This window comes from Larimichthys crocea, chromosome XX (assembly GCF_000972845.2).
Source record: "Larimichthys crocea isolate SSNF chromosome XX, L_crocea_2.0, whole genome shotgun sequence".
Classification (NCBI taxonomy): domain Eukaryota; kingdom Metazoa; phylum Chordata; class Actinopteri; family Sciaenidae; genus Larimichthys; species Larimichthys crocea.
The window spans coordinates 10,084,589-10,149,947 of NC_040030.1; the positions used below are offsets into that span (position 1 = coordinate 10,084,589).

Genomic DNA, 65,359 nt, shown 5'->3' on the forward strand with positions numbered 1-65,359 from the left:
GAAAAAGTCAAGTTTGAGAATCGGTAGGAAAGATTTGCAGATTTGGCGAGAGTGTATACACAAAATTCAATGTTCGAAGAAATACTCAGTACACAGTATAACACAGTGTAAATACTATTTGATCAGAAATCCAAATATTTTTTATGTACCAAAAGTAAACGTACCTTTACAGCCCAAAGCACAGCCAAGGTTCTTTGTCCTATATATTATTTAGACACTCATTTTTTAATTGCAAATCTTTTCTACAAATTCAAGGTTTGATATACAACCACACACAGACAAATCAAGAGCTCATTGACCATTAAGAGTTCATATATTGTCAAGCAGTTTGCGTCAGTTTCATCCCAGAGAACCCGAGAGCAATCGCCTTTTATGATTAATCAGCTACAAATTAGTGGACACAGTAACAACCCAACATTTGTGGGGTTGTAGTTGCATTGTTTTTGAGTGTTTTAGCCTGTAGAGAAAAGATGGCGTTCGAAATTTACTGCCAACTTTCAAATCCTTTCTTATGAAACTGACGGTCTCGCACCTGACGACAGCAAACCGTGAAAAATAAATGCAACTACTGTTTGATTCAAGTTGTAACACTTCACGGGCATCGGTTGCATACATATAAAAAAGTACATCCATCTAACTATTAATGTTTTTCACACTAGCTTTGGTTCACATGAGACATCTTTAGTTTGTTAAAATGTTTAAATCAGACAAAATAATGCAGTATTTGGGTGTGATACTGCTTTTAGAAGTGTGTGTTTGTCCCTGCTTGATGAACACAGATCATTGGCCAAGTATTTGACATGTTTGTCTAAGCGGCACCTCTGTTTATACACTGAAAGCTCAAGTGCTGAGGGTTTCTTACAAAACAATAAGTACAGACATATTTGACCCATGAAAATGAGTAAAGACAGAAAACATAAAAGGGAGTAACTTTCACACAGTTAACTTTCACCTGTCTGAATAACACATGTTTTGTCGCCACCTGGTGGTCAGACTGCATATGTAGTCATTGTTGGATTAACTCTGCAGGCTCAGAGGCCGACTTGTCATCACTGCATTCACATTTCAAGAGCTCTTGGTGAAAGTGTTCAACTGAAACAAAGAGGAGATTAATGGCTCGGTACCCAAAATGAACCTTAAGTAAACTATTTCACCAAGAATATCCAATAGTTGATGATCATTTGTTTTCTTTTATATAATTTACTTTATTTACCATTTTATTTCTGGTTAAACTTGATACAAAACTTCAAACTTACATGAAAGAAAAGGACCCAATGTTCACTTATACTGACATCAGTTACCATAACTAGGTATCACCTGTATTTTTATTTATATGGCGCATAGTTCAGTAGCTACCTTGAGTTCTGTTTGAACATTTAAACTTATTGACGTCTGGTTTCATAACACCAGAGTAAGGCAATCAGATATGGCTATGATTATAGCACAGGTGTGGTGTCGGTGTTTGTGCATGCTCGTGCATGGATTACGTTTACAACTTTGCATCCTGATATTTTCTGCAGTTCATGATCTACGACATAAAAATGAAGTTTATCTGCACTGTTGGATGAAGCCTCCTCAGTCAACAATCTGCTGGCTTGTTGTTGTTTTATTATTCTGAGAAAATGGAGCTTTTGTAGACAATTTCAGTGAAATCCTCACTCGCCCAGAAAATAGTTTGCAAATGGATGTTGACATCAGTTGGAGTCCTAGACTATGGAAGAGTAGGCAGTGCAGGAAAGATGCAAAACAGACGGTCCTCACTCATCTTCCATGTAATGTTTTCGCCAACATCCTCTCAACTTATGGTGTTCCGAGAGCTCAGTTTGTTTAATTGCATTTCAACAGTTTGGGGTGTCAGTTTGTGGGTGTTTCAGTCATAGGAGCAGTCCTGGTAACATCAGGCCCTCCCTGCTGTTCAAATAATGTCTCCTGGACAAAGTTTGGGGTCAAACGTAGATGCCTTCGGGGTTGAGGCTGGACGATACGGTGCTTTGAAGAGTGCGAAGGTCGCTGGGTAAGAGACGAGAAGAGCCGAGTCTTTTCAAAGAACCGGACTCCACTTCTGTAGCAAGCAACAAAACAAAACAAGGATAAGGGACAGAAGTTGATTTGACAATGATGATGAACGGAGAAAGAAGTCTGTGACCAAAAACCTTATTATGAGAATAAAAACAGGGATTTTCCTTCTGACTTACTGTGAAAGTCTTTCAGCATTTTCAGGGCTGCTAGTGATTTGGTCCATGTAATGGGGTTACAGACTTAAAGCTGTTACACCACAACAGTCTTGCCTCAGCTGCTCAAGTCTAAAGTCTAACATGTCATTCCCATGGTGACCACAAGGTGACACTGTGTACGTACAAGTGTGAAGACAATCCTCTGTGTAAAGCAGCTCAGTCAAAATCTAGTTAGCTATGAACCTGAACTTTTTAAGAAGGTGAAGGTAAGCCAGAGTATCTGTTAGTGTTGGTTTATGTACACGTGTGTGTGTTTGTGTGTGTGTACGTGCCGTTGTTGTTTTCTCCTGCAGGTTGAGCGGGCAGCACGGTGACCTTGGTACCAGTCTGTTGAATGAACTGCTGCAGGTTAACCTGTCGTAGCTCTTTTGTCAGCTGCTCCAGCTCCAGCTCTTTCTCCTGTGACGGAAAATAACACAACAACCGAATGATGTCTGCGTCGCAGTGAAAGAAAAACACAACGTGCATTGTGAAAAAAAAAGTATTACCTTTAAAATACTGAGAAATTACTACAGAAACGGGGTCTAGACACAGATTCAGCTCATTTGGATTTTCTTCTACCTTCTCCCAACCTCATATTTGCACTGTAACTAAGGTGGACGTGAAAAACAATAAGGGATCATACTCTGTTCAAGGTCTCTCCACAAGTCAAACCACAGATGAGACAGCTAAAGAGAAGAGTTAGCTCCCAGATGGTTACGCAACCGCAGGCGAGGGGATTGTGTACTTACTCAGGCCTCTTTCTAATCAGGCGAAGAATGCTGTAATACCCTTCCCTCCCTTCCCCTTCTCATTACCTCATGCTTCCCACACCCTACTGGACCTCGCCTGTACATAGAGCACTTCATACCAAGATGCACGCAGTCAAGGATCCACTGCACATCCCTGCAAGCTAGAGATTAAACTTTGCTTCACTGCCCACAACTTAATGAGCTTAGATTTTTACGGTTCCACCTGTGTGCAGAGGATTTTTACACGCACCGCCACGCCAAAGTTATCAAACTTTCTAAAGAGCATTTTTCCTTCAGCATCCTCCAGACGTACAGGGAACTTGCCAAGGTTGCTTTAGATTTCTGATGATTTCGAGGCTATAGTATATAAAATAAAGAACATTAAAACAGTAGGATTTAAGCTGACCTGTAATCTCTTGCTCGATTGGCCAAGTGAGCGTTCCAACGCCCTGCAGCTGCTCTCCAGCCGCGCTGTGTGTTGGCTCTGCATTTCCAGCTCAGCTCTCACTTTCTCCAGCTGTGTTTGCACCTGAAATCCAGAGTGGAAGTGAGGAGAGCAAGCCAACGCTCATCACAACTTGTCAGGAGAGGTGGGCTAAAGAAACTAATTCTCATAGTAAAGATGTAGAAGGATTCACATGCTTTAATGTGCTTATGGCTTATAAATGCGAGTTCCTTTGCTGGAACATTTTAACTTTTGTTTAAGACCATTTTGTAGATATAGATTTGGATATTACATCCATTTTAAAGAAGATATTTGTTATTAAACAATAAGCTAAGAATCTAGAGATATGCAAGCAGCTCTGTGAGGCTTTCCTTGGGCTGGTGCTTTGACCTAAACACTAACATTCTGAATACTCTGGTTGGATTTTAGACTTTCAGACCAACAAATGAAGTAAAATGTGCTTGTTAAATATGAGTTTTTGTATGACCAACACAACCTGAATGAGACCTCAGCAGTTCAATAAGCTCTGTTCCTCTTTGTTTGTTGTCGTACCTCCTCTTCATTGACCTTCTGGTTGAGCTCGGCCTCCTGCTGCAGGCGCTCCTGCTCCAGGCCTGCCTCCATACTCTGCGTGATAGGAGAGAAAATAAATAATATGGAAAAGCTGGCACAAACAATCTTCACAGAAAACCAATACTAACTCTATTTCTCATAGAAGGAAATCCTTTTCTGTAAAGAGCAATAAAACAGCATCCAAGTGGAATCAGGTAGCTTCTCTGTGATGGCAAGCTCACCTGAATGCGTGCTAGGTACTCTGAAAGCTTGGCCTCGCAGTCGCGTACACCGCCCTGCAGCTCGGCTAGCTGTTGCCGGAGCTGCCGCTCGCTCTCCAGCTCGATCTGCAGCTCGTTCTGCCAGAATTCCTCCTCTTCCATCTCTGCATCGTTCCTCCTCACCTTCTGCTCTAAAAGCAGAAGTTCCTCCTCCAGGTTTCCTTCCTGAATAAAGGACAATATAACTTGCTTATTAAATGCTTGGTAAAGAAATGAAAGGTGATACAGGGATGTTCAAACACATGCCTACTACTTTGTGGGAAAGCAGTGTAAACGAGATTTGAAGACATGACGGTTTAGAGTGCAGGTGTTATGGATCTGTAAGTAACAGCATTGGCAGCTGTGGCTTTGCTCACTTCATTGGCCTCGCCAACGCCCTCATCCCAGTCTCGCAGTTCAGCCTCGCAGCCCAGCAGACGGCTCTCCAGGGCCTGTAGTTTGTCTCTCTGCAGCTGCACCAGTCGGCTCAGCTCTCTGGCTGGACTCCCAGGTACAGATGATATTCCAAGACCACCAACCCTGCGCAGGTTCAAGCTCACACCGCGGTGCTGGGGCTGTTTGGCTGCATGAACGCCGGTGGGAGATAAAAGGATGGTGATTGGATTGTTGACAGGTAAAAGCAGAGAGGGACAGAAGGAGAGAATGAGGACAGTAACTCAGAACTACCACAACAGTAAGCTTGTATATACTACCTTCAGCATCTCTGCTTCTCCCAAATATGTCCCGCAGACCTTTGGCCCCTCCAGTGAAGGTCAAAGACTTGCGTTTGGGTTCCCTTCGTTTGAGCGAGCGGTCTGTCCCTGACGGGCGGAGCTTGGCCAGAGGTGGCAGGCTCTGCCGGTAGAAGCCACGCTCTGGAACGCGAGCCTGCCCGTCAGAGGTGGGCCGCTCGCTAACGGACGGGCCGGTTCGTTGGAGGATGAGCTGGACGTCACTGGCATACTGACCCCACTTGTTGAGGGATACAACAGGATTCTCATGTGGAGCCAGGTGACGTTCTGTCTCACGCCATTTCTCGATTAAAGTGTACCTACCAGTGCGTCCTGGGACAAAACAAAGAATTTGATACATGTTAGTGCTTAATTAGACATATCTTTAGGCCCTGAATATTCTTCCTCAATCAACTTCTTACTATGCATCTGCCAAAACTAGAACAGGTTTGTTATTTCACTTCATATTCTGTGCCTCTTTGTTGTCAGTGCTCGTTCCTGTTTCGAAACAGGTGATGTCCCTTCACCAATCAGGATACAGTAATATTTGAATGTGATGACAGTTGTGGGTTTGTTTTTTTATTTTTCCTGGTCACAGGCCCTCATCCTGAGCAAACCACACCTAGAGAGTCCTTGATGAAGCACATACATTGAGGTTTTTTTAGTTAGTAGTGTAAGCAGATGAGGTCTGGGGTTTTACATCACAGTGAGATGAAAAAAAAAGAAAAGAAAGATAAGCAAAAACAGGAAGCACAGGTGCAGGTCGTGGACCACAAGTCGTCTAGATAGGAAGATAAAAACATGGTTATAAAAATCCAATTTTCTCCCAGTATTTAATCACACTTCTCTTGAAGGGTGAAAGTCATTTTCTCCATTATGTGAATAGAGTTGATTATGCTAATAAGAAGGGTGATGATGGGAGGATCCCTCTGGAGCCTTTTTTAATTGCTATTTTACTTACAACCATAAAGATCTTCAAAAAGTTATGAGCCGCTCCTACTGAGGAATATTTCCAAAAGGTACAAAGGAGAAATCAGATTACAAGTCTAGGATCTGTGAGACCAAATGGCCCACCCCTTCCCAGAAAGGCTTAACATGAGGGCATGACCAGAACTACTATATTTGGATTTCTGGATGGGTAATAAAAAATATTTTCCATTCCATTTTTTGAGCCGAAATCTCTACAAAACCGACATGGCAGTTAAAGCAAGGATATTTTGTTTCACAAAACTATTGATTGCTGCTTATTTAGACATGAATGATTACAGTACATCATCTTTTCCTGACAACTTATTTTAAAGCTGTTTCTAAGTGCACTTTAGAGGCCACTATTAAATACTTTAAACCACCACTCTGTCCTTTGTGGCATCCCTATCTTAAGTCCTGAAGGGGGCTTTATATACTACATTTCTCATTATCCTCATGCCCTTCACAGGCAGCATCTTATCCTCTTCAAGAGACACAGGCATGACACTCTGGATTAGGAATAGTGGTTTGGATGTAGATCTAACTGTAGTAAAATCCAAAGTTTTACAGAAAGTGGTCTACTCTAAATTGGTCACTTTTACAAATAAAGATGATGAGTCCGGTGACACAACAACAACAACAACAACAACAACAACAACAACACTGACCCAGTCTTTGTTGTGTTTAGGTATACTGAGGTGGATATTTGGTGTGTTTTTTGTAGTTTTTATGTATATTTAGCTTTTTATCAACACCTTAAAAGACCATATTGGAAATAAGTGTTCTAAATTTAACATGCTATCCCTATACATGTTCAATAAAACTTTGTGTTGTAGATGGTATAGCTCTCTACTTTGGTGGTCCCTCTGACCTCTGGTCAGGATCTAATCTTGGGCCACTTGGACACATGAGTCACAAACAATACAATTCACTTTCATTGTAATGCCGATGACACCCAGATTTATGACTTCTAAAGTAATCTCCATCAGTTAATGGTACTGTCTGATTTAATTCTACATGTATTAGTGTATGTTGGTGCTGTCGTGAATTTCCAAGAAGTTACTGTAAGCATGCTTTCCAAAATGTTAAAAATTGAGTTTAAGAGAGGAGAGACTTGTTGACTTGTCTTTCACAACTCTCCCACGCTTGTGCAGCATTGGTAGTTTCAAAGAACCAGCATGCTCAGTGAAAGGACTTTACAGTGGGAAAATCCAACTCAACAAACAGTGATTGTGTTGGGAAACGTCCAATGGTTCACGGCTCCATCTGTGTGTCCGCCTGCATTCTTGTCTGTACACATATAGATAAGAGTAAAACAGTGCCCATCCTACCCTCACCCTCCTCTTACACAGTAAGGGTCCTTGTAAAAGAGGCACATTCATCACGACAGCCATTCACATCAAAGTGCCCTGGCCCGGACAAAAGGCACAGAGAACACAAAGGACAGTGAACGTCATAACTCTTGCTACACTGTCACCGTGAAAGACGTGTTTTAACTCTGAGAAAAATCTATCTACGGAGGTTTACAAGAAATCCCTGTCAAAATCTGACCATCTCAATAACACTACACACTTTAAAGAAGCTTTAATATATAATCCATGCAATGACTAACAGAGTGTCAGCTTATTTTTCTGCAATTGTAGCAGCATGTCAATAAAGCGTAGTCTGCAGCATGACTCATCTTGTTTTGTGGAGCCCATTTATGGTGAGAATCTCTTCATGCCCTCTAGTCACTGTTCATTTTACTGCAATTTATCATCTTCACTATGTCTAACAAGTTGCCTGGCCAATATTGGATCCAACCCATATCACAGCAAATCCCCACAGGGATTTATGTTGGACAAAATATTAATATAAATATGTTTTTTTAGCACAGGAGCCAGACAGAGAGGATTTCATCAGTGTTGAATCTACTCTTCTAGGTGGTGGTCTTTCCATGTTATTGGTTGGCCATTTAGATTTTCCAAGACTTTTTTTGTGTACCGATTATATAACCAATAATCATTACTTTGTATTGTATATTCTTTTGATATTACACCTTTTTCGAGCATCTACCACCTGTGAACACAAAAGATGAGCACACCGTTACTGTCTTCAAATTGTATTAAGTAGTTTTGAGCTTACCAATGGCTTGCGCCAAAGCAATGACCACTTCCTGGCATGTGGTGAACTCTGTGACCCCACACACGATGCGCTGCACTCCATCCACCCACACTTTCAGCTCCATGGCCTTCATCCAAAGGCCCTCATTCCTCCACACCACAATAGGGTGCTAATAATGTTTTCTGTCCATCCTTCAAAGGAAAAGAGAAAACAAGATTCAGTGCAAAACTCTTACTTTTTTTACAATACTTTTCTTAAAATGTGAAAGGGGTTGCGCATAGTGACAAACCCCTACTGCACGATATCTGCCACTAAACAAGACAGGCAAAATTAAATAACATATAGACTCCATAGCCTGAATGGCCTCTCTGGTACTTTAAATTGGTTCAAATCTTATCTGCAAGCATGGATGAATGTTCATCTAAAAGCTATAAAATGAACCATGGTGTTCCCCAAGGTTCAATTTTAGGCCCTTTTTCTTTTCTTTTTTTTTTTTTTACTTTTAAGGCATACATTTTCATAGCTATGCAGATGACACACGCTTTACATTGCAGCATCTCCTGATGACTCGGGGCCAATAGATACCCTTTAACTGCATTTTAGATATCAAGTTAAGGATGGCAGAGTACAGAGACAAAAAAAAACAACAAAAAAAACCAACAGCAAGCATGTGCATTTTATCTTTGATTCAGATCTTTGTTTTGAGCCCCATATTAGGAACATAACCTGCAGATTGATGACTATAATGCTCTACTTTCTGGTCTCGCTAAAAACAGCTCAGTTACAATTACTTAAAAACTCAGTAATTGTCTGTTGATGAGAACCAGAAAGAGAGCACACATTACACCAATTTTAAAGCCCCTGCACTGTCTACATGTTTGCTTCAGAATCGATTTCAATATCGTTTTATTGGTTTATAAATCTTTTAATTGTCATGACCCCACCTATTTATCAGATTTCTTTTTAAACCTACAAACCCTCTAAAGCCCTCAGGTCTTCAAGTATCTGCCTTAAAATTATCCCTAAAGTCAAAGCAAAAACCTACAGTGAGGCATCCTTTTATTGCGATGATCCACAGTCCTGAAGACCCCGGGGCAGCAGAGATTGTTGTTATTTATAAAAGCGAACTCAAGACCTCTTTGTTTAGTCTGCCTTTAATTTATTTATTCATTATACTATTCATGCATTTTAATCAGTTTTATTATCTATACGGTTATACATTTTAATCTGTTTTCATACTTGTTACATCCTTTTTTTGCTGAGCTTTTATCTTTTTCTAATCCTACCTCCGGTGTTTCCTGACTATAAATTGATGAGATAGCATTTTGTGTTGTTATTGAGTGTTTTGTCTAAAAAGGGGTGTGGAGAACTTGCATTACTTTGCATGAAAAGTGCTATACAACTAAAGTGACTGATTGAGTGATTATTTTAATTACCATTTACTTGAAATCTGATCATTTTGGCACAATATGATTCCACTAAAACTCAATATTACCAGCTGCAATCTCATGTTTCAATAGTTATTTCTTACACTTGCATGACATTGCAACTTCAATACACTTATTGCAATATGGAAAGATCTAAAATCTTGGTACAAATAAACAGCATAAAGTGACACCAGTTTCCTGTAAACCGACCACCCACAACAACTTGCAACACTTGTTCTTTTGAAGTAGTTTCCTGTATCACTGCTGACAAATTGCTGCAGGAACACACTTGTGGTGCAGTGATTGTGACCGTCTAACAGGCCTCATCCAACATATTTTTCATTTGCTGGTGTCAGTGCAGGAAAGCTTACAGCGGTCGCATGCACGCAGAACGAGAGCCATTTCAAACTGCTGACACAAGCACCTCAGCAGCGAGGCAGTCATTACGAACCTGGCAAGGCCACGACAGCGAGCCAGCGCAACAGAGCAGTAAAGGAGCTGGTGCCTAATGCTCAGACTTTTGCAACCCTACTGGGCAGCAGCCCTTCTTTTTCCTGACTGGGCCATCAGCTCAGCTCTGATCCTTGACTTCCATATCACTTTAGGCCTGCCTTAACATTTTCGCTGCCTTCCATCTTCATCACAGCTGGAATGGGACTCCCAATCCTCCTGCAATTTAACTACCAGTCCCCCCTCGAGGCCTTTTCCTACTGAGACTGCATTACATTGCACACTCGTCTGCACTGAAGGCATCTGGTAAGGGCAAGGCCTGCCTTTGGTGGAAATCAGGATGATTGGAACAGATACTGCAGGATTCTTCTGAATCCAGACGTCTAGTAAATGAGACTTTAGCCGTGAATAACAGGGGAATGGAAAAGAAAGGAGAGACAGTAAAATGAAAGAAAAAAGGTGAAATGAAGGTGAAACAGCAGAGGGCCAGATGGATAAACAAAGCAAAGAAAGTTAATGAATAAAAGAGTGAGAGAGGGCAAGTTTTTCCTGATCAAATTCCAACACACTCGAATATAATCTGAAATTTGAAACAGTAGAAGTGAAACATGCACATAGCAGCTCATTTATTAATATCAGAGCAGGGAATGTGTCTAACCTGAAGACACTGGAAAAGTTTGACTTGAAGAGTATTCCTATTCCTCTCTAAACTTTGTCAGCTTAACAAAAGGTCTGTGACTGGTTTAATAACAAAACACTATCCTGACAAATTATGTGATGACGCCTGTACATTTTCACAGCTGCAGTTAAAAATGTTGTAATACAATGTTTATTCAATGACGAGCGAGGCTGAAATCACACAGGACGAAGAGCCAGTTGACACAAGCTTGTAAACCTGAACTTTCCCTCCGTCTCTCTCACACATTTATATACACACACACTTGCTATGGACACATCTATGTGAGAAGTCATACCGAAGACATTCACTCCTCTGTAAGACAATTATCATCCACCTATCATCAAAACATCTTCACCCAAATAATCACAAAGAGGCAGAGAGTATATCTCTGAAACGGACTAACAGAATTTTTGTTACTTAAACAAGCGATTTTTACCTTTGTATTCTTTGGCTGCTGGTTTACTGAGTTTTCATAATGTGTCACTGACACACTGACACTCAGCTTTCATGTGACAAATCGTTTGTCTGTGTAACATGAAGTGTTGGAGCACTAGTAATGGAAATGTGGTGAGTGGGGTTGACTTTATGATGCTATAGAGATTTTGATGTTTGATAATTAGGAGTTGGAGTTGTGTGTGCTGTGTGTAAATATGATTATACTGTATGTGCTTGAAGCAGAGACACTGCAATGTAAAGTGGTGTGTCATCAGCATAGGAATGAAAGTTTGTGCCTTTAAAGTTAAAAAGGGTAGGGTCCTGAGATGGAACCCTGGGGAACACCATGATTCATTTTATAGTATTTAGATGAACATTTATCCATGCTTGTGTTTGGTGTGTGTAAGTATGACTTATGTGCTTGTAGCAGAGTTTCTCCTGTTTAATTTAATGTGCAATATGACTGTACTGTTACGTGATTAGAGCAGTGTCTCATGCTTTTTGTTGCGGAGCAACCCCGGCTCATGAATTTAACAGTTAGTCATTGAATACATTTGGTCTCATAAAAATGGTAAAAATGACAAATGTTTATAAGACACATGAGTCTGACAGGGCAATGCGCCATATAAAGAATGCTTGGAGTGTCTTTCAGGACTACAAGTCACATTTTCCATCAACAGTTATATTTAATTAAGATCCTTGGAGACACTTTTTGGCCGTGGCCCACTAAAATGTCAAACATCACCATTACTGATGTCACTAACATGTCTCCTGAAGTTGTTCCTTTGTTAAATGTACAATTAATTTCATTCCTCATGCTCCCACTGGCCCTCTGACACAAACATTACAACATATGCTCATGGGTGTTTGACAAGCAGCTGTGCAGAAGCAGATGTTCAGATGTGCTTTAGTCGAACTGAGCGTTAGGTACAAGTTTTTATACTTTGATGATGAAAAAGCCTTTTCATAACCAACCGAGATGAAGCTGAAGTACACAGGAGACAGAAGCTGTGATGTGGGAACATAACGCCACACTGGTTTTAAGCTCATCAATGCTCAACTAATCGAATCAAGTCTGTTTCCTCGTGGAAACGAGCTTCGATTTTCTATACCCCACTAACAACTTCCAACACTTGAATCACAATGAGGATTTCCATGCCTCACCCACCTCTGTGGCTCTGTCTCGACAGACATTACTGTTATTGTTCTGAATTTTCATCATACTTCTTCGACTTTCTCTCTGGTTACTTCTTTGATCTAAATTACAGTCACTTTGAAGCTCCCGCTACCGTGTGTGCGGATGAATAAATCATACAAGCAACATGGAATTTACACAAATTAGTATGCAACAACATGCAAGTTTCTATTTTGGTTCATTGTAAATGTATACGTCTATATCTAGTATCAGAATGAGCTATACATCTCCACAGTGTGTAACCTCAGGAGCTGTGAAAGGTGCTGGAGCTGTTGGAATCTCCTTTTCCATTAGTCACAGTTTAATAAACAGACCGACTCAATTCTCCACATTCCAGCTGTATACTGAATCCTTCACCCAGTAATCTATTCATAGAGGATCCGGGATGAGTTTAACCTTTAATGCAGGAGAGCACCGGCAAAGAGTCAAAGCCACTATACAGGTACACATAGATGCAGCTTCTGTTACTGTGTGAGGCTGTCGTGATATCACATTTTCAATACACAATTGTTGTAGCCAAAGGAATTCACATTAACGATATATACTCATAGATAGTATAGATATATAACATCTATAAAATAGCTATAGAGGCTCAGGAAGCAGAGCGGCCGTCCACTAATCAGAAGATTGGTGGTTCGATCCCCGGCTTCTCCAGTCTGCACGGCGAAGTGTCCTTGGGTAAGTTGCTCCCAAAGGCTGAATGTGAATAGCTGCTGAACTGATAAGCAACCAATGCCATCGGTGTATGAATGGGTGAATGTGACATGTAATGTTAAAGCACCTTGAGTGGTCGGAAGATTAGAAAGCAGCTATATATGGTACAGTCCATTTATCATTTATATCTATAGACAATTTGAATACCCACAGTGTGTTATGGGGGCATTCATAGTGATTTCATTATAATGTTTTCTGATCCACTATATCGACAATCATGAAACATAAGGGACTTATGATGAATTATAACTAGATGTTGACTGATTTAATGCATGAAAGGATTTATGCTGCGTCATAAGTGATAATTATGTGGCTTCACTCAAAATACAAGACCGAGTTCACTGAGTCTGAACCACAAACAATAACAGAAAGACAGGGAAATGAAAAATACATTATTATTAACATGATATAAATATTTCATTTCTTATATAAACTGTTGTTCTTTAGGTACATTTGAGAATCTGAAAACTACACTATGTTATATATAGATGACTACATTATGTAACATTTCTTACTGTTTAAATCCCCCCAAACATGTTAAAAATGAAAAGGCTGCTATATTTACAATACCAAATTTAGCATAATCGCTTTTTTTTTTTTACTGGATTTGCATTTACTGTTCCTGTGAGGGAGTGGAAGTGAAATAAGTACAAATAACAAAATAAGGCCAACAACAGCAATGAGAAGAATAAAGTGCTACAAAGACAGAATGGATTTTTTTTTAAGATATAAAAGTCAGAAGAGGGGACTGAGTAGAGTGGAGAGGAAAGGTTGCTGCTATCAGTATAAATCCTTGCCGTCTGGCAACTTTTGCTGCAGCCATTTAGTTTCAGACATGAAGAATACTGTGTCGTCTGGGCTATGAACCATCGAGCTAAACTTAGTTGTGACTTCAGCCTGCCTCCCCTGAAGTTTCATTCTCAGGATGCCACAAGAAGGCAGAGTTAGGGAGGGGTCACAGTGTGGCAAGTCAGTGCTTCTTACATATACAGTATCTCCTCAAACAGGGACGGAAATATTTAAGACAGAAATACCATTGAAAGCTCCTTTAACATCACTGAGCTGAGCAATGTAAAAAAAAAACTAGGTAAAAAGATAATCAGTGCCACACTAACTACAAGTCTGTCTCTCTCAGTCCATCACTTGCTCGCATACCCACATATGCAGGGTGCGCCGGCTAGGTCACAACGGCCCAGGGTTGGATTACGACCCGTGGCCCTTTGCTGTATGTCATCACCCCTCGCTCTCTCTCTGCCTGCCTTCCTGTCACTATTAAAAATAAAGGTTCAAAAAACAATTATTTCATGCTATTTTACGAGATGATTAGGTTGTAATTGGATGTGTTTAAGTGCAACTTTTATACTGATGCAGTAGTTTTAGTACTTTGTATATACCTAAAATATCTTTTATTTGACCTTTAGGATAAGTACTAATAAATGTACTCTCTAATATAACTAATTATATACAAAAAAGTATTTAAATAGACTTAATTGAAAATTAATGACATCTCAAAATAGTACACCCAAGTACACTGATTACATTTAGTTCAATATATTTTTAAATGCACTAATTCATCAGGTACAATGTTTGTGTCAGTTGCACAGTTTTTTTTTTTACACACTTGAAGCACCTGACGATGTGATTTGAGTGACATGGTATTGAGATGACGTGACGTTTGAGAGCAGCAGCAGCAGCGAGCAGCTCAACAACAGACGATGACGCAACCAGGACAGTTTTTACAGCAACAAGGAGGAGGTTGAGAGGCAGCAGGGGGGGTCCACTGAAACAAGTGGTGCACAGACAAAAGGGCATGCTGCAGTGTGTGTGTGTGTGAGTCCACATGGCTAGAGGCATGATTGGATGCAAACAATCCCTCACCATGGCGACACAGCGCTGGCTTTGTCCAAACCTTACACAGATGACTGGATTGATTGGAGGGCACGGTCTGGGAAAGTAAACTAAACAATCACTAACAATTAAGAATCAAGCCGTGCTTTTCCTGTCACTTCCTCTTTGTTTCCAGCCCAATGTGGGCTGGGAGAAAACATGGAGGTGTGCACTGCAGCGAGGGTTTCTCAAACTAAGGATTAAGTGGGGTGTTGCTGGAACATCTCAGTTGGTCTGCTGATGGAGATTAACCACACCGCCGTTTAGTCGACCTCCCAAAGGCAAAATTCATCTACGCACAATCATAATATAAAAAATACCTCTATACATCATAAAGTCACCTTTATAAAATATTCATTACTGCTCGCCAAACTCAAGGACAAAAGTTAATTACCTAAGTACTTTAAGCATGTAAACATGGTCTATACTACAGAAGTCTACAGCAATGCTAGAAGTACATTTAGGTCCAGTGGTGCTCTGAGCTAAATGCTCACCATCTCACACTAGCATGTGAACATCTGCTAATTAATGCGAAACATACGCTAAACACAAAGCAGAGCTGAGGCTGTTCAGTTCATCCTCGGGAGACCATGAATGTCTGTAGAAAGTTTTATAGCAAACAAACAATAAATTAAGAAAATGATCTTAATTTATTGTTTGTTTGCTCCATAAAATGTCAGAAAATGGTAAAAAAAAATAAAAATAAAATATTGATCACTGTGTCCTGAAACCCAAGGTGATGTCCTCAGATATCTTGATTTGTCCACAACCCAAAGATATTCAGTTTATGGTCACAGAAGACTGAACCAGAAAATATTCACATTTTAGAAGTTAAAATCAGATAAATTGCTCATTTTTTCTGAAAATATGACTCAAAATGATTAATTAATTATCAAAATAGTTGCTGACTAATTTAATACTCGACAACTTATTGATAAATTGACTAATTTGTGGCACCATTAGAGCTCAGTGGCCCTTGCACTAACTAGCTGATTTTGAAATGACACAAAGCCTCATGTTATACAACAACATCTGTTTCTGCAAACCGTATATACATGACTGCATGAGTAAATGTTGCTGTTCCCACTATATACTATTGTCGGTCCACCGTGAAATCTGATAAAGATGTTAGAACAATAAGACAACCTCCCATTTTTCTTTTCAATTTTCAACCTGTCTCCACCTCTTCACCTCTGCCGCCTTTTAGAGATTACTTGCACATCAACTTTGTCAGCTGAGGAGCGTGAGGTGGCGGCAGGTTTAACAAAAGCTGGAATGAGCTGAGTGAAAAGCTTCAGGGAGTAATCAGACAAAACAGCTTTCCACTCAGGTACTGTCAATCATCTATTCTGTAAAAAACGATATAAGAAAGAAACAAGCAGTGGTGTTTTATATGGACAGATGGATGGATATGGCACTTGGTGGGCATTTTTAATCCAGTGGGCAGATATTTGTCACCATTTCCACATTAGCACATGTGGAAACAAGTTTTGTTATCCCTTCATCTGCTTCGTATTTGTTATATTTCTGCTGAGAACGATCACCATATTCAAGTTGCCATCTTGCAGTCTCAAAAGTTAACTAATCAGCTTATTGGAGACAATAAGCTTTTAACCCTGTAAGACTCGGAGCTTAGTGGACACCACGAGGTGGTGGGACAGAGCATGGAGGATGGGAGGGAAGTGGCGGTCTGCTGAAAGATAAACTGAACTGGATTTTAACTGAAAAGTCTGTTATTGAATTAGAGTTTTGCACTTTAGGAATTGATGTTAGGGTAAATATTGACTACTGGGAATGACATGTTTACTGGTTTTAAAAAAATGGATATCCAGCTTTTGGTTTAAAGACCAAAATAGACAAGATGTTTAGAGAAGTTCCAGCTTGTCGTTTGTGAGATTTGCTGCCTTTATTCGTCCTGTGACAGAAAACTAAACATCTTTGGGCTTAGTCACTGTTAATAAGCCAAAACAAGCAACTTGAACAGCAATTTTTCTGCATGGTTTCACATTTTATACACAAAATAATGAATCGGTTGATCAAGGAACATAACTGTTGTAGCTGCAGTTAGTTGTTATGCTGTCAAAGGACATGAAATGGGATCTAAACATCTATTAGAGACAAAACAGACAGATTAAGACATGAAACCCATTCCTAATCTATAAAAACAGGATGGGATGTTGCCATTTATGTGAGCCTTGCTTTCCATCACACGTGCGCTTCAAGGACTTTTCTACTCTGTTGTCACTGTATGACTCAGTTGAAGGAACTCTGATTAAAACCACTGCTGAGTGAGCACTTATAGCCCAATTCTATTAGGAGATTCATCATTGCAGGGCTCAGCAGACACACACACACACACACACACACACACACACACACACACACACACACAGACCACTCACTCACTCAATACACTCACTTCCTGCTGGCTCATGGATCAGGTATGTTACCATGTGGAAAATCAGCCAGTATCACTCCATTTAAGGATGTATTCTTGTGAGGAATATGAACATATTAGTTTTTTTTTAAAAAGGAGAATCTGCTAAACAAAAGTTATGCAACCTGCCTGTATTATCTCTCCTGTGTGTTTCCCACATATATAACAAAAAAGGGAACTGCTCATTTTAAACAGCCTACAGTCTTGTTTTGATGAAACTGACGCATTCAGTCCACAGTGGAGACACTGACTGCATTCAGCCCTGTGCGCACACAAAAAAAACAAAAACAACAACATACCTCTTTTTCAGCAGCAGATCACAGTGTCAGAGCATTTAAAACTCTCCTTTTGAGCTTCAGTTATTTCTCTCTGGGTTTAAATCCGGTACTTTCCAGCTGCATGTTATGCGGGCCACTTGCGGGGAGATCCTGTGTTATTCCTGCGCCTGCAGCGGAGTTAACGGTGTGCGCACATCCACGCCTCTGACCGTGTGGATGTAAACACGCGTCCCCGTCTGGTTACTGGACATCCGACATGGGTCCTTTTAAACATCTGCTGCTCTGCTTGTTAGCCTGCTGCTCTGATCGTCACTGAGAGGAGACCACAGGGGGGGTTGTTGTACATTACATCGGAACTGAACTGGGACACCGCAAGGCATGATGGACCGGTTAAAGCTGCAATGCACTGGCGACGCTAATGGACCCCGAGATCCACTCAGCTGCTGTGATGCTGAACACAGTCACGATTTCTTTTGTTTTGTTTTTGATCCGAGGAAATGCATCCATGTGTCTGAGATGATCATATTCCTACAAGTGTGTCACAGTCTGTGCATCTGTAGTGACTCTGCACCATCCAGTATGATCTAATGTGGTAGGCAGTGTGGGGAAATATTTTTTTACTCATTTAGTTACTGTGCCTATTTAGATTAATGACAAATATAGGACAATCAACAAATAAACTGATGTATTATCATAGGTTGAGATGAGCTACCCTGCAATATATAAACGTATTAACATTATCTCCACCTTAACCAGCTGCAGCATTAAAGTTATGTACATCTGTTTATTGAGTATTTTTAATTTTGGTAAACAGTGTGTTATTGATACTTTTAGGTGTTTAATCCGATAAAAATATTAATATTTGTTGTTTTTGTTAACTTGAATGACTTTTTATTTTTATTTTTTGATCTACAATCAACAACTAACCTGCTAGATACTACTAAATCATACACACTGGTTCTTTAAGTAGTAAAAGTTATCAGTACATTCTTCCACCACTGGTTACTAGTTGATATTTCTTTTTGTTTTTATTTCTTTAGGCTTAGTTGTTTCTTGTCGTCTCTGGTTTAACTGCTTATTTTAAACAGCCTACTCTTGTTTTGAAGTGTACTAGACTAGAAGTGCACTTATGGAAGAGACACAGCATTTTAACACTCAAAACTCAAATCACTGTGGCACTGTGGTTTAGTTTATTATGTTTGAAGACATGAAAAATACTGCACTGAAAAGTTTCTACAAAGTTTTGCAAAATCAAACACAACCTTGATCAAAATTCTTAATTACATCCACTGCACTCCTCGTTCACTACAAAGTACAGAATTTAATGTGCGTGTGCAAAATTTCAACTACTGGACACAAGATGTCTGAAAAGTCCACTGTATGTACGCTAGGCTTTGAGTTCATCACTGGAATATTTAAAAAGTTACAATATTGGACCATGATTGGCTCAGAAAAATAGTTTTGCTCTGGCACATCCACACCTTAAACTCAGATTTAAGGTTCACAACAGGGGAATTCTCCATCTGCATCAGATGAATGTAAAAACAGCCTTCTGGTGTCAAACACTGCATAAACTCTGCAAACTTACATTATTCTGCATGGTGAAGCTCAAACATCAAGGTTACAATAAGCAACACATTTCGAATGAAAGGGGACTTTAATATGACTCTCTGTACACCTCTCTTCCCCATATGGTAATATGTCATAACACAGTCATAACATTACAGTGTATTACTGGATTGAAACTTAAAAATATGAATCAGTCAGTAAATCAATAAACAAATATCCACAAGACAAATTCTTTGGCCTTGATTATCTCCTTAAGTTTCTTAAAAATATATGAAATATTTAACCATTCAGGCACAATTTTCATCACATGGAAATATTCTGGATGCCTTGTGCACAGTTTCACACACGCCCCCCAAAATACAGCCTGACATAATTGGCATCTTTGGAAACTAGAATTTAAATATTTGTGGGTTTGAGCATGGACACAGTGCATATTTCATAGCAAAACTTTTATTTTGTACAGCATTGTCAATTATATGGCAGAACAGTGTTTCTTTTGATGAAATAAACATTTATACAGTAAAATATGAAAAACCTTAAACATGAAATGAACAGTACTAACATCCTTTTGTCATAATATTACAAAAAGTTCTAACAAATTTATTCCGATAAAATTCTGGCAACCACAGCTGGCAGTTTTTACTATGAAAACAGTTTTTTTTTTTTTTTTTTACAGTGTGAAGGTTTGTGCACAAAGTTTAACGGTTAAAGATTCATTCATTTCTTATACACAAGAAGCTTACTTTTATTTGAAGATTATATTTACTTGGGAAAACTGTGTGTGTTCTTATTTAAATTCCAGTCGACACTCATGTCTTCATGTCTCACAGCATTAATCATGACAGCTTCCTGTTGTGCTGATCTGGCAGAATCACAGATGACCTTCAGTTTTTCAGTTTACTGTAATTTCAGTGCTGATATTTTGACGCTGAATAAGTAGCATTTCTGTTGTGCTCGTCTTTGACTGCATTTGCATTCAGGCGCTGCGTTGAGTATTTAATCTGTTGCTCAATTACGTAAGCCGTTTCTCACAAACTCATTTTCTAAGCAAACGTCCTTACATGGAGTCATAAATTCAATAAATGGTTCCCCTTCGAGCCAGCTTTAATTTTAATAGCACTCGTTCACTCCAGTGTTGTCGGTCTATATATCAATTTGGAACTTAACTAATTAATCCTCAGCATATGGTTGCACCATTGTGACAATCAAGCCACGTGTGATTGATGTTTTCTTGCAGGCGGTGGTGATGAGGTTTGACAGATGCTTTCAGGATTTAAAGCCCATCTTCAAACTTAATGCACGCCACAGTGAGGCCTCTGTTTATCATGTCACAGTCGTGACTTAAAAGCAAACCAAGGATCACAGAAAGTTGGGGTGGCGATTGGGACTTGGCTATTTTCTTATGTAGATACAGCATTTGAGCAATTTTGGGTCGAAAGGTTCAAGGCAAAAACACCATATTTTAGTCTGGGAGCCAAATCATTAGAGGTCCCCTGACAGCCGTTTTCACTTTGCCTCATTAGACCTTTTCTCAGGACTGTGGGAGCATCCGGACTGTGCTTGATGACACCTTTTTCACTTTCTTGTTAGTTTTGTCGCACTTGTCAGGACGTGACAACTTTCACCTTTATCATCCTGTTGCTTGATGAAACTTGGTGTCCTTGCACAGTACCACCAAAGCATCAGCCTGAGCTGAGGTCTAATCGGCCAGCCTGTGTGGGTGTGCAGGAGTAAATTATACGAGCCACTTTAAGTTCAAACTTAGTGTAGATATACAAAAGAAGTTCTTAAAGCAACATTATGTGATTTTCTACCTTAACATAACAGCTGTTACGTTTCCTTTCATAAACAGAAACAATAACGCTACAAAAAAAATAGGGCCTAGCTCAACCCTCTCTGGGAGCAACAAAAAGAACAAACAAAAGGCCTGACTGTCTGGTCTACCAAAATATCTGAAAAGAATAAAAATACACCGGAGGCAACAACCCATAACCTAGTGAGATAACAACAATTACTTTCTGTGTGCACGAATGTACAAGGTACCCCAGCCTTACCTCAGTTCTACCCCCCCCAACACAAACCTTCACAGAGCATCAGTCAACCAGCAAAGAAAGACAGACAGACAGACAGAAAACAGAGAGGCATTTAAAAGGTGTCCTCCATCTCTGATTGGATGACGAGTGACTGGAGGGTGAACCAATCCCCAGGCCTTCTGGAGCCCACAGGTGGCAGCCAATCCTCCTCTTCTCACCTGAAGGACAAAGGGAGGAAAGAGAGAGAGAAACAAAAACTTGTACACGTAACACAGCTTTGTTGTCATTTTGATGCTACAATGACTTGTGCAGTGTCTCAGTTCCTGTTACACTTGCCATTTTGAGTACCTAAGTGCGTTCATACTGTTAATTATGACACTATGGTACACTCATAACAGTCAAAAAGTTGAGTGTGGAGCGCTGGACACTTCTCGCCTTCACTGGTTGCCATTTTGGCTGCTTGGTGGAAGGAGAGGGACCATCGGCACAAAGCTGCTTGAGCTGAAACGGTTGCAGTGAATACCACAATATACAAATATACGCTGTAGACATGTTTTATATTTATATTTTGGCAGTCAACTGCAGGCGTTAATACCTGGTTGCAATTTGCAAGGAAAAGTGGTAAAATGTTGCGATTGTCATTTCCTGTAAGTGCACAATGGCAGTACCTGCTGAAAGTAGTACACTACGCCAGGAAATACATAGCATACACAGTGTATTACGTATCTGAACTGAGACACAGAACTGTAAAAATGTTGAATGGTGCCTCTGTCATTTCTACTCTGCGCCCCATACGATTGTTCTCACAGTGTGTAGGCTCACTTTGGGCTCCAGGTCAGGAAAAGTATGTAACACTAATTCACACACCACCAACTATTTCACTGATTCTGGAGAAACTGGATCATTTCCTTCCTTCCTCTCTCCTGGCTGCTCTTCCTCAACTATCAGTGATTTATGGAGTTTCGTAATGAACTGCCAAGCTGGTTAGCTCAGTCCGTGCTGCCAGGACTAGAAACAAAGAACTGTGGCGGTGTTTGCTGGCAAAGGAGCTTATTTGGCAATAGTTTGGCTGTTTTTACCCAAGTTGTCCATAGTACCAACACTGTTGTATAAGCCTAAGGGTATGCACAAATTACCAAATGGTACATAAAGTTGCTTTTAGTGGAGATTTGTGCATTACGTTATAAAAGGGATTGCACCAAACAAGTGTTCGTTTGCCAAAATCTGACAAGTACAGGCCACATAAGGAATGTGGTGAACACATCTGACCAGATACTTGTTTAATGATCCAAGTTGGGATGATTTTAAAACTACATGTCACAAAAATAACACCACATACCCTTAAAAAAGCAAAGTAAATGCTAATAGCATGTGCTAAATAAAGTAATTTTAGTTGTTATTTCCAACAGCTAAATTTAAATCTAATTTATTTCTCCATCTATACATAAATAGTTTAGTATATCCCTACAGTTGTATATGCTACAGTTGTTCCCTGTTTACTTGGTTGCTGTTTATAGAAACATTTTCTATCAAGAGATTTAACCTTGACTTTTACAAATGAGGTTGCAGTCAAGTTATGCAGTCCAAAAAAAATAATAATTCCAGTTAAAAGAAAGATTTCCTCACACTTCCTCGACTGCATGCTCTTTAATACACCCAGAGTGGAAATCCTTTTCCTTGAACTGAACAAACATAACTCGCTGCTGAAAGGAGGTTATGTGGTCTGACCACTTGCTTTAGCTTAAATCCTTTCAGTTAAGAGTAAATTAGACTCCTTGCCTCTCTTCACCGCTGTGTTAAATTGCACAGCCTCATCACTGTCACTCTTTCAGACCACTGCTGTTGACCTTCTGCCTTGTCCATGTTCATGCGGCTGTGTGTAGTTTGCCATCAAGTCAAGAAGCCTGCTCCTGACCCATCCGTTGTCAAGACCTACATACTAGGAATGACTTCTTTTAATCCTTTTCTCAAACTCTGTACCCGTCACAACACAACCTCAATGACCCCAATCAGTCACGAGTCAAGCGAGCGCTCTTACTCTCTGAATTTCAAAAAGGTCTCCACAGTCCTCCCTTTTCACAGTCCTCATCCTCCTTGACATGTCTGCGGCTTTTGGCACAGTCAGCCACCAGTTACTCCTTGGCACCACTGCAGACCATGAGATCTGAGAATTTAACTGTATATTGTGTCTTTCTACCTGGCTGACTGCATCTATCAGGTTTCATTGCTGGAATCCCTCAAGTGCTCAGTCCTTGGCTCCCCTCATCCTTACTTTCCAAGTCATGAATTCATCTTTTCTCCTCAGGTAAGATTTCAGATGCACTCTGTTTTTTTTTTTTAAGTCTCAGGCTGAAAACTTTCAGGTTGGTTTATTTTACTCCTAGATTGCTTCTGGAGACATCTGAACACACGAGACAAGCCTGGAACATCAGATTAAATTGCGGTCTACCCAAAGACTTAAGGGAAATACTTTCACTCTTATTTAACAGCAGTAATGTCACCATTTTGTCCTTGTTTATTTGTCTTTGTAGTACGATAAGGACTTGGACACTTGTCAAATAAGTACCAGGATTTTGTAGTTGCAAACTATCCACTGAATGTCTGCCCTTTGTATCCTTTGTATGCTCGAACACAAACGCCCTTCATCTGGTGAACTCAACCAGAAAATGTCAGACATGGCTTTTTGCTGCCATATCTGCATGAAAATTAGACCACTATTAAAAGGGACACAGAGTAGTTTTTGTACATTTTCTTCAGATTTATGTGTAAAAGCTCTGATTAGATACTGTACACGTCCCCATTTGGGGTTAACGTCCACTTTAAAAAGGCCCGGTGTGTAATACTGAGGAGGATCTAATGGCAGAAATGGAATATAATATTCATCATTGAATTACTGGAAGGGGAGGATGAGTCAAGAGGGTTGCAATCTGTACTATATACCCCTAAATCCTACACTGGGCATTTAAATGGAGCAATGCCTCCTTTCAAATCCTCATCACTGATTGCATATGCTGTATATCTGCTGGCTGTAACCACCTCTTGTGGTAGAATACTGTGTATTCTGTCCGGGTCATGGATCGAGGTTTAAAGAGTATCATATGAAGTTCTTGTCACACCCAAATTAAACTGTTGGCTGAGATTTCACGAGATCACAGTGCTTTCATTTATATTAGCTTGATTTTCTGTTCTTTTAATATCCAGCTGCAGCTCAGATGGTTGTCTTTGCAAAAGCTTGTGACTGCACAGCCCTGAGATAATCTGCTTTGTCTGTGGAGGGTCTCTGTAACTGATAAAAACCTTTGTCCCACTTTCATAAGATCGCTCGCTGCTCTGCCTCCTCCTCCTACTCTCAAGGAGAAACTTTTTCTACAGACACTGCCTCCTTAAACTCAATGATTTCTTTGTTTCTGCCAGTTGATGACTGAATGTCAGAAAACCTGTGATCTGGCAAACTCTTTCCTTTTTTTATAAACTGTGTTTAATTAGCTGTGCTTTGGCCAAATCCTTTACTGCTCCCCAAGACAGGGATTAACTCAAATACTGACAAAAACAAAACAAAGGCAAGAAAATAACTGGACTCGAGGGGGTGACATGGGAAAGCCAAGGTGTTTTGCCAAGAAAAAAAAAAGGGAAAGAGGCACTTTGATTTGGGTTGACTCCAAAGCTGCCAAAAAACATATTCAAAACAAATTTTCCAGCCAGAAATCAAACAAAAAGAGGCGGCCGCACCCTCTCAGCCACAGTACAAGTCACCATGCGCAGGAACAGACCGAGGCTTTTTAAAAACTAAGCTCAGCTGAAGGAAATGACTCCCAACGAGCCTCCAGCTGAGCTTGTTAACAACGTCTACGTCTAAAAACGGAAATTTATTAATTTTTAACACCCCAAAAAGTCTGTTTTTTAACCCTCATGCATCACTGTGTCACTGGCCATTTCCTCTTTATCTGGCCATTATTTTGGCTGTATTAGTGCATATGGCACATTTGTTTTGTAACAAAGTCTCTCTTGACAAATGTTGGAATTCAAGTTTTAATTTTCTAATAGATCAAAGAAAGAAATCTACTTCCCTCTTAAGTCATTAAGGACAGAAATGTCCACTTCCAAAAATCTGCTATAAAAACTTTACAAATTCATACTTTTTCTGCAGAAATCTCTCAAACAACTTTAGTCTTAACCCTTTAAATGCCAGTTTACTTGATGTTATTTATGGAAAAAAGGGGGAAATATCTCACGGTGATACTGGCATTTAAATCTTAATGACTTTATAGGGTAAGAATAAATGAAACTGACTTTTGAGGGTTAAACTAGTATTATAGCTGGAACATGGTGCTTCATCGATGATGATATAGAGTGTTGCTTGCTAGAAGATTTTAACTTATAATTCATGAAATGTCATACTCCTTTTCTCACATTTCATTGCATGGCTGTGTCTGTAACATCAGGTCCTCGTAAAGTACGATGAGCACTGTATTTATAACTGTCTAGTCCTGACTTAAAACACCGAGCATACTGTGTCTGAGTTTTTGACGTTATGGGGTGGTACTTCATTCCAGACATTCTCAAAAGATCAGAGGGGTAAAAAAACAACAACAAAAAAAACATGTAGTCCATATAAACCTTGAAAATGCTCTGTGGAGTTCTTCAAACTTCATTTTTGATCCCAAATGTTCTTGAGCGTTTATGTCAGTGGAAAGCAATTTGCCCTTGAGTGCTGACACCATGGACAATGGCGACAGTGTGAGGAAAGTGCCTTCACTTTAGCTTGTTTTCCACTGCTGCTGGTCCCGTGAAAGAACCATCTCTTTCTCTCTATGAACTCTGTGTATTATTATGTGACAACCCCAGTATGGTCCAACTTCTCTCCCCCCTTTCTCATGTGTCTTGACACCTGTTACCACTGGCTATTTTGGTGTTTTTGACATATACGTTTAAGTCTATAAATATCATTCTTCAGGCTTCAGAGTTAATCTCTAAAGCACTGTTTCATGTATGTGTTCAATTATTTTTATCGATGAACCCCATGATGTTTTGTTTTTAAATCTGGTCACCTAATTAATTTCCTTACAAGAGAATGAGGCTCTCCTTGTGAAATAAGAAATCTCACCAACTCTCAGAGCAACATAAGCTGTGGAGAGACAAGTAGGCTATTGTTAAAAGGATTAAGCTTCTTCAGGGCTTTTTTTTTTTTTCTCATTTCCTTGCACCAAAAACAAGGCTTGAAAATCATGGACTTTGTCACCAAAATAGTTCACAAAATGGGTGAATTAGAGATTAGTAGGGGGAAAAGAGGAAAGTGCACAGTTTAGTTCCTCAAATAGAAAGGCTTAGGGTTTAATCTGAGGGCTAAAACACTTTAAAACATGTGGGATCGGGAGTTTATGAATATGAAAAATAAATGTTATTTGGGGACAAAGTACCACTTGGGGACAATTTTAATAAATCAAACTGAATGTTTTCTTGGCTCTTTATTGAGGCGGCTGATATGTTGCTCTAATGCTACAACACTGCCCTCTGCAGGATATGTCAGCAACAGATCTGCATTTTCTTTTATTGACCTGGAAAATTCTGCATAATTACATCTGAAAATGTAATTATTCCATGTCCCTGTTGTGCTGAATCATATGAAACGCACATCAAATTCGGTCTTTTCTGTTTTAAGATCTATTAAAAGCACAAAACAAGGCCAGAAAAACAAGAGAAATAAAATCATATCAGTGCTCAAAAGCAATTTTCGGTCATGTCATGCTGCATTATGTCCTGTGCACTTGCAGATGGGGGCTCAGTGCTTTCATGTCCTCGCTCTGTGCAGGCGAGGAGAAGCACCGATACAAAGCAGTAATTGCTTTGTGGGGGTAAATGTTAATTTGATTTAGAAAATTCAAACACCCTCTGAAATCAAGTGAGGCCCTTGTAGATTTCCCAGTTGGGATCAGCTTCATTAGACGAAGTGGATCTCTTGGGGAATTTAGCTTTTTAAATAAAAAGTGTGCGAGCCAGACCACCAGGCTTTGAGGATGAGATTAGTTTCTACGAACTGTGACTTCTACACCTGTATCTCAATTACTTAAAAACAGCAAAGAATCCGCACCTATAGCCCATTCTTCACCTCTTCCCATGACCTTTAAAGCCTCATCTGGGAGGGGATGATGTGGACTGTCACCCAGCCTGCAGACTCCTCCTCTTGTTCAGCTGTACCGCAGTGCAGCTCGTCCTGCCAGGCACCCCACAAGGTTAACACCACTTCAGGGCCTCAAAGTCACAGAGAGGCCTGAGGGATAATACCAAACATCTGTGATTTCTTTTTCTTTTTTTGCCTCCTGGCACTGGCACAGATGTCTTGATCTCATTTAATGTGGTGTTAATCTTAGTCATGCGCTGTACTGTAAAGTAAAAGGTCAGAAATGATCTTCGCGCTTATATATATTGATCTTCATCACTTCTGAGCTGCTTTTTGATGAATGAGTCGACCTTTTCTCAGGTAACAGAGAGATTAATACACAGAAATCTCATTCACTGTACATGTAATATGAGGGGTTATTTACAGTCTTTTAAACCTTGACAGCGACTGACCTTTTATGTCGTAGCTAGTCCTTCTAAAAGGTACAGTAAGAGTGATTTATAAGGGGAAATGAATTTACGACTATGATTTCTGAAGTCATTTATTAAGAAAGTTCCCAGGACACAGTGCATAATTTGTTTGATTTAAAACAGTTTATTCATTTGAGGAAACAAAAGAGCAAAGCAAACGATCAGCTTGTTGTTATGTTACAGCAGGAATTCATCCTATTTAAAAAAAAAACAAAAAAACATTTTATATACACTCATATAACAGTTCGCTGTTTTGTCAAAAAATAATGCTGCTCATTTGATTTTCATCCTTCACAATTTTCTTGTTGTTAATATCTAAACACTGTGGTTCCTTGTTCAGTTACTGTCTCATGTGAAGTGCTAAATGATCAAAATAAACACACAAAGCAGGACAACTCTAAAGCTGCCATGATAGTAAAAAAACAAAAACAATGACATCTACACAAACATTAAGAAAAAAAGTTTCTACATTCTTCTGTCAGTTTTTCAGGACTATGAGGCAGCAGGACAGTGACTAGAAGTGTCTGATGATAAAAACTAGAAAGCGTTTTAAAAGGTCCCGTGAAATGAAATCTGCTGTCCGTTCTGGGCTACAGTAGAAACATAGTGGTTTAACATCGCAGACTCAACCGACAATGTCCGTGGCTGTGAAGTGAAGCCAATGTGGAAGTGCCAAAATCTGCAGTTCCTTGAACGGCCACTTGAGGCTGGCTACAGAACATGTCAGTCTCCATAAGCCCCCATGTTAACATGCACAGCAGAAATAAACATGTTTACAGCCTGGTACAAAAAACTGTTTTGGTCTCTATAGCTAGTTTCCTCCCTTCTGAATTTTTATATAACCCACCTGTTCAAATAATATTAAGGCTTAAAGTTATGCGGAATTAACAGCATGATGCCTTGACAACAGGTACGTGCCATTACAGATGGTTTGTTGGAGAACCCAGGAGTCATCAGCCTGCCTTAGGTCAGCTGATGATCCACGTCTTTGCCCATTTTAAGATTAGAGGCAGGACTATGAACATGGTGGCGGCTAGAGCCAGATATTCTGAGCTTCAAAACAACTCTTCAGAAACCTGCCACACGTACGCTGTCCATTCTTTATACTAGTCAGTGGGGCAGACCCCATGATAAAGGGCATGGTTCTGAATATTATATTCTTTTTATATTTTTCTGCCATATTCTATAAATACAGTCTGCTAAAGCCTACACACTAGCAGCAATAACATGGTATACACAGATTTCAAGGCATTTTATAGGACTTTTAAGAGAAATGTAGACAAAGTTTTGTCTGCAGCAATAAGAGGAAAGAATTAAAGGTTTGCCGACTGTTACAGTACTAAGGAGGAACAGTGCATGAGTTATTGCTATTTTTAGATCTTCAGCTCAGTCTTATCCAGAGTTCACAGCCTTTGTTGTCCTTGAATTGATGAAATCAGCTTTCCTATACCCACACTGTAGAGAAAAACACAAGTGATGATTTCAGAAACTATTTTTATGTTGTGTTTTCTTTCACTTTGGTGGCCCACAGTGGTAATATCAAAAACACAAGGCATTCAGCAATAACTGCAGCTTCAAGGTGGTTAAACTACTGAATTAAATACCTGACAAACTAATACTAGATATTTAATATTGCAATGAAGCAGTTTTTCCTCATGGATTATTATCTGTCTATAATGGCAGGGTTAGCTACATCAGGCAGTTACATTTATATCCCCCTCTTACAATATTTAGCAGTACTATCTGTGCTATTAAATTTCTTAAAGCTTTTGCAGAGCAAAAACATGAACACTGAAGGGGCTGAAGAATACATGCAGACAGGATGGCGACGTGTTTGCTCAGGAAAAGTAAATTACACACATCGGTGCTGGAATGTAACATTTACAAAGTACTGTACTTAAGTACAAATATCATGCATTCATACGTCACTCCACAACATCTCAGGGACAAATACTGCACTATATTTGTCTGACAGCTTTAGTTACTTTTCAAATTGCATTTATTTTTTCACACATTTCCTGTCTATTGAAAACCAAGAAAACTGTGTGTATCTGGATTAGAAATTTCTGATAAATCGAAGGATTAAACGTTCCTTTAAGGGTTGAAGGAATTCTCTGACGTCTTTGGATAAATAAACTATTAGAAAAACATATTGGCAGGAAAATGCATTATCACAAAGCTGAAAAAGTTGACTTGACAGTACAGCAACACTACAAACACAAGATGACCCTATAGACCATGATGCAGTGCTGTACATTAAACTACCCAACAGTGTATAAAGTGGTTAAAATGATCTCAACGTTAAACAGCAGTAAAGTGAATCCAAAAGTAAAACACTGAGTGTACTTTTACTTTTGTTACATTGCTGATACATTTAAGGGTTTGAATGTAGGACCTTTTATTTGTAGTGGAGTATTTTTACAGTGTGGTATTTATACTCTTACTTAGGTAAAGAACTACTTTTGAATACATCTTCCACCACTGGGACAGTGGACAGCAGTTAATCTTTAGAAACCTTCAGGAACTCACCTTCTTGTAGGCCCCATGAAGATCAGTGTGTTTCCACATGGTGTGCAGCAGGACACACGCTGCCTGGCCTGCTCTGGTTGGTCCAAAACTATGAAATTGAAATTAGGAAATATTCTTTCTTATCTAAATACTGTGTATATGTATAATGAAGGTATAAAAACACTACAAATCAGTGGTTAGAGGTTCTCTGCTTCTACGTGAATCCTTGAGGTGTGTGTAAGTTGGACTAACCCGTTGTCCTTGTTGCTGATGTTGATGATCTTTGGGAGAGCTCCCTGATTGACGATGGCTTTGACGTGCTGCCTGTCACTCTGACACAGGTTAATCAGGATATGACACAGAGACACCGTCACCTCCGTGGGCTGGTCAGTGCCGGTGTCGTCGTTGGGGAGCATCTCCACCACCTCTGGCAACACACGCTTCACTTCAGGGCAACAAATAAAAGATATATTGGTTTGTGGTCCACATGGAGACGAAATGATCTCAGGTTTGAAGGGAAACAGTTACCAATTTCTGGGTGCAGTTCCTGGTAGCGCGAGAGGTTTTTTATTAAAGATATGGCTGTCTTCTTCACATCAGTCTCACCCTCCTCCAACATCTTCTTGACATGCTGGAGGCCATTTTCCCGTTGAACAACAGTGAAGGCGATGGCTTCAATCAGCTGCCAGGCAACAGAAAATACATCAAATACAGTATGTGTAATGTGGTGCTGATGATTACACTGGATTTGGTTTACAAGTCTTAATACATAACTATGTGTGACATGGATTTCCCTTTAATCTAGTGTTGTCAAGTTATCAACTAATCAACCCGCAAATTATTTATTCATTAAGAATATTTTTTTTTAAATGTTTTTCTCTGTTTTATATGATGACTTTGAATTGAATTTGAAGTTCATATCAATAATTTTCCAAATGTTCCTGTGTGTTATGTAATATCACTTCAACTTTGCTTCATTCATCAGGCAGAGTGATATTTATAAAAAATAAATATACAGTATATTGCTTACTTAATTGGTACTCCACTAACTCGTTAACACTTCTCAATAGTAGAGTACAGAATCTCAGAATCTCAGAGATCAAGGAAGCATACTACATACTGAAATACAAGCTTGATAAATTACTATAGTCAGTATGTTTCTTATTTTGAAATTTGCCTTGACCGACCGGAAGCAAATAAAGTGGATTGAATGTTAGATTCTGCACGAACACCATCATCATCTAAAGTGGATTGAATGTTAGATTCTGCACGAACACCATCATCATCTCTGTCTTTTTAGATTCTGTCATGTCAATTTGGGCTGCTGTGCCCATTTCTTACCGCTAGATATCAGTATTCTGCACAATCTTACATATTGTACCTTTTTAATCTGTAAAAAATAAATGCATCCCTGCCACTATTCCAGATAACTGAACTACAGAATCACATAGTATTGGAAATACACTACATTATATACCTCATCTGTCCCACGACTAAAACATTAAAAACAAATATAGATCTATAAAAGTCTAAATAAAGCTGTGTGGTCAGAAAATAGATCTATGTTGTTGAGACAGAGCTGAACTGATGTTTCTGTCCTCTCTTACTGGTCCATTCCCAGCCGTGATGTTCTGCAGGGCTCCGATGGCAGCCTCCTGGGTGTAGTGACGCACACTGCGGGCCATCAGTGACAGGTACATCCGAATAGTGATGGCGCTCCACAACCACTCTATGCCACGGGGGTTAGCATTCTCCTCCAGAAGGGGGCTCTCTCGCTCCAGATGCTGTTGGAGGGACAGAGTCTGTGAGCTGCAGTTGTTTTTAGATCAGCAGGTTCACTGAGTTCATTTTGACGATGGGAAGCTATGACTTCTTTTTTGTTTTTTTTTATCTCATTGTGCCTATGTGGGCATTTAAAGTTCACTTAACCAGTGAAGACTGAGCATCCATGCCAGTCTGCTACATCACTGTAAATTCATGTAATTATAAACAACTCACAGTGTCCAGTGCAGTCACTGAGCAACTGCAATGCAGATGACTGTTTAAGGAGCCTAATGAAATGAAAAATACAATTCATAACCTGTAGTCCTGTGTGTTTTCTTCTTTTGTAACTGTTAAAATGCTAAAAATACCAAAATACATCCCCTCATGTAAAACAAATATAATTAAATATTTCAGATGACTAGCCCTGAATTATATAAAACCACATTTGACCATTAGCTTGAGGGTCAAATCCAGCAGAGCAATATCATAGCAGTGGACATGTTTTTGGATCACACACTTGCGTGCATTATGTCTGAGACTGTTCTTTATGATTTGGGCTAGGCCCCTTAAATGATCCCTATTAAATGATCCCAATCAAATATTAACCCCCCCCCTCGTCGTAAGATTACCTCTGTGATCTTGGCACCACGATATGAAAAGCAGCCGACAGCCTTTGGTTTGGGAGCCAAGCTTTGTCGTGATTCTCTCAGATCCCTTGAGTACTTCATAGGAAGCTCTGCCTCTAACTGATAAGACAGGTTATGCAAGATGCAGACGCAGTTCTCTGTGGACTTCAGAGCAGATACATGGAGGATTTATATGAATGACATGACATGCTCTATTGGAGAGAGAAAAAGTGGTTTAAAGTCGAGTAAAATATACGCTGCAGATGTAGAAACTCCCACATGTGGGCCCGTAATACATTGCACTATAGATCAAACCACTGGGCAGTTATGAAATGGTCTGTGAAGATAAATGCTTTCTCTGGAAGGCTTTTCATTTTCATGTCACCTTGTCATCTGTCTTGTAGTCAGCTATGGCTCCTCGGATGTAGTAGACCAGAGAGTCAATAAGATTCTCACACTCCCTGATTGCTTTCCTGCCATCTGGACCAGCAGAGCTCAGATTTCTGGAGGCAAAAAACAGTCAAAACAATCAAGGTAATGGGGCATCTGTGTGTATTTCAAATAAGATATGCCATTTTTAGTCCTACTGAACCATATTAGCACTGTTAAGTACGAGAAATTCCCATGTTACAGTACACCAAATAAAAACATTTCTCATCCCCTTCTGTCAAATACATAATTGAAAAGAAAAATGGATGCACTATTTTGGATCTCAGGCCTTTCCAAAGTCAGACTAACAAAACATTTTTATGTAATCCAACTTCCCCGGGAAAATAAATATAACCATTAACATTCTAACTCCACACAGCGAGGTCTTTGTGCCGACGCGAAATATAAATCGGAGAGGAACTCATCATTTATCTCATCCGGGGGGAGTTCAAAAGGTTTGAGAACATGATTAGGAGAACCGGAGAACATTTGGCCAGCAAGGACTGAGTGATTTCAGTTCAGCAGAGCGGAGAGAAGAGAGGACTCGATGAATAATTCAGTCTTTCACTCATTTGATCTGGCTATAGTTGCCAGGGCAGCAGTGCGCCTGATATCTCCTGCTTTGTAAACAGAGAGATGATGTCTTAACAGCTGAGGCAACAATATGATACATAAATTACCACAAGCACAAGGATGAATACGAAGGTCTGTTTTCGCCATGCTAACTAGATGCTAAGTAACCGACTGCTACTCCCACCATGTAAGAATGCCATACTTACATTTATATTGATAATTCTGCTCATACGGTTCATACTATTTATATCTCCAGACTTTTCTATTCCCGGATGTCTTTTAGCTTGTATATATTTTTTTTTCATATTTTCATTTTTATTTTTATTTTATTTTTATTTCATATTTTATTTTATATATATCTTTACATCTTCACACTGTTTGGACAGAGAGAAACGTAATTTCAATTCTCTGTATGTCTTGTACATATTGCAGTATTGACAATAAAGCCGACTTGAAGTTGAACTTGAAGAAGGAGCTCTACCACAGGTCCTTCATTCCAACAGCTGTCAGACTCTTCAACACCAGCATGACTTTTTCTATACATTTCTTATTTATGAGTAATTTATTATCCACCTTGTGTATACGAGCTGCTGTGACAGGTGAAGAACTACTGAAAGTTTCAACCATGTTACTATAGCACTAATAAGCATATGCTTAACATGTCAAACGCAGATGGTGATAATACATTTTACACCTGTTGACATCATTTAGCTCATAACATGACTGTAGACTATTAGTTTTGACAAGATGTGATCACTTAACTAGAAGATCGAGAAACCACAAGTCAAAAGAGGGTGACTAGTTCTTTCCACAGAAACACTGTCAGTATTTACTGGCTGTTATAACAGCCGGATTCAGATGAAGAATGATAACAGCAGTTTACAGGATGTTCAGGGATTGTTTACTCATAACTAAGCCTGGCAGAGACAGATATCATAAAGTTCTGCTAAATTAACTTCCTGCTATTTGTAATGTCATTATTGTCTTATGCAGCGCAGTTTACTTTCACTTTCACACATTTCTCCATTCTGATCCATGATCAGAAAGTATGATTTTGTGGTCCCTGGAGGGTAAAATAGTGAAGCATAAGTGATTTTTTTGATGTCTTGCAATGTGCATGACTGTTTTGTCTCGAATTCTGTATTTAGTTTGATATAAGCTGATTATCTGACACCAGGAGTGGTGTCTGTTTACTCCTATCTGCAAAAGCTCTCTGACTATCTAGTTTCAAACCCCAACAAAGGAGCTTACCTGAGGCAGCCGGTGGCATTGTGAAACACAGCGGCATCGGCTAGGAGCTCGTCTTTTGGGTTCTCGCCTTCAGAAATGCCAGAACTTGGTACCAGGACTGACTTGGTGAGGACAGATAATGCCTCTCTGGAGATGCGTTCCTTCAAAAGATCATGAGAGGAGAGGTTCCACAAAAGACCTGAGGTGGAAATGTACATATATATTTATTATTTGCAAAGGAGGCCAGTTTGGGTGGCAGTGTTTCTAATTTTGGAGCAATCATGAAGAAGAAAACCGACCAGTAAGCTCTCGTCTGGTCTCCACATCACGGCTGCTCTTCAACGCAGGCAAAATGATGGCCAGACCATCGTTTTCCTTCACCTCCATCTTGTTTTCGCCACTCTGGTAGACAACGTTACGTAGAGCCCCAGCAGCGACACGCTGCACCTCCTCGTTGTCGATGCGGAGAAGATTCAGGAGCTTTCCAATCCCATGGAGATAGTACACCTAGGAGTGCATTATTAATAAACAGATTTATGGGCACAATCTCTATCAGTCATGACATTCAGAGAGTGTTCTCAGCAAGGACTGATATCACCTCTGTTACATATTAATCATCATAAATGTTTTGAATCACTCTATAGATGGCATCTGGTTAAACATACAATCTTTTTAGCGTCTGTGTTCCTGAAACATTGATTCTGTATGTGGCTGGCTGCACAGATAAGTGTTTCTTCATTATCCTGGTTCAACAGATTCACGGCCCTCTCCATCGTCATCTCTGGAGGCTTGTTCTCTGACTTCCTGTGTGAGAAGACAACCACAAATTAAAAAGTATGCCACCTCTTAAATGTCTCAAAATACAGCTCATGGCCTGAATCACACAATACAAGAATATATGAAATTATTAAATGTACAAATTGAACACACAGTCTTACAATGTGGTGACATTTTCCGCCTGTATCTGCTGAATAGGGAGATCTACTTCCATCGGCCTCCCTGTGTCCACCTCCATGCTGATGACTGAAGGTGGGTATGACTTCCGCATACTCTGCTGCTGAGCAGCCCTCCTCATCTGAGCCAACCAGGACATGGCTTCGTCAGTCTGGGTAGCACCAAGCATCATGGTACCACCCTGTCCCTGAAAGGTGTGTTTGTCCTGTTTGGCCACACTTTGGTTGTGACCCCAGCGAGAGTCATATTCACCATTTTGCTGAAACGCTGCATTTGCAAACTGTGGTGCTGCTGCCGTCTGTCTGAATGATGTCCTGCGGAAGCTCCCGTGTCCAGCCGTGGACGTTTGTGGCCACATGGGACGTGGCATCTCAGAGAAGGCATACCGATGAAATGAATCAGAGCCAAACGAGCGGTCCAGCAGAGTGCCAGAGAACCTGTGTGACTGACTGTGTCCTGGGTGGCTGTACGTCCCATAACGGAGGGTACTGCAATTGAAGCGACTGCGAGGAAACTCTGGGCTCGGTGGTGGAGACACTTCCACCCTCCTGGAGGGTCTTCGCAAATGGTTGTTTGAAAAAGAGCAGTTGGTGGAGCTCATAAATCCATTTACCTACAAAAAAAAAGCCACACTTATAATGTTGTGACCTGTTTGCTTGGCTGGTACTTCTCTGGAAGGACTATAAATTTACCTGCTGAATGCTGACCTTGTACAGACTTATAATGTATAATGCATGAAAGTCTGAATCTATACCTCAACATCTGTATACAAAACAAACTTCACTACCAGGGGATGTTAGTGTGATTTAAATTACATGATTGAAATGTTTGGAATGTGCTGTATCACAAAATAACACACCTATTTTAGACTTTAGAGTCACCAATTAACCTGTGAAGTGCATGTCTTAGGATTGTGGGTGGAAGCCAGAGTACTCATCGTGAACCCACGCAGACACGGAGAGAACATGCAAACTCCACACGGAAAGGCCCCAGCCGAGGTTCGAACCAGGAACCTTCTTGCTGTGAGGCAACAGGGCTAGCCGTGGCAACTTATTATAATAGATATTATATATTATATATTAGGGCAGCATGGTGGTGCAGTGGTTTGCACTGTTGTTCTCCCTATGTCTGTGTGGGTTCTCTCCAGGTACTCTGCCACAATCCAAAAACATGCATTTAACAGGTTAATTGGTGACTCTAAATTGCTCGTAGGTGTAAAGTCAGCTGGGATAGGCTCCAGCCTCACCATGACTCTGATGAGGATAAGCGGTTACAGATAATGGATGGAGCCCTAAAACTGACAAAACATAGTAAAATGTGAATCTGCATACATTATTATTAATGATTAAAATTGAGTATAATGGAGAGTAATCTTTAAACTCTTCATTTAGACCACTGTTGATAAAATATTTAAAATTTTAATGTGCTCAATGTTTGTGCGTGCATTCACTTTTAATGTATTGTATCAACTGATTAGTAATAAAGGAAAAATACCCTTTTATTTTTCCATTTTTCACCTGGTAAAATAAATGAATCTTTATTTATTTTTATTTTGTTACTTTTAAGACTCCATTCACCTTGAGCACACACTGTAAAAAAAAAGTCGCACATTACCTCAAACATCAAACTAAATGTGAGAACACAATCATTCATTTTACGGACCTGAAGGCTCTGATCATAAACTAACAGCAGCAGACGATTTGACTATGTTCAAATATGTCAGGATATGTCAGGTCAAATATGTCAGGAGCAAAATATAGGACAAGTAAAACACGCAAAGAAGGTATTTGATTTTATCTGTCATGGAGAAAGGCCAATCAGACCAGTTTTCGGAGGGGAAAAGGACAATCAGATAAAACTTCTAATGACACATAAACTGTTTGTGTGTGTGTGCGTGCATGACTAAATAAAGAGATCGAGGTGAAACAGTCCCGTACCTTCATGTTTGATAAAAGTCCATCTGCACCATCAAAGCTCTTTGCTGTGTTTTTCTGTAAATGGACACTACCTGAAACAAGTTGAAGAGGTTTTGTTAGAGTATCCTGTTACACACTGTAATTACCTAAACGCATCACAACACTGACACTTCCTCAGGGGCATGATTCCCACCCTGGCTGTCTGAACTAAAAAAGTAACAGCACACGCTCACAGTGCTGCGTCACTGTGGTTCAAACCAAATGTGTTCATTTGCATTGACAGGGATTGACAGAAGGAAGGCGTAGGCAGCAGATAGGACAGAGACTTTAAATCTCTAGTCTAATATTTGTAATGTGAGGATCTGCAACCACTGTTCTTTGTCAAATATGATAGTTTACTGAATATGTTTGACTTTTGGCTGGATAAAATGACACATTTCAAGACATCACAATCTATTTTCTGACTTTTTAAAACCAAACAATCTATTAAATAAGAAAATAAGCGATAACAGATTCATCAGTGATGAAAATAATCATTAGTTGCAGCCTTATTAATATGTATTTTAATCATTATTAATCATTTCTTACTGACAATTCATTACACTAAACTTAAACGACCTTTCATGTCCCAGTCTTAGTTGGTCTAAAATTTCCTCACAAATAGTTTCTTTACTTCCTCTTCCAAAAGCCAAAAAAAAAAGACTTTCATTTGAATTCATACATCATAGGCCGGCGTTGTAAATATACAATAAAAATCAACTCATCAAGAAGTAATAACAAACTGAACTCTTAAGGAACAAAATCAACACTGAAAATTCTTATTGTTGGTTGATGATTGACTGAAGTTCATAGCTGACCCACCCACATTTTGATTCACGGTACTAGTAATAAAATTAATAAATCAAGGTATAACCAGGCCAGCGGATGATGTATTAATTTCAAGCTCTGTCAGCTGGATGTCCAATCTCTTTTGAGGTGGTTGAATGAAACTGCAGAAACCTGCCGGACAAGCAAACTAGTATGAGGCATGCATTCCAGCAACAAAAATGCCTGTGTTTAGACAAAAATGATTGTATGCTACACACAGAGGCCACTGAGAGGGGTTTGGTAGATGACAGAAGTGCTCCAGGGGGGTCAAAAGATAATTAACGCGACAGGAAATAAGAAAAAATATTGTTGAGATTCAAAGTGAAGTCATTCGTTCTGAGTTTGATCTTTTAAAAAATAGAATACTGGGTGGTTTTAGTTATTCAGTATCACACAGTTAAAGTTAAACAACCTGAGGGGTTTATGATCGAGTTCATAACAACTCATAAACATAATCAGCTGGTTACAATGGGTCACAAGCAGACACTGGTTCATGTAACCATACCATAGTTTAATAGTTTAAGAATGTGCATATTAAATGAACACAAATGAGTTGTAATTTAAGAGAATTATTTAGTGAACCACCCTCTGAAAAATGATCCTTCCAGGTCTAAGCTGTGCATCCTGCTGTGTATAGCTGTGTCATATTATCTGACAGTCTTCCCCTGTATGTACATTAAGCATGATCATAGAAGAAATCTGAACATTACCATTGGACATATTCTTTCTCGCCTTCCGTGCCAGTGTGAGCTGAACCTGCTGATGAACGCGCAGGCTCCGGTCGTTTGAATTCACTTTCATGGAGGACATTGGTTTCGGCTCGGCCGGCAGAGCCAGGCTGGAGTCCTCCAGCACGAGCGAGTCCAGCGTAGGTAACGCGGTTTTAAAAAACACCTCATCCATTGTGAACTAATCCGTTACGAGTCTATTTAACTTACACAGGTACACCGTTCCTGGATCAATGTTTGGCCCTGCTTTGTCCCACTCAGGTGAACCGACCGACGTCCTGACACTGAGGAGGGCGGGGCTAGAGGCGACGCACCTCAGGTGTCAGGTGTCGTTGCTGGGCGGTTGGATATCACCTGGCATTACTTTCATTACAGTCACTGTGTAATGTAACTAAGCTAAGTACATTCATTCAAGTAACTGTTGTACTTATTTTTATTCAACCACATTATACTGAAGAATTTACATTTATTGTACTTTAAAAGTTTAGTTTAAATAGTTTAAAGGTCCAGTGTGTTAGATTTAATGGCATCTTGCGGTGTAGTTGCTGATTGTAACCCCCTCATCTCACCCCCTCCTTCCTAACATAAAGGAGAGACTGTAATAATGTTAAAGTAAATATTATGCAATAATAATATAATAACTCTTAAGGAGATTTTACTATAAGTGCTTTTACTTTTTAAAATACATTTTAATGATATGACTTTCACTTATTTCATGTAATGTATAATAAATTGTGGTGTCACTACAAGCCTAAGGTCTGAATATTTCTTCCAGCTTTATAATAAACCTAATATGTTTGACACACATCATTGACTTTTACCCACTTTTCAGTGTTGAATATACATTTTTGCCAAACAATGACTGCTGACCATGCAGAGACAAGGTGGTTGAACTCTTCAAATGTTATACAACAGGTGCAGGTTACAGCTCACCTGGTGATGACTAATACTAACTCTAAGAGTTGTTACACACATGATCAGTTTCACACACTCCCACACCACCCTCTTTAACTAACTAACCGAGGACACAACCCACCAGGTGTGTCTTACCAGTGAAAGCTCTTACACATAACTTATATAATCATGACAGTCTGTTTTTTATATAGGCCGCAACATTTGGCTCTTTGTGCCTTTGACGATATACTGCTGGCAGCTGCTTAACCTGTTTGTTTTTTATTTCCTAGATGAGAACAAAGACCAACTTCTATTATATTATACTCTATTGTTAAGATATTATAATATGTTCAATTATGTTACTACAAAACAAAGCTGGATCTCTAGGTAAAGCTCATGGGAACATCCACCGTTTATGAATGATCAGTGAAATTATAGGAGTCTTCTGAGGACCTATGCAAATCTGTTCCCGGAGTCAAAATGTAGTTTTACAGCCCATGTCATCTGATACTGTGTGAACTGTCTAACCCAAAAACGTCATCCATTAAACGTGTAACATTACAAATGCTGAGAATGGCCAACATTTCCCCCCCGGGCCGCATAGCAGGTTAATCTAGTCATGACTCCAAAGCTATTAATACACTAAACCTGTTTTTATTTTTACTTAGATAAAATGCTAATCAGCTACTGACTGTTTGTAGAAACAAAGTCACTGAATCATTTGCCAAATATTCTTTGTACAAAAAACATTTTGTCTCAAATGAAAATTCAACAACAGTTACAATAAGATTTCTCCCCTTTAATGCAATCTTTTTCTCAAAAACAATCTTTCCAGTCCAGGTCTTTTAAAATCACGCTCACATTGAACTTTTCTGTGCATAATATTCATGATAAAACGGTGACAGATGTGTTGTTTTCTGTTTTGATTGTTTGGATACATCCATGTGACATGACAAGGCAACAGTCAAGCTTGTCCAAATCCGCTCATTTCAGTGGATGCTTGTGTGTCTTACATTTTTGTACACATACAGTACATTATCCTTACAGTCATGCTTTACCCATAAAAGCAGCAGCATTCACAGATCAACACAGACCCAAGCATCAAACAAAAGCTCCAACAAGTGGAGGAAGAAGGTGTTTCACAGGGACACTCAGCTGTAAAAAAAAAATTAAAAAGATTATTGTGTTTAAGTTAAATGTATGTTATTTATTGAGGTCTGAGATGATCAGTTACATGACAGGTGGATTTTTAAAAAATGGGGGTAAAAAGAATAAGTGCCTGTGGTTCATTAGTTATGGTTTCAACAGTGATGGATGCAGTTAAACACACACCTTTTCACATTTTAGATAATATTAACATTAATCAAGTTTATAAAACAATGTTTAAGATCATTATTATTATTTTTTTAATCTTTTGGCGTATTATTATTATTATTGGTGTATTATAATGTGACATCAAACAATTTCCCACCTGAACACAAACACATTTTTTTAATTTGGCACGTTGTTTTCCACATTCATCAATCGACAACACACACACACAAATGCACGCACGCACACACACACACACACAGAGGTTTAAGGTGGTTGAAGTCCTCGCTTATGCCCGACAAGGCTGTAAGTTTATGATGGCTGAAGTGCTGTATCAGAGTTTTGTGTCATAACATTGCAGATAATCAAGCAGACGTCTGGGTCACATGTGTAAAGTTAAAAGAGGAGACGTGTTTTTTTTTTTTGGCATGAACAATAACATAAACATTCGTCTGTGAAAGTGTGTGACAAATTCAACATTCTTCTGAATATTACTGTCCTGCCCTTTAAACTTTAAAACTGCATTTTTCACCCCAAAAATCCAATTTCATATTTTCAGTTAATACTGAAATTGTGTGTCTGACGCACTCAAATCAATCAGCAAGATGCTATATGTATATTTTTTTTAAAAAGAAAGAAAACATCAAAGTTTCTGTAATGTCCTTATTTTGGGCTGTCTTCATTAATAATGGACAAACACACTTTGATTTCACCAAATCATGATTTAAAAAAGCGTTAATTCAAACCATCTCTACGTCGTTCGAAGACACAAACCAACCAACCTTCATATCCCAAACCTGTGGCACATTGTCATCAATACAAATATACTGTACATACTGTTCTCAGTGGGTTTTCTACATGTTTTGTTTGTTTGTTTGTTTGTTTCAGCCATTTATACATTGTTTAAAAAATATATAAAATATTAAGAGAAATTTTACAGGTCCATTCAGGTTAAAAACACAATGTTCAATGTTTCTCTTCAAAGCTTATTTACAAATCTCTGTATGGTTACTAGTCGTCATTCAGCTGTCAACACAGGAAGTGAGTGGGTGTCTCTTTTCTGAATTATCTGTTGTTGTTTCTTTGGATGTCTAACTTCATATGAAAAATGTAGCAGTTGTAGTTTTAATTGACAATAAACACCAACCAGTCACTTTATTACGTACACCTGTACATTCCAATGTGATCCAACTCGGCCATAAATTCTACTTTTAAGAAGCTTATAATGTTTCATCTTCTGTTGACGCTGTCAGAGAGGTATTCATGTGACTATCATGTTCACTAGTGAGGTTATGTTAGAAACACTGCAATAAAACATGCACTCCTGTACAACAGCAGCACCCACAAAGACCCCAGTAATAAACGTAAAGTAGAATTATTACCTCTCTCTGACAGTGTCAACAAAAACCAAAACATTACAAGCTTCATAAAAGTTGAATTCATGGCAGAGCCGCCGTACAAGAACGCACTAGATTGTACAAGTGTACCTACTGACGTGGCAGACCGGAAACATGGAAAGAGAAAGAAGGGAGACGTTGCAGACGTATGAATGTTAGACCCCCAAAGTTGAGTTTAGGCAGTAACCAAAACAACAACATAAACAACAAAAAACAGAAAGACTGCATTACTTTCTATTTTTGAACCAGTAAAATCCACTTCTGGTAGAGTTTAGGATGTGAAATTCAATCTGAGATCAAGACTTTGTGGAGTTATCTGTAATGATTAACTGATTTACTGGAACTGTGATCAGCATTTTTCACTATTTTTCCAACATTTTGTACCAAACCATAAACAGATGAATCAATAATATAATCAGCAGATGGATCCAAAACGATTAGTAGTTGCTAGCTGCAGCAACTAATCTCAGTTACTTGCAGATGGTGGAGAAAACGATCATATCATACATAGGAATTATGTCTTTTGGTGTTCTTTTTTTTTTTAACGTGATAAAACTGAGCATTCATTGAAGGTAAAATGTACAAATGATTTTGAAGAAAATCCACCTGTTTCAACTCGACTGACCCTAGCAGCGCGTAACACCTAAGGCAAAGATGTACTTAAATACTTTCACCGTGACAACGTGGGAAAGTGAAGCGCCGATGACAGGCGCGTGGCTTTAAACAGGCAACAGATCCGTTTGTTGGATCAGTCAAGGTTAGTGGACTAGTAACTTCGGAGGCATTGGCTCACGTTTAACTGTGAATGCAGCATCGTGACTCAGATCCTGTTTTCAGTTTACCGAGGTATCAACTCACTGACAGCTGGGACGTCCTGTGAGATAGTTTGACTTTGACCTTTGACCATGCCAGCTAGGACGGAAAGACATTTCTATCATGATGTTTTTCATTACATTTTGCATTATTGTTGTTATTTTTTTTAGTTTAGTTCCATCCATTTGGGGGGATTTTTTTAGCTCAATTAAGAGATGAGATCCCTGAAACATCAATTCTCAGGTTTTAAAATGAGATCCATGTCATATAATATGATCTTATCATCACGGCCTGATGACATCATCATGGAAACATTCCCCACATGGACGTGCTTTGGGGTCAATTACTCTTTTATTGACTAGAAAGCATATCCATTCTGCTAAAAAAGAAAATAAAAATGACCGTTAGTGAAATAAAACGACCCAAATATAACATTCATACAAAGTTTCTGTAAGGCATTCCTTCACCAGGTCATCGACGCCTGCAGTGTCCGCTGCAGTTTCCACTTCCCAAGCTTCAGCTCATCAGTCTGGCGTTTGCCAGCAAAAAGAAACAGTGTTCTTGAGACAGTTATATCCAGTTTTTTCTGTCAGAGAGACTTCTCCCGCTCTGTCACGTGAGTCTTTAACACAGTTCTGGCGATGGCTTTGGTCTGTCCTGCAGCTAAGACTAGAAATTATACATACAGGAGAGCTGAAGCTCTTAAAAAGTCATTAGATTCATGCAAGACTGTACAGACTTCTGTCCGAGCCGGACAGGACACGAGGTTTGGGTGCAGTCCTATCTGCAGGAGGTGCCCAGTGCGCTGCCCGTCGATGGAGTGGTGGCGGTGGCGCTGTAATGGGGGTAGTTATCGTTCGGCGGCGGGCTCGGGAGGATGGAGTTCCCGTTAGTTGGTGAGCAGCTGAGCTGGAGCCTCCGCAGGTACTCGGCGTGGACGGGTTTGTGGCTCTGCAACACTTTGATGGCCTCGTCAACGGTGAACCACTCCCGCTTACGGCCTGCAGAGGGAGACACAGCACAATGTTTGAGTTAAAATGGCAGCCTTCATATTTGACCTTTATTTTATAGCACAATTAGAGTCATAACACAGACTCTATCAATTCTGTGTTATTATACATCAGATAAATATATAAACACGGCCTTTACCACTCTTATCTTTTACTACAGGCTGACTGAAGCTGCTTCTTCTGGTATAAACGCAACAAAGATGGAGGAAGTCATCAGCTTTGATAGCTGCAACATGTTACTCCACCTTAACTCTAATCGGAAGAACTGCAATAACTTAAATTGGGAAGTAATGTGACACAGTACTGCAGCAAGCCACCACAACAGACTTCTGCAGTATGTATATTTTGTCTTCAGCTAATTTTTGTCAGCTTAGTAAAAAAGATAAATACAGCACCTTGAGGGTCACACACATAAATAAACAGATGATGTGCAAGCATACACAGAAAAACATGTGCCGTGACCTCTGAACATAATAACAGGTTGGGGATGCTCTCCTCTGAGCAATTATCAAAGTAAGGCTGGACACCGGCGTCCAGGCTGCTGACAGCAGTAATATACTGCAGCCAAGATCAGTCGCCTAGATTTATAGGCACCTGTTGTCACCGCATACCCCTATGTCCATATAGTCTCCATGCTTGTGCAAGGGCTTCACATAAATAACAGGATGCGGTATGTTAAAAAAAAAAAAAAAAAGTGAGCTGGTTCTCGGCAGAGCGAGACGCACATCACATCGTGGCAAACGAGGAGGTGAAGAGAGACCGTACCTATGTTGACGGAGTCTTCCCAGGCCTCCAGCGTTTCTGTGACAGTCAACACGTACACGTACGTCCGGTGCTTCCGATCTTGGTTTTGCTTTAAGGATGAGAAGGAAAGGAAGATGAATATTTAATGAAACCATAAATACATTCACATCTGTAGCCCTTTACTGTCCAGTTTATGTCCAGTTACTCCGATGCTTTGTGCCATTCATTATATATTTTAAAGCCATTTTGACTGTTCTGAATGAATATAGCTCAAATTGAGGATTTTAATGTTTACATTTTTTTTTCTCAGTTCCTTAAATTAGCCTAAAATGGCTGAGCTACACAAAAACCGACACATTTGTTCCTAACGACAAATAACACTCCACATGTATCTGAACATAAACTGATGCTTTCCTTTATGTTTAAGATTTCCAGACTTCCAGCTTTCAATTTTTTTATTTTATATTTGTCCATCAGGTGGCGCCACTTTTTCCACCATTAAAAGCATGCAACAAAATTGTCTGTTTTCTAAGAGGGTGCCTTGCTACTGAAATGATATTGGTATGCGTGTTAAAAAAAAAAAGTGTGTGTGTGTGTGTGTTAAATAATCCTTCAAATCTATTTTACGGAAATTATTTTAGTTTTTTTTTAATATAAAACTGTGGAGTTATGTAAACATACTGGGCTTTAAAGGGTTAAAACCTCAAATATAATTAATATTTGATATGTATATTTCAGGCTGAAGTATTTTTAAAAGTGGGGAAAAAAATATTAATTTATATTTTCACAGCCATTTTTGGGACAAATGATTAATGGATGAGATAAAGTGAATAATTTCATGGTTATTCGTGCATCTCATACTCTTTTAAGAGCACTTTGTTTTTCATGCGTGTAATAAGGATGTCAGGGTACAGTGAAACCATGAACGGCTTACCTCAAACACTCCGAGCAGACGTCCTAGCTTGCCCTTCACACCGGCCTGAGGAATAAAAGGGAGAAAAAACATGAGAAAAGGTTTATTTTCCACCCTGGCTCTTATGTACAGAACAAACAGACAGCCGAGGACGCTTCTTTGTGTGATTTTAAGAAGCTGTGGCCTGACAGCACAATAGAGGGTGGAAAGCAGTGTTGAAACCACAGACTTTATTCTCTATCAAAACAATGGCTATTGTGTATTACATTTCAATGTTTTAAAGAACTGCAGGATCGCCTCTGTGTACTGAACTCTACTGTAAACTCCCAGGCTTTGTGTTGAAATGCTGGACAAACAATTACCTAAATACTCAAACTTTCAGAGCTAAACTCTCAGAATCTCAGCACCCAGACTGAGATATTTGTATCCTCACCAATCAGTCGATTAGTTGAAGATTTTAAAAGACAGAACAGCGATAAACAAACAACACAAAAACACACAAAGTAGTAGACACACACCATGTCAGCACTGTGTGTGTGTGTTAGACAAATAAAAGCATGGATATTTGTACACCAGGCCAAACAAATCAGAGTTAGTGGTTGCATACTTGAGTAGCTTTTAGCAGATTTTTCCAATTTGCTACTGACAAAACTACAACTCTTTATGTCGTCTGGCATGTTGTCCTTCCACTGAGCTGTGGCTTTCACAGAGAAAGAGTCTGTCTGAAAACAGGGGAAGATATTTTTTTCTCATGAATTTTAGAGCAAAAAGTGAGAAAAGTCACGTAACGGAGGAATCATTTAACACTTGATACTCAAGACGCAAATTTGAGGAAGGTCTAAAATTCTCAGAACTCAGAAAATGGTGTTGTCTCCAGTATCCGACAGTGATCCGACTGAATTATTTATATTTTATCCAGAATTTTTTAACGTTTGCTTGTACAAGAACTCTGCTGGTTTAATGAGCCTGCCCCCAGCATGTACGAGAATAAGACGTGGGAAAGGATCACGGCATGCATAAATATCAGTTTATAATGTCCTCAGTGGCCTCGCAGCTTCTTCAGCAAAGCTACAGCAGTCGTTTCTCTGAAAAAGGTGTACGGACTTCTTGTAAATGTTAAAGACTGCTTGAGTGTATCAATTATTTGTAATGAAAACAAAACAAAACTGGCATGAAATACCGATGTCCCGTTCATAACACTTAACAGTTGCTTTATTAATTCAGCTGCGCTTCACAGGAATCAGATTACTGTCAAGACATATGACTTCTCCAGTCCCCTGCATACTTCACAAGTGTCACTCTGCTCCACTGATGTGTCCAGCGGGTTGGGCTTGCGGGGTCTGTGAATGCACAGGAATCCAGCGAGGAGCCAAGTTTAGACCGCTGACGTTGCTGAGAACACAAGGTTCTCGACCAGAGGGACCACTCGAATACCAGTCGACACCTCAGTCATCCAGCCACGGACACCGTGGCCCTTTAGAAATCTCACCCTTAGCATGCATGCAGCGGCCAACTGTTTGAACCACGCAACTCCAGTTCAGGTTATTGGAGCGTGTTTTGGATGATTTGTGTGGATAATGAAGTGAGAGAGGGGTGTAACTCCAGGGATGCACATCTGTGTATTTAAGACCTTTTGAAGGATTTCTTATAATAATGAATGGAAAGAGCTTTCTCCATCCAAAACATGACAGTCGTAATATCCTCAGAAACTGCACACTGACCCAGAAGTGTTATAAAAATGCAAGCATACACTTCAAGGATGTTAAAGAAATGATACACTAGGACAATCAATAAAAATAGAAGATTAAAAGATGAAAAGTCAAGTCTATAAAAATGAGTTTTAAGAAGCGATGAAAGAGTTCACTGATTCATCGAGCGTCATCTCCTCGGGCAGCTCGTTCCAGAGTCGAGGCGCTGTGATGGAAAGGGCGCGATCACCTCTAGTTTTTAGCCTTGACCCCGGAACAACCAGAAGTGATCCACCCGAGGATCTAATGCTGCTAACTGGCTCATACGAGATTAGCATGCTGGTGATATATTTGGGGGCCAGGACCCCGACGGGCTTTAAAAATAATCAGTATAAAATCTTAAAATCAATCCTAAAACACACAGGAAGCCAGTGGAGTGAAGCTAAAATTGGTGACATGTGATGTCGTGCTGCTGCGTTCTGGACATGTTGGAGGCGTGAGAGTGATTTTTTTTGTTGATACCACAGAGGAGTGAGTGGCAATAGTCCAGTTTTGAGAATATGAGGTGTGGATTATTGTTATTTTGAGAGCATGGGTTTGGAAAAAAAGCATGCCTGGACAAGTTCATTGACATGCGGTTGAAAGGTGAGGTGGGGATCAAACAGAATAACTAGCTTTCTGTCAGATGGATTGATATTGGTGTACAGCGGACTGTAAGGGACATATGTATAGGTTATAAGGGACTACTTTCAACACTTCTTGCAGCCGTGACCTGAAAATCCAACTGTTTGAACGCAGACTTTTACAGCAGCAGTGATAAGACAGAGATATTTCCAAAGGGCATATTTTGTCATGCTGCTTTGAATGCCTGTTATATAATGGACAGGTGGTCTTCAAATGTAGGTTAACACTGTCAAATACACCAAAGAAAGCTGAATAAAAATTATTTTTTTGGGGTGGGAAACTGCTGTGTTCCACCACTACTCCCTTTGTATTTTGTATTCATTTTATTATTGCACAAAATGACCTCAGTTTGGACTCAAGAATTGCTGTGAGAATGATTTGCTTGGCTTTAAAAGTTCAATAATACCCAAAATGTATGAAAGATTTTGAGTTTTTCGTTGAAAGTATGAATTAGTAGAGCTGAAAAGTGCTTTTAAAAGTGTGAAAGGGAAGCCATGCTCATAATTTCTGGTCATGTTTGAAGTTTGAAGGATGTATTCGACGCCCTGAGGGAAGTTTTACACCAAGATATCCGCAAAGACCCGAAGGTGGTCCACCTTGGTTCAGTCCCTGAAGTCTTTGGGGGGAGAAATCTACTATTTGTTACAGCTGCTATTAAAATGGATCACAATGACATATAACACCTGAGAGTCCTGCAATAAGTCTGCTAATGCAGTAAGGGAGCTGTGAGCTGTGAAATTCATGCTCCACCTTCAGATATCGAAGCGGCTGGAAATGTGTTCAGATGAGATAATGACAGAAAGTGTAAAACTGTTTTAAAAAAGTATAAAAGAAATGGTGTAAATAATGTTAGCTGCAAGTTAACTACACTGCCTTAGTAGTTGCCTCGGATGCTGGCTGAACATATGAAGAATTAGCTAAAGGACTATGGAGACTTGAAAACATGGGATGGGTCTAATTAGTATGAATGTGATTAAAAGCTTATTAAAACTGTTAATGTATGAAAGATATGGAACAGTTTGAGGTCTGAATGGAGCGTCTAGCTGAAAGCATGAATGAGTGGACAAGACTTTAATAATGTTTAAAAATGTGTGTGTGTGTGTGTGTATTAATTAGCTTAGCTCAATCAGCTGTGTGTTGCCAGCTGCAATTAAAGGTTGCCATGGTGATTGTATCTGCTAAGCGTCTCCTAGCTCAGAGAGTTCATTGCATAGAGATTTTTCGTTGAGGCGCACCTCATACTCCTGCTTCTAGCTCGAAGACGGTAACTCCTATCGACTAAATGGTAATATCGTGAGAAACAGGAGACCCTGCCGAAAGGGGCTGTGTTAAATTTGCGTGTGTAGCCTCAGAAATGTGAGACCTGATGCAAGTTAAAAAGTGGATTGATTGAGCCGGATGTTTTTCTTTCTAATGCTTCTTTTCTTCCTGATCAGTGCTCGTTTTGGGCAATACCGCCCCTCCAAGTGACTATCCTGGTGTGAAAGTGCCCTTAATGTTCAGTTTACATAGGAGTCTATGGAGCAGTTGCTTGGCATTGCCTGTCACTTTGACCTCTTTCACGTCTGTGTGCCATAAAGACTTTAGATGGTAGAAGAACACATGTTGTGACCATTGAATTCTTTGGTTTATTCACCTCCTCAAACACCTCTCGCACTGCGGCGCCACACGGCTCTTCTTCTGGCTCCATCCCACCTCCAGGGACAATCCACTGGTCTGGGTGCCGACTGCTGCTGACCAGAAGAACCTAAAGAAAGAAAGCACATGTTTAAGAAATGTAAAACAGGTCAATTGCTTTATTTTACCTTGAAATAAGGAGTATGCATCTCTATATGCTCCTTTAGCCTGCAGCCAAAAGACTGTGTAGTTTTAGAAGTATGTTTAATATGACATTTCCCTCTGGTACTAAAAGTACACTTTTATTTGCCTTAGTGACTTCTTTTCTCACTTCAGTGGCTTTGACTTAAGGTGTAGGATTTTTCATTTATTTAAAGTGGAGGTAGTGCAGAACGCAGCCAAACGTCTGCCAAAAAAAATCTAGCAACCTGCAGCAGAAAAGTTCCAACTTTGGGAAAGATACAGCCTGATGTCACACTGAGGACGCCAATCAGATGCTCAGATCGGTCAAATCCTCCACAGTCAGCCTGAAATGTCACTAAAACTGAGGCACGGACTAAACTGTGATACTCTACCTGTTGTGTTCTGGATTCATTTATTTCATGTAACCAGCTTCTAAATGTGTGTCTGCCTCACAATTTACACTGCAAAATAGTGACCTGTAGAAGTTTTCTTTTGGTTTGCGTCGGATGTGGATGAGAGGGAGGGAGCGCCGGCATCGTTAAAGCCATTTAGACAGTGCAATAAAAAGTTATTTCCTGATTGTTTCACAGCGATAATGTTTACCACAAATAGATACACCGCCAAATGACCCTGCGGCAATTCACCCCAGTGCCAGACTCTGTATGAATGTACCCTTAGTCTGTGACATTGAAACTGAGGACTTAACATGAGACATGACCCTTGACCCTTTAGACTGCCGTCTGAAGGACAGATGACTGATGATTGGTGCTGCCTCTGCTATTTATGCTCCGTTGTTGCTGACAGGATCCTAGATTAGCCACAGCATTAAATAATTAATCCTGACGTGATATTTGGGGTTATGACGGCTAACAGCGTACATTAAACAAATATGATGGATGATTCTTATATTTCTGGTGCTTTATAATATTTTTCATATTTTAATTCTCCTGTCGTCACCTATTTTTAGCTTCTTCTGTCTCAGACGCTGTCATTTTCCAGTCTGACGTTGAAGCTCAATCAAAGCCCGCGTTGGATCGGTACCTCAGCAAACAATGCATGTAAACCAAGCATGAGCCACTCAGATCCTGTCAGTGCTCCCTGTAAGCGGCCCTTGCGAGGCTTGAATTACACTACAGTTGCAGTGTAGGCTGATATGCACGGATCAGATGCGCCTGTGTCTGCAGTTTCTGGCAGTATCCATATAGCAACCACAACAGACACAAGCACACCTGCTGTAAACATTATCACGTTTGCATGGAGCAATTCAATCACTAATAAAACACAGTGTGTGACAGGACACAGGTCGTAATGATATCAACAGCCTATACAGGAAAAGCCAATTAAACAGAATTTAGATGCGGTCTTGTCAGAGGTTCATTTGCGATTCGGCACGTACAGCTTTTGGTTGGCAGTTATTAAATTGTTTTATAATACACAACGATCAGTGAATTTAAATATCCATCCGTTAAAAGAGAGAAACGTGTGTTAAGCAGCTTGTGCAGCATATGGTGACACCCACATCTGCCACCCATCTGATCACCATATCCAGTAATCTGCTAGAGGAGTCAGTCTGTCACTTAATCCTAACTCAGCGTTCGTATAGCTTCCCTTACGTTCTCTTAATGGGATTGTGGCTGCAGATACCGGAGGCCCTCAGACGATCTTCTAAAGGGCTGAGGCCGAGGGCCAAAGTGATTGGATGGCACATGCTCGGCGAGCGCTGTCGGCTGCCGCCTTCCTCACCTCACGTGCCGCCGACTCGTCCACCTGCTTAGTCGCAGACGATATAGGTTATGGTGAAGGGCGGACGGTGGAGGAGGACGAATGTCAAGCATGACGATGTGGATTAAGTGTGCACGTTCAGTAAATGTTTTCTGGAGATTAAAAGGTTGAAGGAAACACATCAAATGTGTTTGTACTATACAGCAGGTGCACATCTTATATAGTGTACAGTAAGTGACGTGTGTTATGGGAGGGGGGCATTTACAGGAATTGTATTAATAGAGCTGGGGCAGAACATGACGTCTTCTCGGGAGAGTGTAAACTGTAAAAAATGTGCAAACTATTGCCTCGTAACCTGCTTGACTGAGCTCTTGGGTGAACAGGCAGGCCTTTGCCGAGGAGGTGAGCTAAAACAAGCCGAGGATTTCGTCCTTTAAAATCACAATCTGAGAAATTTGTCTCAAAGATTCAGAAGATCTTTTTGGTTGTTTTGTTTTAGGAATAAGTGTGCTGCAAGGCAACTGGAGTTGGTTGTAGATCAATGAAGATGGTTCACCTCTTATCCAAGAGTTCTGACCGACTTGGTGGGGAGATTCGAGTATTTAGCCTAGGCAGGATTGTAGATCTGGCCATAGTTTCCACTTGGTTCATTAGAGCTGGTGTGAACGATGTCGTTTAGGTCACCTGAGCTTTCTATGTTGACGATGGTCGTTAAGAGTCAGTGATTCACACCCAGCCTCATTTGACTCTAACCATCGACCATCCATCGTTTTGAGAGTCAAATGATGCCAAGTGTGAATCGCTGACTCTAAAGGCCGTTGTAAACACTGAAGCTCAGATGACCTGAACGACTGACGTTCACAGCAAATCTCAGGTGACTTAGACGACACAGCACAACGAGCGCTAACGAAGCAAGTGGAGTCAGAACCAAATGGTAACCTCTATGGGAAATTTAGCCTATGCGGAAGTGCCAAAGCCTGTAATGCCTCGAGTGATCACTTGAGGCTGGCTACAGAACCTCCATAAGAGTATTAAAATGTCCAACTTCACAGCAGATACACAGCAATAAACAATTTCTGAGCGTCAAAATGGCCCTACGGGTAACATCATGCATAGGCTGTCCATTCTTTATATTGTCATTGTTCAGAACTGAACAAGCCTTCTGGACGAGACGTGAAACATCTTCATCTTCAACCAGTTAGTCCAGTGGGCCTGGATTTAAACATTCATGATGAAAGATGACCTGGAAAACCATCACAGACTTCTTGTGCTACAGGGGTTTATTCATCCTCCCTCTGAATGTGGACATCACCTGCCAGAAGTCTATTTTCATGTGGACCTTTATTGTGTCATGCACTTCTCTGTGGGATGATTATTTCATGACATCATAAAAATAATTCACCCATTCTTTAGGATGTATTAAGAGATTCCAGGGCTTTCCAACCCACTGCCCTCACTGATTGTGTGTGTCAAGCTGCAGCCAGCAAGGCTTAAAGGGAGATCACTGATGTCAACATATCTTAAGCCAACAGTGTGAGATGTATACAAAACAAAGGCCACAGAGCTTCTGGGGCAGTGAGGACAAAGCATATTTCTGTTTTGGTTGTTCCATTTTTATCTTTTGGTTGTTGCCCCACAGGAACTATTTGTCCATCCTCAGTATTGCATGCACGGCTGCATTTAGCTTTTGTTTTCATGAATTTAGGAATGTAGAGCACTGAATCAACATATTACAAACTGTGTGTAATTAAAAAATGTTTCTTCACATGTGCTTCTCAGATGAATACAGCTACACATTCAGAAGAGGGAGCAGCAGGGGTTTGGTGCTGCCTTTTTAAGCTTTGCAAAAAGACACTTCAGCAGGAAGAGACGTTTGTCATCACAACAAAAATCAAGCCTGTAAGCCTCTATTCATCTCTCTTGGCACAACTCGATTGGAAACACAGTCAGTTGAGTGAAATGCAACTATTTGCAGTTCATGAGGTGGTTAGCAATGTGAAGTACGGTTACCAACCAGTTTGACTGACACCCACAGGATAGCCAGATGAACTAAAGTACCCCTTAGACCCATCATGTTCCACATGTGTTCTTTTGAACTAATTTTAAACTGGATGTTGCTGAACACTAATAATTATACGAAAGTGGACACTGGTACAACGTTTTTTTCATACATTAAAACTTTTAGTTAACCATTTCACCATTTATCCAACTGTTAGCTGTTTCTCCATTACTTTTAGCCAACTAACCATTAATGACTACGTTCAGCTAACATTAAAATAACGATTGCCACTTTAATTTCTAATTCTAGCTAAGGTTTAGACTTATCTGCTCTCTTGCCAACTACTTTTCTCTCATCCTCAACATGTTTTGTTCAGGTGTTATAGCTGACTTGTGTTGATGATTATAGTTGAGCTACAAATCTTTCCACTGTTGATGTACCCTGGGGGTAAATGTATTTGGGAATCACTAACTTAAAAGACCCAACATGTGGGGCGCCCTAGTTGCTCACCTGGTAAAAAAAACAAACAACCAACACATGATCTATAATCAGCCCTTTCCACTTTCGACCAACAGAAAAACATCATTGCCTTGAACTCCGAAGGGTACAGTCAGAAGCATGATGAAAAACCAAAACAAAATAACTCACACAGTCATGATAAATAGGTCACATGACAGCTGAGCTCAGAGCACAGAAAGCCCACTTATATTTGGAAAGTGTTGGGTGTAGGAGAAACCCCAGAGGAACACTGCCGTGTTTCCCACTGACATTTCACTGTTTTGTAACTCACACCATTTCCCAGGGGGCCCCAGTGTTGAACAGGAGGTGGGCAAACTGTGTGCTAACATAGAGTAAATCTCCTCTGGGTAATGAAAAACACCATGGACAATGGTCAGACTTATGTAGCGGTATCTAGCTTCTCCCTTCTCTTATCGTGTGAATGTGGTTAGCTCCCAAAATTACTAGTAGTAGTACTAGTTGCAGTAGTAGTAGTTGTTGAAGTTGTTGAAGTTGTAGTAGCAGTAGTAACACCAGCAGTACTTGTAGTAGCAGTACTAGTAGTAGTAGCAGCAGTAGTATCAGTACTAGTAGTAGTAGCAGAAGTAGTAGAATTACTACCAGTACTCTAGTATTAACAGTAGCAATAGTTGTAGCAATAGTAACAGTAGCTGTAGCAGTAGTAGAAGTTGTTGTAGCAGTAGCAGTAGTTGTGGTAGCAGAAGTTGTAGTATCAGTAGCTGTAGCAGTAGTCGTAACAGTAGTAGCAGTATTAACAGTAGCAGTATCAGTAGCAATTGTTGTAGCAGCAGCAGTAGTAGTAGTAGTAGTAGTAGTAGTAGTAGTTGTTGCGGCGGCTGTGGCTCAGGAAGTAGAGCCTCCTGTCTGGATCAACAATGTAAAGTCACATAAGAAGAAGCTTCAACTGCTGGATAACCAACACAGCATGTCATGACAACTGATTTAGAAAAAGATCATTCAATTTGAGAGATCAGATCTATCATATCATCATAATGCACTGGCTACGAGAGTAAGTCCTCTGGCATGGCCTTAAACATGGACAGCAGGCAGGGATATTCTGGAGGACATAAACACCTCCTCCTCCTCTTCCAGCTACAGGAACGCCTGTAGCTGTCAAATAAAGAAGGCTCCAAATGCCAGGCCAGGCCCGGGGGCTGGGAGGAGAGAGTGATGGAAAGTCTAACACACTCGAAATACACAAGTGCATGGGGGGGGGAATCAATAGTGCTAAGACGGTAATATTGTCGCTGCATTATACAGGTATCAACAAATGAGAGAGGAGTCGTAAATAGTCATGCCGGAGACAAACAGCAGGAGAGGCAAAGACGGAGAGAGACTGAACACCTAATTATGAAGCATCCACTCACACTGATAACACCTCCCCCCTCCCGTTTCCAGTGTGACATTATTTACAATCTGCATCAATATGTACTATGTGGGTTACAATCTGACAAAGATGGAGGTTACAGCTAGAAGAGCCGCCCCAATTTCACTCGAAATAATACATGAATTTGTGGAGGTTTATTTTAATATAGCCTGAACACTGACTAATACAGTATGTAAATTAATAGGTTGCTTAGAACTCATTAAACAAAAAGTGGATGGTTGGTAATTTAAAGTTTAGATTCAGAAATTAAGATTTAAAAGGACACTTTGACACTTGAGAGAAGTGGGAACACGCTGACATATTATCACCCCTTGAATTGATACAGCCAGCATTTGCTTATTTACACACCCAGCAGATATGCTGCAGATATGAAGTGACATTAGTGTTCATTTGGAGTCATGTTTTCGGCCACCTGGCAAACTGCAAGTCCAATATTTGCTCTCCTTTTAGCTCTGTTTTGGTCTCCACCAACTCCCAAATAGGAAATGTATCTGGCTCATTAGCTGCCAAATGCTGCAGTATATTCACCAGCTGGTTGCTGTCTCTGTGCAGGTAGTGTACAGTTGAAATTTAGAGCTTTTTAATGCAAGCAGCTACACTGAGAGCAATGACACTGAACCAAGTTACAGGCTAGAAAACCAAAACAACGAGTTAACTGCTAGTGAACACGGGCCCCAAGCAACTCATGTGCTTTTAGCTAACCATTATTTATTTTAGATTTAGTCAACTATCAACATTTTTGCTATTAGTTTTAGCTAACAACCCTTAATAAACACTTCTACAACATATCACTGCACTAATATGATGTTAAATGATTAAAGAAGGCCCCAAGCAACTCATATGCTGTTAAACTCAGGTGTCCTCCTCAGCTATCACCGCCGTGACGTCCCCCTGTAAAGTCAGATTGGTTTGTTTTCTTCAGTCGGGAGTTTAATTGCTGTCGTAGAGTAGCTCGCCCCGAAGGCTCAGCTTTCTCCTTTCCTCTCCAAAACAAAACAGTCCGGCGGCATATATGGCTCTTATTTCACCACAGTCGAGTCTCCTGTGTCTAGGAATTGATTGTGTTTGTATAGGCATGTGTTTAAGGTACGTATTGATAACACAATGCCCCGTGTCTCAAGCTTCTTTAGATAGAAAGTTGCCATTGTTCGCGCCCAATATTGCAATCAGAGCACCAGATTGGATCTCCTACTTAAAGCAGTGTCATCTCTGTGATTACATGAGCAGACATGCCTGTCAAGCCTGAAAATCCTGAGTGGTGGTCACACCTAAAGACTTAGGTTGTCACAATATTATTTGATTGTCAATTCCTGTGACCATAAGTCATTAGAAAATACTCAGAGTGTACAAACAAGTTCTGAGAAATTACACAAGAGCACAGTAGTATGCAGACATTGTATAACAACAAACATATTTCTAATTTGATATCACAAACGCCAGAAACTCTCTGTCATAATGTTGACATAACAACTGCACATGTGCAAGTGAGTGCATGTGTGTGTATAAAGCGTCTGATCTGAGTGTTGTACAGCCAAACACTGGAGGGCTCAGGCGAACCTCTCTGTGCCAACCTAGTGACACCAGACTGTGCTGCTTTTACAGTATATTGTGCAACAGTTTGTTTATGCCAGGCTCAAAGAGACGGCTAAATTTAGTCATGCAAGAATATGCCACAATAACAGAGATATGATGTTTGCACATAAATACAACTTACTAGCTACACGGATACAAGTCCCACAAAGGAACCAGTAACTTAGCAGACATAAATATGTTTAAGAATAACGTGTAAGTAACCCAAAACAACCTTAAGTACTGAATATAACAGGGCTCTATCTAAACTGCCTAATCAACAACATACTAAGATATAAATGTGGCTAAATACAGAGTGAGTTTTGGTCCTTTTAATACTGCCCTTGTGTAATTTTAAAACTGCCTAAATTGAAAGTCATTTACATGTTTTACTCCTAATTACTGTTATTATTGTTGTTGTTCCCATTATTACTTATTTATGTACTTACTCACATTCTTTCCATAATAACAATTATTTATATGTTTTCTGTTCTTATTGCTATCCTTCTTACAGCATTTTTAATTAAAAGAATTAGAAGAGCTCAGGAAATACATTTCACTATGATTATACTCTACTGACTCTATGATTATATGTGACAAATAAAGTGAATTAAAGGTCTATGTGGTCATCCTTCTTCGCATCCATGGAGGGAAGGGACAAATATAATCAGTAGGTACGTTTTGTTGTTTGTTTTGTTTCCTGGCTCACTTTGATGACTTTGTACCATTTGATGAGTCTGTGTATTTATTGGTTTCGTTTGTATGCAAATATATTTTGAAAAGTGGGTTATCAAAATACACAAACTATATGTTATATTAGCCCAACAGACTGCTACTCCCACCATGTAAGAAGGAATGCTTTTTCTATATATTTATTAGTAATTTCTTATTGACCTTGGGTATACTAGCTGTAGGATCGTTAAAGTCCATCTTACCTTATATTAGCTCTAATAAAATATAACAGCTAATGTAAAAATCTCTTTAAAGTGGATTTACTGTATTGCATATTACCTATAAAAGTACAGGTGTGTAAGATTTCGTTGTATGTGGTGGTGAAATTTCCGATTGCATTGAACTCAACAGTCCCAAACTTCTAACAAAACACAGTTAACCACAACTAGCAAACACTTCTTCGTCCATAGTCTTCTTCTTCTACTACTTCTTCTCTTCTAACTATGTCGGCAACATAGTGGCAAAATACGTTGTGCACTGCCTTTTGTCCATTCTGGGCTACTGTAACAAACATGGCGGACTGCGTGTAAGGAGACCCGCTCTATATGTAGATATAAAAGGCTACTTCTAAAAGGTAATAGAAACTATAATGAGTGGTTTTATAGTGTGATTATATATGACTGACAATATTGTTATGCGTGTTATTCAATTTCTGTTAATAAATCACCCTAAAAGTTACAAACTGAACCTTAAAGACACAACAACAGTCCGCCTGTCACCCCCTATATTCATTATTTACGTGGTAGCGGCCCCTTTAAATCCTCATCCACATAGTTGCTACGCAGCTGCCCGCTCAAGGCCGGCGGGATGCAGCATAATCATGAATGGCCACTGCCTGGTCATGGATGCTTACCCTTTCGTGGTATTAAATGTGTGCGACGTGACTCGACATTTGATAGATATATTTAATAATAGACTCATGGCCCATATTCTTATCTCCTCGCTCAACACGAGCCGATGTTAAACGCGCTATTAAAAGAAACGTGCGCCTCGCCCCCCCTCGTCTCTTGGTGTTAGCCGCCTCAAAGCTAGCGGGGAAGTAGATTTGATCCGCTTTCAAAATAAGAGCTTTAGGTTTCTCTCAAAGCGGTTTCAAATGGGGTTTTTGGAGTCGGGGGGTTTATTTTGAAATTCGTAACCGTTGGTAGCTTGTTGCTGCCTTGACAACGACAGCCGTTTTTCTCTCGGTGCTCCTCAAACTAGCCTAAACTGGATGGCACCGAGGCGCATCAGCAGCGCAAACACCAAAACATTGGCTTTAAGACAGACAGAAACACGTTTAAATCAGAGCTACATCTAATGGGATAAGCCGTGAATCAAACACCCGTTTTCATTATTAAATATCAATGTCAGTTTTATTCATAATCAACCATGTGTTGTTTGAATGACTGGGTGTAAAGAGGAGGTGACTAGGCCACAAAGTCATACACAACCCCTCTGTGTGGTGTTCATAATGGTTACACACAGCGTTATAATGCGGAACCTCTTACCTCCTCTTCACGTTCATTCTTGAAACACAGACATGCAGCTCGTTTCTTGAAGCCCTCGCCATCGTATGTCCTGGTCTGGTTCGGCTTCAGCTTCATTATGGATTTATACTGCCTCCTTTTTTGTTGTTGTTAGATAAAAACCGGCAAAAACACAGAGAGAGGAGAGGAAGGAGGGGGGAGGCTGTCCAACGAGTTAACAGCAGAGCCGCCGCATCGCTGCTGCTCTCTGCATCCGTGGTCCGAGATGGTCAGTAATAAAGAGGAGGAGGGGTTGTTGGAGAGATCCCAAGGTACCCGTCAGACTATCCTGGATTTGTGTGTTTTCTCCAACCGGTGCAGTCTTGGAAGATAAATACAAGTCAAGGCTCCAGCTGATGCGTGTTATTTCCAATCGGCAGTGTGTGTGTGCAGCCCCGCAGGCACAGATCTTATGTAGACTACAGCCTACACAGCACAGCCCTCCTCTGGATCCATTTGCGCATGGCCGCTGACTCAGTACAATGAACAGGCAGACTGGAGTTTAGACACACAGGTCACTCCTCTGAGGTAGAAATGAGTTGATTGGTTGGGAAGGCTTCAGCTGGGTGGAGCTACACTTCTGGTCAAAACAGTGATAATAAACAAATGCGTAATTTGTGCAGGTCTAGCACACTCGTGCTGCAGAGCCCATTTAACAAATACACTTGCTCCAGAGGGTGCAGTCATATTTCATCCAGCACTGTGTGAAATATTTACATTAAAAAAAAACATGTTGTGGTTTCCAGACACCCAGAAATGCTGCATCTAAAATAATATTTTTATTCAATAACTGTTAACTGTGTGTTTAAGCAATAAAAAGACATTACAGGACAAAGTGCTGACAAAACAGGTGAGTTTTTAGCAGCTTCTTAAAACTATCGACTGACTCTGTGTTTTTTTTATATTTGGGAGGACACCACGACTGCAAATGCTCGGTCAACTTTGGTTTCAAGCCTAGATTTCAGGCCTTTTGTGGTCTCACTGAGGTCATAATAATTCAGAAATATAAAGTGGAGTTAGTCCCTGTAGAGCTTTAAAATCAATTCTACATTCAACTGTCCAGCACGGGTGTAATGTGTAACCTAGTGACCTATCTAGTGGCTGCATTTTGGATCAGATCAAGACACAAAACAAAATCATGAATGACTTTCTCCAAATGTTGGAAAGATATCACATTTCAAGGATAAGTATGTTGTCTAGTGAAATGGACCACAACACAACTTTTACAGGCTCGGCAGTACTTGCACAAGGTTTTATGAAGACCTGTGTTGTCAATACATATGCTGTAAAACACTGCTTAGAACAAGGCTGTGTCATAAACCTTAAAGGCCCTTCTTGTTTATCATACAATACACAGAGATTACATACAAATATGAAGGACAGGACACCAGCTCTGTATTTCCCTGGAAGCTCCCAACAAGATAGATCAGAAACTCTCTGTATGCCTGTACTCCTCTGAGCTAAGGAGTGAATACAAACAGTTGTTGTTATCAGTGTTTATGCTTTGGTGATTCTGTTGCGTACTGTTAAATAAAACTGTTTTTAGTGTCAACAGAAAAACAACAACTGTGCATTTATTTCCCAACACAAATATGTAATTCTGATTGACTTTGTTTGTTTGTTTCTAGGTCTAGAAAAAGTAAAAATTAAATATATTAAGCCTGAAAATTCTGGAATCAGACAAATGGCACATTTGATACAGACATTTGTGGTTCCCAGAGGGTGAATCCCATGACCTTTCATTATCTGCTGCCAGTTTAACATCTGTGTGTTTTTTTTTTTATTGAATAAAATTTGATTAAGACATTCGTGTTCCCCCCAGGATGAATTTGACTTTTAACTTTGGTGATCAACATTCAATTTTCTTTCATTATTAGGTGAATATTTTTATAAATGTACTCCTTATGATGCCTTTTGACTTTTGAATACCGGCAAACACCAAGCTACCAAGAACACAGCAAGAAATGTCAGTAATATTTGAAAAACAACTATTCATTTTCAAAATAATAAGAAAGATAAATAATAAAGTTCAGTTTCCAGAGTCTTGCTATTGTGGATGCCCTATTATCAGAAGTGAAATTCAAATGATACAGACAGATTGTCCTGAAAATATCCACCCTGCTTTGATCTTGGTGGGATATAAACCAGCGCTTCTGAAATCAAAGATGCAAACTCAACACAGTATGTGAAGAACACCATATTAGTCATAAGGACTGGAGCCTCACTTCTCCTCAGATTATTAGACCTCAGGCTCAGCATTTATTCCATTAAAGGCTAACAAATAAAACCAGCACTGTATAAGCTCAGGTATTTGTCACGTTGCAGTCAGCCGTGACTTTTTTATTGCTCTTTTATGGGAGTTTTCTTTTGGAGTTCCATGTTTCAGGTTCCTGTTCCAGTGTTGTACATTCAGTCTCCTTTTATTTGCTAAAGGAAAGTGAGCGTACATAAAAGTTTTTCATGTTCAAAGATCAGGGACTTGAAAAGTCCAGTGTTTTGCTTAAACTGAGCACTGCACTGTTACTTTTAACACCTCCTAGAATATAGTTTTTATGTCTTGTGTCTTTTCACAAAAAACGTGCAAAAGATCACATAATGCATGTTGTCTAATCCAGTGTGTTGAGAAATCACTGATTGACTCCCGTCTTTCACTGCATTTACATCATCAATTTTACACAATCATTGAAGCACAATTTTAACATATGACCGGAGGTGTTGCAATACAAACTGAGAAGTTGTCTAACTAAGAAATATGCACCACTCCTAACTGCTCCTCCTTACTAAACACATTAGTATCCAGTTTCATTTCATATCTGATGGCGCACCTATGTTGTCACTGGGTCCATGTTAAAGTCATATAATTAAAGGTGGATGAATAAAGCCACCCCTTCCCTTGGTAACTACTCCAAAGGTGGGGTTTTAGAAACTAATTGCACTGTAAGCAGCTGTAACTTATTAACTGATTAAATTCTTTCACCAATTCAATTATGTAATTCATAAAACACATTATATTAATCACAGAGTTGATCTGAAATAATGGCTATCAAAACAAAGCAATATGCAACATAAGATTTCACTCAGAGACCATTAAACTTTGTACATTCATGGTCCCCAGTGGAGGAACCCTTGCGACTGGAGAGGCCCTGGCTTTTCCTGGAGTGTCATCAAATACTCAAAATTTTCACCTTTTCCCAAATCACAACATGTACAAGAAATATTGTACTACATACGTTCATGGTTCCCAGAGGGTGAATCCTAGTAAAGGTAGGTGGTTCCTTCACTTTACATCTTAGTGCCACCATTAGTTTGACATATGTGTTTTTTGTTGAAAAATCTCAATGATTATTGGATGGATTGCCAAAAAAATTGTTTCAGACATTCATGTTCCCCTCAGGATAAATTATAATAACTTTGGTGACCCCTAATATTCGATTTTGTTTCATTATCAGGTTCAATTTTGTGTGAAATCTGTATAATACTCTGGTTTATGATACATATTGACTTACGAATGCCTGCAACTCAAATGACATTTCTATCAGATTCAGCTTTGTTATGTTAGCTAATATGCTAAACTAAGATAGTGAACATGGTAAACATTACTGCTGTACATCAGCATCTTAGCACTGAAATTATGAGCATGCCAACATGGACATTAGCACTCTCACAGTTGCTTCCCTGTTGTTGGTGTCTCCCTATGAGCTCTTAGTCATTCACCGGAAATACTGGCAATGGATCTGAGATTGCAGAACTAACTGATGAGCTCACAAGTGGCGTCATCGGACTGACCTTATCAAAATGTGCAACTAAAGTCCAGTACGTTAACCCCACCAACTCTTTCTCACTCATATTGACCCCTAGTTGCACACATCTCTTTAGCATTAAATTGTGGGGATTAGTACCCAGAGATTCCTTGGCATTGATGTAAAAATCACTACATGTACAAGTCATGTTATCATTTTACCAGCAGTGGTTATCACCTGAATGTGATGGAAATCCAATAAGCGTGTAGGTCATCGTGTTACCCGAAGTCAAACAGCATCATCATCTTGTTTTAGCAGGGTTGTACTGGCATTACACTGATCTGATCATGATGTGATGACTTGATGATAATGATATGATGACAAATAGTAAGACCATAACGAATGCAAAAATAGTAATCAAGTTAAAAATACATTTAATACTTGTTGAAGATATACAAACAAACAAAAACAGACATCTACATGATGTAGAAAATGGATAAAGGGAATAAAAGAATATAAAAGATGATAGTTCCTCAAGATTCTTCTGAAAATAATGGCTGTGGGAAGCTGTAGATGATAGAAGATGTTTAAATGAGCATGTGAACTGTCATTTATTGCTCAGGTAAGTGTATATTTGATAGATTAAGAGGTAACCTAAGTCCAAAAGAAAAAATCTGATTATATAAGAACATTTTGGGAGATTTTAGAGGATTTGTTTGAATGCTATCAGGGTTTGGGAGACATGTTACAAAATTAATATATTAATAGAATTGTAATGCATATTATATATATGACGGTAGGTCGCTTATAATGGGCTAAAATTAGACACTTGCACCCAAATGTAGCAACAGATGCTCAGTCATGTCATCATCTTAATGGCACCTCATAGGAAAATGAATCTTTCTGTCATCATGCTACTTGAAGTGGTTTATCATCATCTCCTTGCATAGAAAAGGAAGGCAATTAAAGATGTCCCCTTTTAGCCGAGGTGTGAGGGGAATAGAAGGATCCAGTTTCTCTTGGCTCGCATTGAGACAGATGGAGGGACGAAGGAGCCAGCGCTGAACGTCTGCCTATTGCCGTCCTCACTTTATCAGGAGAGTCAGAGGACATCTGCTTCTTGACACCACAACAGGCTCACAAACACAACAATATATATCACACATCATAAATACACACAAAGATCCAGTGTAGTTACCTCTATAGAAACTCCTCTCATACATAAAGTCTAATCTCTTAATTTGCTTGTGATCCACTCAGTGTTTGCAGCCAACTCAGATTACGCATATAAAATCCTGAGCTGATTAGCTTACCCATAAGTCTCTTCTTTGACCTCAGTGCCAAGCCTTCAGACATGAGGCATGTGAGCGAATGGCCTTCTGTCAAAAGGGGAAAGCTAAAATGTCTGTGCGCATAATTCTGATCAAGATGACGACAATGACTCATGATTTATTTCCTAAATTTAGTGAATGGATAATCATGCCGTAGCTATCAGGATAATTTTAGCCCGGGCCATCTGTTTCTTCCCATAATCTCTCCATTATTAGACACCAGTTTGAAGCTTTAGTACACTCAGCCTACCCTTTTATTTATTATGAGACACAAAGATAGGACAGTTGT

The 65,359-nt window shown here is 39.7% G+C and overlaps 3 protein-coding genes across 3 annotated transcripts in view; all 3 read right to left on the reverse strand.

The window, feature by feature from the left end:
- rassf8b (Ras association domain family member 8b) overlaps positions 1–18,293 on the reverse strand; it is an 18,579-nt gene extending 286 nt beyond the window's left edge. Inside the window, exons 1-9 of the mRNA XM_019265641.2 lie at positions 17,546–18,293; positions 8,044–8,213; positions 4,936–5,286; positions 4,600–4,805; positions 4,205–4,408; positions 3,963–4,037; positions 3,372–3,494; positions 2,507–2,633; positions 1–2,062 (exon numbers count right to left, since the gene is read on the reverse strand). The exon at positions 1–2,062 is cut by the window's left edge and continues 286 nt beyond it. Coding sequence (XP_019121186.2) covers positions 1,947–2,062; positions 2,507–2,633; positions 3,372–3,494; positions 3,963–4,037; positions 4,205–4,408; positions 4,600–4,805; positions 4,936–5,286; positions 8,044–8,155 — 1,314 coding nt within the window. The 5' untranslated portion in view covers positions 8,156–8,213; positions 17,546–18,293 and the 3' untranslated portion in view covers positions 1–1,946. The remainder of the gene's footprint in view (positions 2,063–2,506; positions 2,634–3,371; positions 3,495–3,962; positions 4,038–4,204; positions 4,409–4,599; positions 4,806–4,935; positions 5,287–8,043; positions 8,214–17,545) is intronic.
- Positions 18,294–28,520: 10,227 nt separating this feature from the next.
- pkp2 (plakophilin 2) lies at positions 28,521–39,657 on the reverse strand. Its single transcript, XM_019265648.2, has 13 exons — positions 39,292–39,657; positions 37,736–37,806; positions 35,783–36,411; positions 35,510–35,648; positions 35,144–35,351; positions 34,866–35,043; positions 32,998–33,115; positions 32,616–32,777; positions 31,830–32,006; positions 30,751–30,904; positions 30,475–30,667; positions 30,244–30,331; positions 28,521–29,169 (listed from the first exon to the last, which is right to left on the reverse strand). Exons 1-13 carry the CDS (start codon positions 39,482–39,484, stop codon positions 29,107–29,109), a joined length of 2,373 nt encoding a protein of 790 aa, XP_019121193.2. The 5' UTR covers positions 39,485–39,657; the 3' UTR covers positions 28,521–29,106.
- Positions 39,658–41,927: 2,270 nt separating this feature from the next.
- On the reverse strand, positions 41,928–60,498 carry nudt4b (nudix (nucleoside diphosphate linked moiety X)-type motif 4b). Its single transcript, XM_010749463.3, has 5 exons — positions 59,982–60,498; positions 50,400–50,510; positions 46,413–46,457; positions 45,500–45,587; positions 41,928–44,725 (listed from the first exon to the last, which is right to left on the reverse strand). Exons 1-5 carry the CDS (start codon positions 60,075–60,077, stop codon positions 44,505–44,507), a joined length of 561 nt encoding a protein of 186 aa, XP_010747765.1. The 5' UTR covers positions 60,078–60,498; the 3' UTR covers positions 41,928–44,504.
- Between the last annotated feature and the right edge of the window lie 4,861 nt (positions 60,499–65,359).

Coding starts and splice junctions, on each gene's coding strand:
- nudt4b (XM_010749463.3), bottom strand. CDS start 60,077: ATGAAGCTGAAGCCGAACCAGACCAGGACATACGATGGCGAGGGCTTC. Junction 50,511..59,981: donor AGAATGAACGTGAAGAGGAG/GTAAGAGGTTCC, acceptor TTCTTTCTTTAG/GTTCTTCTGGTCAGCAGCAG. Junction 44,726..45,499: donor GGAAGACTCCGTCAACATAG/GTACGGTCTCTC, acceptor CTCCCTCTGCAG/GCCGTAAGCGGGAGTGGTTC.
- pkp2 (XM_019265648.2), bottom strand. CDS start 39,484: ATGGATGAGGTGTTTTTTAAAACCGCGTTACCTACGCTGGACTCGCTC. Junction 35,649..35,782: donor GCGGAAAATGTCACCACATT/GTAAGACTGTGT, acceptor CTTCTCACACAG/GAAGTCAGAGAACAAGCCTC. Junction 35,044..35,143: donor GACCAGACGAGAGCTTACTG/GTCGGTTTTCTT, acceptor TTTCCACCTCAG/GTCTTTTGTGGAACCTCTCC.